The following is a 72,089-nucleotide window of genomic DNA, read 5'->3' as shown; positions in this document are numbered from 1 at the left end:
ATGTATTTATTTTTGCGTTTTTGCATTCATTTGACAGATATTGCTGTGGAAATAGATGGGACAAAGTACTGAACCAAGGACGCTGGTATGCGCTTTAACTTTAACTGAAACAAAAAAAAAAACCTCCACACAATTGGATGGTTTTACAACCAATCAGAGCCATGTTGTTGTAAACAAATTCAACTCCACGGCGCTCAGATGACGTATAGGACTACGTCGCTGTTCCTCTTCTGACCATCACCACATACGGCCCGCCCAGATGATTTAATCGTCCTGGCAGATCTTTGTCAGAGCACAGTCAGTTCCCAAGGGAGTGACACCAGGCCAAATTTCCGTTTTGTTTACGAGCAGAGTCGGGCTAGCTTCTCTAATCAGCTGACTGTGGGGGTTCCCAGACATGACTGACTGACTAAATCAGTCAATCAGTCATGTCATTGCTGTCTTTAAATCTGTTCCCCTCTACATCTGTCAGCCGTCATTTCAGTTTGAAATTCCTGCGACGTACTCCTCATCCCGGCATTCTCTTCTTCTCATCATCACCAAAAGTGTCTAGACCCCAGGGGGCTTTCCTGCACTAAGCAAGGCCTCACCTTCTCTCCCCTCAAATATAATTTGGTCCAAAGGCTGTCACATTCCTCTGATCTTTACTGTTCACTCGCAAGGAGGTCTCTCCTGATTGAAAAAACTTCACCAACTGTTAATAAAAATGTCATGAAATGCTTAGTATATCACTGCAAGACATGAATATGAACACCGTTTGGGTTGTGAATAATGGCCAGTTGACAAGGTGTCACAGAACATGACAGCATTCAGGTTGGAAGAAATCTGAGGCCTTATCCAATTATCAATTACATTTAAACTTATTGTTTTGTATTTGCCACTGCCTTTCATTAAATTAGATTTTTGCTCACATCTTGCATTGAACAGTAAATGTGCAGTAGTGTTGATATTAGCTATAGAATTCCATAAATACTGCCTTTCGTTGTTCTTTTTAACCACTGACACAGTCAATTAATACTTCATAGCTGGAAAGCATTAGTCAACGTAAGAATCAATGGTTTTACTCTCTTTATAAAGACTCCTTGGTACACACTTATGTCTACTATTAAAATAGTTGCAGCAGGACATTGTAATAACTGTGCAGCCTTGGCAGCGCTTTGTTGTACGTTCGGCAGTGTCTGTTTAAAGAAAGGCAAAGTGTCTGTCTAACCTCCTCTGAGGGTTTTTAATTTGTGTGTTTCTTTGGTGTTCGAGCAGTTTATTCCTGCTCTCTTAGAAATGATCCCTGGCTGAGTCAGGAAGTGAAGAGGGCCACTGAGACGCTGCGTGGAACGCTGAACAACACAAATGAGTTCAACCTGACGTATTGTGAAAAATACAAAACACTTTTTTTCCTTCTGTCTGTGGAGCTCGATGGAAATCCTTCAATCTTACTTTTGCATTTAGAAAAAAAAAAGAACCGTAGGTATTGCTAGAAACACCATGGGACTGTACACAATCTGTACTTGTTATTACAGAGCGATCAATGTTTTACAACAGGGGAGGGATATTGTATACCAAATACAGAGGGATTAGAAGCTCCTATGGAGTTGATACCGCTCAGAGGAATCAAGCACACAGAGGCCACAGGCATGGTGGTGGCGGTGGGGGTGGGGGCGACAAGCGCTCTGGTATAAATCAATAGCCAGCATGCAGTGATAAATCCTCCCAGCTCCAATGACCGACTGGCCCTCACACCATAGCACACAAAACAATCTTGGTCCCCCATGTCACAACAGCCAAAAGTTATCACAGCCATGGATCACCAGCACGCTGATGTGTCAGCTGAAAGTAAGTTTCAACCCAAGATTAAAGAAGTGGTTTTGGAAGCAGCTGGATTGAACTATGCACAGTTAATGACGTTTAATTAAAGCAGAGTGTAGCTGTACCTCAATTGATGTTTCAAGTAGATGTTCAAATAGCATCCATAAATAACAGCTTGTTTAGTTGCTCTTTTGGTCAGCAGATAGTTAACCTTGACTTTCAAAGCATCATTAATCTAAAAAGCAGAGAAATCAGATGCTTCTGACCCCATCACAACTGCTTCCAATGCACGGAGGCCCGACTCTGTAACACTCACTAGTTATGACAGAATGAAGAAGCTGCGTCTCGTTGAGGAGACAGTGATGGGTTGATCCGACCAAATACACTTACACATTCAGACCGCAGCCAAACTAGAGTCACATTTATGAAACCGGTGTCTTTGAGCTTCAACAAAGCCTCGTTTGACATCAGCGTCCTGCTTGCGCCAGCAATCAGCCTGCCACGTTTAGACTAAAACACAAAAGGTGCCATTACACGGCTGAGCAGGTCCAGTATTGCTGGTATCAGGGCGGTTGACATGGGCATGTTGATGTATTAAGAGTGTCATCATTCAAACAGTGTGTGGGCTTTGGTGCAAGGCCACAGTGCACGTAGCTATCTGAAAAATCAATAGGGGCCAAGCAGTTTATACCTGTGAAAGAATCAAATCTGCTGCAAAGGGATTTGCCAGAAGGCAAGAAGATGTTACTTCTGCTTGCAAATATGGTGGTAAATATCACAATAAACTACCAGGAAATACGCTGTTATCTTTCTTTTATACTATATATGCAAAGGCTCTCAATCATAAATTGGATTCACTATTAAAACAGATTGAAGCTGGTTTACTGCATCCAACGACAGGTGAGTAGTGTAGCGAGCTGAAATGGAAGCTGCAGTGTTTTCAGGAATGATATACTGCTCCACATTCCCACAGTTGATGCATTTTTTATGTTCAAAACCAGAGGGGCTTTCTCACCTTCAATTTCAAAAGTGTTTACTCAGCAGCAGTCCTGAGAGCTGATAAAATAAGTTAGGGCACCTGAATTAAAAATGATTCTTCAGCGAAGAATCTGTCCCCAAAACAGTCCCCTGCGGCGCCCCGTTCCTCGTGGTAACACGGTTGGAAAAAAAAAAAAAAGGTCCTGCCTCACCAATAAGGGCCTGCCCTAGAGCTGTCACTATTCTTTTGTCTTTTACTCTTCCTCTGCATTCCTGAGGTGTAGGTGTACTTCATTTATCATCCCTTTTTTTAGACTTAGAGTATATAGCATGCACTTGTATGGAAGCCAAAGGCGGGCAAAAAACATACATACATCATTTGTTAAAACATGTTAAAAATTTCAACATCTTACAATAAAAAAAATTAATAAATTGAATTTCAAGTGTTAAATTAATAAAAAGTGGGTGAAATAAATACTGGGACCTAATTGTGTCGAATAAACCAACCATTTAAGAAACTATTACAACTTAAAATGTTGTAATTTTTTAAAAACGTTTGTATTTTCTAATCATAGTATTTGTTTGTTTCATTATTATCTTTCAAATTCAGACATTTAATTTCTATAAGTCAGAGCATCTATAATTCTGGCACAAAATTAAGAGCCAATCTGAAACATAAACTTTAAGATCTATTCCAGAAATTAAATACTGCCCACTGACATTCATAATTTTACTAACAACTACAAGTCCACCTTTGGAACTGAGCCTCTCTCAAGGGGATCTAATATTTTTTTAATTTAATATTTAAGTGCCGTTTTTTTTTTTTTTTTTTTTTTTTTTGACACTATAGGAGTTAAAGTTTGCAGGCTAAACTTTCCGTTTTTGCAGAAGGTGCAAACCCATGAACGAGCTGAAGGGTCGCAGAATGAACAAGTGGAAAAAATGCAGCTCAGAGAGGACTGAACGCTGCGGGAGTCTGTTGGTCAACGAAGAAAAGACAACACTGCAGGAGGGCGTGGTGAGCTTTGTAAATATCCACGCCGCTGTTGTTTTTCTGTGATTACAAAAGAATCATTGTTGTTCACTCTGAATGACTTTGGTATTTCTTTAGGCAACTGTTGTACTGGATGGTGATTTGTCTTGGGCATGGAGAGAAACCCCTAGAATCACAGGGCAGGAACATTGACTCACAATTTAGGATTTGAAAATAAAGAGCTAGGAAAAAGATGCACTGACACTGACTAATGCTACGCTGAAAAAACTATGTTATGTGTGTGCTATACTTATATACTATACAAGTCCAGTCTATAATGTAGTGTATGTGACTTTATAATCCTCTAATTATAAAGTAGGTAGAGTCGGTTGTCCACGAACCAGAGGGTTAGCGGTTCGGTCCTCAGAATGTGCCAGATGCCGAAGTGTCCTTGAGCAAGACACTGAACCCCCAGTTGCTCCCAGTGCGTGGCACTGGTGTGTTGTGTGAGCGAATGGGTAGATGTGTCTGTAGCTGCAAAGCTCTTTGAGTACCAATAGGTAGAAAAGCTCTATATAAAAAAACAAGGCCGTTTAATTCTCCCAATCTTACTGTACAATGCAACTTAATGATTTATTGTAGTAGTATTGATCACAAAGGTTGTTTGTATTTAAAGCACTCATGCACTCAAACGTGACAATTTCAGAAGGGGAGAAAACTAATTTCTTTTCCATTTTTCTTCTCTACTTCCACACATTGGTTATTAGCAGTTGACCTGCAATGCCTCTCACATGGACAATGTTAAAATGAGTCAAACTTTCTTCATTATAAGTGCATAACACTGGAAATCAGTCTAGCAGGAGGCTTCTGTATACTTAAAATTGAATACTGCAAAGACAATATTGTGTTGACAGTAAGGATATAAGAGGACTTTTGAGTTTGACACTAAAGCAGAGCCACGAGAACTGTAAACCTGAATTGTTCTTTGTTCTTCAGGTCCCTGTCCCTATCAAATAAATACATAAATAAAAGGTACTTTACTTGAGTATTTCATCCTCACTATGCATATACCCTCTTATACAGAAAGAAATATTGTACCTTTTTATTATAGCTAACTAGTTTGTAACATTTTTTTTATGTTGGATTTGATTGGTATCAATTGAGTGGGCTTTATGTGGTTGACTGACAGAGGAGTACAAGTCATCCATGATGTCTTAGCGTCATGGAATTTGAAAATACTGTTTAAAAATTAATGCTTGCCCTCGAGCAATGGAAATTTATTTTTTCTTCTTTTTTGGGGGGGACTCTTCCTCTACATTCCTGTTGTGTATGCTTGCTATCTTACATAGTTTGTATTCGTGCATAGGGCCGGGGGGTTCTTTCTTTTCCTTTCCCCTTTCTTTTAGGGACTCTGATTTACAGTCTCAACTCTGATTGTTCTGACGTGTAGGGGAGGTGATGAGGGAAAAGCTTGATTTCTGCCCAATCTGCATATAATTAGCATACTGCACTGACCTTATCAGATAAAGAAAAAAAAATTACATTTTTAAAAGCAAAAATGTTATTTAGCAATCAGCTTGATGTTTCTGTCTTTTAATATATTCCTTTGAAAATAGGGCTGAATTTGTGCCGCTGAGCTCTGTTGTAGAAATATGCAGCTCTGTGAGACAAATAATTAACTTGAAATGTAATTATAAGCAGGGCTGTAATGCTTACTAAATATTTAATTATAAATGGACAGCATATATACTAAAGTTTATTGGTATTTCATTTACAAAAGTAGTCTGTATTCCAGATACAGTGAAAACAAACCAGACATATGTTTTCAAATGTGTATTCAGAGCAGGTTTACCACATGAATGGCTGATTCATATATGTAGATTTAGCTCACAAGGTTCCTTAATTTAGCCTTGGACTAGACAATAGAGTATTTAAATGATAAACATGCATGTAACATTTATTCCACTCACTCACTTTCAGTGTATTCTTAGCCTACAACTCCATCCAAGCCAGTGCAGACAATGTACAAGTTGAAGATTTACGCTGATATGGACACTAAAGTCATCCAAACTTCCCTGTGCACTGACACAAATTTACACCAGATAAAGAACAAGTGAAGCACAAAATCCTATTTGGATGTCACTTTTGGCACCTAATAAAAACTACATTTGGAAGACGAGGAGTAATGTTCTTCTGTTGGAGCATGTCCCCAAGATGGCTGCCCCGGGTCAATGTTGTGCCTTTGGGGAATTTTGCAGTGAGCAAGATGAAGCACACATTGGCCTGTACGTTTGCTGGCCCCTGGAAGCTAACTTTACTTCTGTGAATTATTTACAATGATGTATTGGCCCCGCTGCTGGGAAGCCATTCTGTTTTTGGCTACAACCTCATATCTGTTTTCCAAGATGTATCCGTCACCGGGAGAAATTGAGGAAAAGAATCGGCGGATTTGATGTATGCTTTTGGCTGTTTTTTATTTTGGTTTTTTTGTGCGGGACACTCCTACACCTGAAATAAAGGAGCTCAAACAGGATTTTATAACACACTTTAAAGATTAGGGAAACAATGCATTAACCACACAGTCGGAGATGGGAACCTGAACAGGAACGGAGGAAAAATGAAAGCAGTGTGGCTTGGTGGATTCGTGTGCTAGCTGGTGGAAGCTATGCACAAGCAAATGTAAGTGTGTGTGCATGTTGACTGTATTCCTAAGCTTTACTTTTAGTCACAGAAAACAAACAGTAGTGCTGTTTGTCATCAGATGTACAGGAGTATGATGAGAGCACATGACATTTGACAGATCAGATTAATGATCTTCACCCAGCCTTAAAGTCTAAAGCTTATATTACACATTACCGTCATTGTTTTAAGATAGTATTTTCTTTTGTGATGAGATGTTGGGGTAGCTTATTGTAAGTAGCATCAGTCAATGGGATATAACATCATTCATACGTACGTTATGCAGAACCACTTATCCTTAAGAGGGTTGCATGGGGAGCCTATCCCAACTCACAATGGGCAAGAGGCAGGGTATAACCTGGACAGGTCGCCAGTCTATAACAAGGCTAACACAGACAAATATCAATTCGCATTCATATGCAAACCTGCAGCCTGTTTGGAATCACCAATTAACCTAACAGGCTCTTTGGAATGTAGGACGAAGCCGGAGTACCCGGAGAAAACCCTCATAGGCACCAGGAGAACATGCAAACTCCACACGGGCAACAGGAGAACATGCAAACTCCACGCCAGCTGGCTGCTTCATACCCAGAACCTTCTTGCTGTGAGGTGACAGTATGAACCACGGTGCCCTTCTTGGATATAAACTGATAAGAAACTGCACACCTTTCCAGGAAGTAGCAAATTATCTAGAAGCTCAAGTGTCCAAGTGTCCTTGATTTCCATTGTTTTATTTTAAGTAAATGTTAATGTGGTTAAGGACGACATAGTGGTGTGGTGGCTAGCACTGATGCCTCACAGCAAGAAGGTTCTGGGTTCAAATCTGTGTGGAGTTTGCATGTTCTCCCTGTGTCTGAGTGGGTTCTCTCCAGGTATTCCGGCTTCCTCCCACTGTCCAAAGACATGCCCGTTAATTGGTGATTCTATATTGCCCGTAGGTGTGAATGTGAATGGTTGTTTGTCTCTCTGTGTTAGCCCTGCAATAGACTGACAACCTGTCCAGGGTGTACCCCACCTCTCACCCAATGACAGTTGGGATAGGCTCCAGCCCCCCGCCACCCTCCGGAGGACAAGCGTTTACAGAAGGTGACTGAATGAATGGATAATGTGGCTAAATGTGTCCCATTGTTAAAGAACTCCAAGATAGTGTCTTGTCTTTAAAGGGGTTGGATTCCTTAAAGCGCAATTAATGTACAAAAACTGCAATCATCCCTTCTATCTATTCTACCTTTATCTTTGCACACCTACACACTACCATGAGTCAAGTTGACTTATTATTGTAGCATCCTCTTTAATTGACCTATAGAATAGTCTTTGCTTATAATGGTCCTTACTGTACTTGTGAGATATAAAAATGTCCCTTAAGAACAAGAGGACATGTCAGGTGTAGACAGAAGCACAAGTCTTCATCATGTCCTATTGTTTGTCTGCAAGTATTCGTTTGAGAATATGCAACTAACTAGAGGAGGATTTTCCTCTCATGGTCATTAAGGCGTTCTATTCATTTTGATGCAGTGGCATAATTTAGTTATTGACAGCGTGAAATGGGAAATTAGGTCACAGAAATGTGGAGCACGAGGCGTTCTCGGGACACACAAAGACGGTCTTTAGCTTTATAGGTTTATCTTCCAGCCCTTTTGAAGTTGGTGATTTCAGGTCATTGGCATTCAAGCACTGATGAGCAACAGAGATGGTTACTCAGTGTCTGAGGGTGACTGGCGGCTCCGATTAAAGTAAATTTTGCGAGTTAACTTTAAGAGGTGGATATTGATTGATCTTGTTTTCTAAAAGTCTTCATGCGTGTGATTGAAACTGCTCAATCGCTCCTGGTTTCCTGGCCCGAATGTGAGTCATTGTGAGCTCCCCGAGGAGAAATGTGATGGTTTGAAGCCGAGATCAAGAAGGCTCGGCTGAATAAAAATAACACAAAAAAATACATTTCGCACTGAACAGTTTCCAGGCGTTTCAGTAGCAATTGATTGCGGTTAAAAGAATGGTAAGACCATTTGAGTCGCCAGTGAGACTACAGTACAAAGACGAGTCTGGAATGTTCTGTCGGGAGATTTTTCATTTGAGACACTGTCCCCTTATTCAATATGTCCAAACTGTCAGCAGCAAACACTACAATAAAAATATGAAAGCACACACTGTGACTGTGCAGCAAGTATGCTCCGCATGGAAAGCACTTTTCTCCTCACTGAGTAACTCTAACTCACTAAGATAAGTAACTCTTTATCCAAAACAAGACTATATAATGTATTGAAACCTAAAACAAGGACAACAACCATCTTGCTTGTCAGGATTCCAATCATGCTAGACAAACCCTCTGCAGGCTTTCATGATACATAATGTTTTGCAGACCAACAACTCATGAACACAGCTTCCAATAGACTCTCATCAGCACTGGAAATTATTTGGACACATGTCTCTGGTTGCCTGATGAGCTATAATTTTGGCTCTGTTTTGGTCTCCACCAAGTTAAAGTTAAAGTTGGTAACCAGGCATTTTGTGTTTATCGGAACCTTTTGCCAAAAATAACATGACTTCTGTGGCCGGAAATGAGATTCGTGTCATGGTACAGAGTTTTGGACTTTCTGTTTGTTTTTCCCAGTTTCCTGTTTTATTTTAAAATGGACCCTGTGTTTTTCAGTTAGTTGTACTTCCTGTTTCTGTCTACGTTCCTTCCTGTGCCGTTTGCTCCTCCTAGTTGGTCTCACCTGTTTGTTGTTCCCTCATTAGTTCCCAGTGTATATGAAGTTGTGCATCTTGCTTTGTGCTTTGGAGCTTTGTGTGACTTCCTGGGAGTTTCTGTTCACCCACCCTGGATATAGCTCTTGTGCTTACCTGATTCTGCTCTTCCCCGGATGTGTTCCTTGTATTTTTCCTTGTGCTTACTAGCTGTTTTCCCCTTATTTCCGAGCTTTGGCTTCTTTTTGTTTTTCGTTTTGGTTTATCTGGGTTGCATTTTGGTCCTCCTCTTCCCTGCCTCTACCTACAAAGCTTTGTTCAAGAGGCAGGTTGTACAATGACATGAGGATGAACACTCTTCTTAGCACTGAGGAGAATTTCAGGGAAGTTTAATAATTCATTAATTCATTCATGTGATTTTCTATATGTGAATGACTTCATATCAGTCGTACAATATCTTTTCATTTGTAGTCCAAAAATATGGATTAGGGCAGCTTCTAAGACTTGCATATTATGATATGGAAAATATAATGCTACTGAATTAAAACTTGACTAGGCAGCTTTTTCCATAACCAGAACTGCTCCAGTTGAGCCCACAATTTCAAGTCTCCCAAAGATTCAACACATTTTCACACACAGTTGTTGAAAAGTTTTTGGCCACTTGTTCCCAAAGTTTCTTGTTACCAACACAAACATATCAATTTTTGTAAGACAAGAGTTGACAAGGCAATTCCTCCCAAAGCTGTTTTCCAGAGATCCTTCCCTTGTGTGTTGCAGAGTAGTGTCTGAGCAGAGAGGTGGAGCTGCTTTATGAGAAGATAATGTGAGGAGATAGAGCAATCCAGCGAGCATGACACTGCCTCCGGCTGTACTTCTTGATTACCAGCCATTCGCTGCTGCTGTAACCCCAGCGGGGCCCTTCACCATGGAAACTCCTCATCATTCGCTTCCCACCGTGGCTCATTATAGAGCCACCGCCACAGGCGCTGGTCTAGGATCAGCTCACCTGAGCCTCGGCACTTCAAAACACACACACATCGGCTGTTATTAAAGCTGATCTGGGGTCAGACTACTGAGACGGTGGCAAGTGAACGAGTGCCTCCGTGCCTAAAGGTCTGACTCTGGTTTTACTATAATCAAATAGGCTTCCTGCTGTGATGACGATATTGATTCACCTTTGCAGATGGATCATCTCAGATCATGTAACCATGAGCTAACAAAGGTTGGTGTGACTTCAGTGTCAGACCTCTATGGATACTACTGTGGCACCAGTCAGCTGGATGACTCATTTAACTGGAAGGGGCAGCTAGGGCTTTGATTGGAAAATCCATATAAAATATGTGGGGGATCTTTAATAAAATTACTTTTGCACACTAAAAGTCATCTATTACACACTCAAAGGACTACACAGATAATGTTAATACTTAGTTACAGCCAACATTTACATTGGCACTAGTATTCTGCTAATAATCCAAATAATAGCCCAACCGGAATAGAGTTACCTCAATTGCTTCAGTCTGGACACATCATCAGTGATGTTTTGGGTTCATTGAGTGTTTTGGGTCTATCAGCATCATTCACCCTCCTCCAGGTGACCCCACCGGCTTTGATGAGGTTCCAGTGTGCATCCAGACAGCTAGCTACTTTGACTCCACTTTTTTGATCCACAGCCATCTTGAGGCGCTCTCTGCCGCTTCGGTGGTACTGCAAATGGCTTTCATCGTCTGCTCTCCCACGATGCCCAAGCAGCTGAAGGCCCTGACCAGAGACTGGGTGGCAAATCCCCTGCACCTGACTTCTACTGGGAAACACCTCCTGACAGTTACTGACCAGCTCCTCGTTCTTGGAGAGCTTCCTTTGATGGGCTTCTTCCATTTAGCACAAAGTGTTTGTGGAATCTGTCACAAGGACAATATCTGGTCGCAGGGTGCTTGTTGCCATGTGAACCTTTTGAAAATGAATTCATGAGGAAAATATTAGAGATATAAATATATTCTCTTTGCACTTATTTGCCGCACCTGGACTAGGACATTGGCATCCACAACAAAGTGTTGTTCAAATAAAAAGGTGAACAAAGGCAGCATCAGTTTGGGCAGCAGCTTTGAAAATGTGCACATATTGTGGTAATTACATCAAGTTTTTTGGGGGTAGGGGACTTATTCTGTGAAATTTCCAGTAAATTCAACATGTGCCAAAATATTTTGTACATGTCAAAGATGTTTCCATACCGACTGATGTTTTGGGACAAGTAAACACCCACATATTTGGATCATTTATTTTAGTGTCCATGTGAACAGTTAAGTTGGAATCTTTAACCACAATCCTAATTAAGTTGATGAAATGTTGTCATGTAAATGTAGAGCTCTGTGCTCTCTGCATTCTGGAAGTAAAATAATCATACAGCACTGGAAATATCTCTGTAATTTAAATATTAGGAGGTCACTAATCCATGCACGGAGTCAAAACTTGTAGACACACAGTTCAGTCTCACTAATTAGTAAAGACTGCGAGAAAGAAGTGCCTTTCAAGGACTTGTTCTGCTTCTCTTGTTCTTCTTGTGGTCTTTTACTGTATGTAAATATGATTTACTTTTAATAGATTTAGTCAGGTGGGACTGGATTAATGCGAGAATTAGCAAATGCACTGGGCTCTTTGAGACGGTGCGCTAGGACGGCAGCGTTTAAGAGATTTGTCAGACAACACTCGAAAGCGGACAGATAGGCAGAAAGGAAAAAAAGTTGTCTCCTCTGCCGCTGCTGCTGCTGGGATGAGCCAAGATAGCCTGCAGCCACGAGCACAGAGGACGATGAGGACTAAACACATCTGTATCCCGGACAGCATCTCTTATCGTCTCTGGGGCTGCGTGGCGCCGATGAGGAGCACCTTCAGCCCAAGCCACACACCAAAATGTGACACAAATCGCTGTAGGTGCTGTTCAGTGCCTGCAGCCATCACACGCGACACTTTTGCCAACTGTTCGGAGAGTTGACGCCTTAGCCGATGACCGTGAGGCAGTCTCCAAATTCAGCTGTAGATTGATTTTTAAAGAGTAATCCATACGGGATAGGCTTGCAGCTTTTCTGACACACCTATATACAGTAGTTGTTCAATCTGAATCTCATCTGATGTGTTGTAGAAATTTGCAATATAATATATAGTATACTGTATTATAAACTATATCAGTGGTTCCCAAACTTTTCACAGCCCGTACCCCTTCAGACATTTGACCTCCAGCCATGTACCCCCTACTCTCACGCACTTCAGACTCCTCATCACTGTCCGTGGCTATGCTAGCAGCTTCGTTAGCCACATCTGCACTGCTACTAGCATCCCAGTCAAAGTTAGATATAGAAGTTGAGGAATAGCCTGGGTTGTTGTCGCTGGCGTGTGCATCTTCGCCTGTGGGCAGACCGGTGGTAGCAGTTGAGGTCTCTCTGGAAGGGCAATCTATCCGTTTTAGCCATTTATCCATTTCTGGCGGTGAGCTGGGTGACCTAGTTTACCTCAGACTGATGACTTGACAGCTCAAATGACAGAAAGTTGTCAGAATTGTTGACGACATAATTTAAAGACCAAATCAAGAACGACATTTCCTTGTTTCTGGGGGGGGGGGGGGGGGGGGGGGGGGGGAATAACTGTAGCGAGTATAGCTATATAATCAGGAGATTTGCACCTGTCCACCAATCACAGACATGTCAGGGAATCGGCGTCTTTCCTATTTAGGGGACCTAGTGCTAGCTACATTAGCAGCAAACTGATACGTAGCTTCAAAGTCAGTTGTCCTACAATCTAGCTATTAACATAACTGACTCACATGAAAAACAGTCTTTTGATTTTTCATTTAGGTGGACAATCAGAAAATGAGAAAACAACCCGTTATCTGTTTTTTTTTTTTAAGTTTCAAAATGTAATCAGGCTGAGTTCAGAATCAACTCTTTTGCGTACCCCCTACGTCACTACGTACACCAGATTGGGAATCACTGAACTATATGATTTAGCTTTCCATTTTTATATTTACTTTGTCTAATGCAGATTTTTACAAAGCTTTGCTTTGTTTTCATGGTATTCTCTAAGGGGGCATACAAAATGATAATGTTTAATTCTGTGATTTACTAGCTAGTGAAAAACTAATTTTCCATTGATATATTATGATTTTAATTGCAGTACAATACTCATTACTTTAAAATATATATATTTAAATGAAGTTAATAGGGGTTCCATAATGAAAACAACATTGTTTGTATACTTCTATTCAGTTACACCAAAAATAATCAGAGTGCAGTTTTTCATCAAGCCGTGTATCCAAAGAAAATAATAACGCTGGCGGCTGATTCTCTTTAGCTATAACATAGTGTTGTAACTCAAATAATTTTCATACTGTCCCTAATAGTAACTGATCACCCACGGTCCAGTTTCTTTTCTAGTTTGTCGAGACACTGAAAGAATAACAGAATGAATGGATGAGGTCTCATTTCTTTAGATCCCTGGCTGTTTAAAGGAGGCTAATTAGAATCCTCTTTCTCTTTAGGAACTATAAGAAAGGAGAATTTGTCCGGCAACACAGGGCTGAAAATTCATTACTGCCCCATTAATGCCCGTGATTAATTTTACCCTTTGCTGAATTGAGCCTGTTAAAAGTTGTTTCAGACTGCTATGAATCCAGAATTCAATAAGGTGCTGAAATGCATTTGTGCTCGTGATGAATTCCAATTAGTTACAATTAGACCCTTCGGTGCAGTACGGCACAGGCTTTGTTCGGCTCAGTGTTTTGCTGAGGTTGCCCCGTCTGTCTCTCAGGGAGCCTGCGGTTCCTGCTCAAGTAAACTGGTGTGGCCTCAAAAGCATATTCCCATTTTCTGCTTCACTGAACTGGTGGTCCCCAATAATCCTAACACCATCATTTAGTCAGGCAGGCGGTGGAGTGTTTTCATTTTTTTTTTTTCCCTCCTCTATTTTCTCCATCCTGCACAGTAGGCTTGGATTCCCTGAGCCTAGCAGAGTAGAATTAATGTGTATAGTTAGTTGGCCTCCTTTTTTTTTTTTTTTCTTCTGTGCACCTTGAAAGAGAGTAGAGCAGAATCGCCTCAAGAAAAGGTGTTTTAAATTCACACGCCCGTATTCGGAAGCTGAATGCTTTCCTCCGTTCAGATTTCTTCTGATTCTGCTGCCAGCTCCGCTCCTACACCTTATAGAAGGAGTTTTTTTTGTTTTTTTTTGTCTGGGAGACTGTTCCCTCTTCTCAAAAAAGGCTTTCAAACACAGGAGCCCGGGCGAAGTGCTTTTCCATCATCTCTCCCATGCTCTGTCATGCGGACACCGGGTTGGAACAGAATGGCTGCTGCGCTTTTATACTGAGAGAGAAAAGGGAGCGCGAGAGGGAGAAAAGAATGAGGCTCGGCGTTGGAGGAAAAAAAATAAAGAGCCAAAGGGAAGGGGATGGCGAGGCAAAGCAAGGCCTCGCCGCGATGCTGGCTCTCTGTCAGGTGCTTCTAACTCTATCCCATCTAGAGGAGAGAGATGAAAAAATGAACAGAACTTATCTATAATAACCAAAACTGGAAGGGACTAAAACAAAGACACACACACAAAAAATAAAAAATAAAAAATAAAAGATGTGAAATCTCAGCCAGATACTGTTGAGGCAGGGGAAATAAAAGTTAAGCTCCCTTGCTTGTCCTTTGCACCATGTCCTTTAAGACGCCAGCGTTTTTCCTCTTCAGAGATAAGGATTTGATTATCCAGGACAAGCTCTTCTTAAGCTTAGCCATCTTAGTTCCACAGGCGGGAAAGACATCATAGATGAAACAATATGCTGCGGATATGAATCAAATGGGAACATTACACGCTGGAAGAGCGAAATGGCTGTGTTTACAGAGGTCTATGAAGAACAAAGGCAGCCGAGGCTTACATTGATGGACGCAAATCCTGAGTCTTGGTAACTACAGGCTTCAGCTTCCATTCTGAGCACAGCTGACAAGAACTTTGATCTCTCACATCCAGTCACCTGGCTCTTTTCCACCAGCCCGGATAAGTCGAGACAGATAACGCACACACAACTTTGTTCCCGGAATTTCGACTGTTTACACTGTCAAAAAGATTCTCTCTCTCTCTCTCTCTTTCTCTCTCTCACAGAGCTCTGCCTCCTACATGAGTTTAGGGGATCAGGGACGAAACCGTGCTGCAACGTTCACAGCTTCTCACAACAATCCACTTTAAAAAATGACAGCTGTTTCGAATCAAGGGTAGGCAACATGAAACCAAGGCAGCGTTTTCATTTTACAAGATGAGATTTTTCTATATTTGATGTTGCATCTGACGTTGGCAACATTCAGTGATTCTGGCGATAAATTCACAAACACGTCAATGTGTGCGTTCACGCTGAGCCCAAAGCCCTCCCAAAACACCAGGTTTGACTGTGGCTTCATGAAACACAAGCCCGCAAATGCAGCATTCAGTGAAGCCAAGAACTTGTGAGAAGTGCGCGTGCCTCGTTGTTTTTTTGTGTGTGTCCTGGTGGCATCGTGTTGGCTGGATAATATCGATTTAATGCTTCACATCCACCTCTCCTCACCTTCGGTGTTTTTCCTCCATTAATGTCGTGTCATGTATGTTGTCGGGAGAGCAGGTTACCAGCAGGCCAGAGCATCCGAGCCTCCATACTCCACAATGCATTAGCTTTAATTCAGCATTATACCTTTAACAATAAACTTTAGCTACACCAATCAGGCATAACATTATGACCACTGAGAGGAGAAGTGAATAACATTGACCATCCTGTGACAATCCAGTGTTCTACTGGGAAACTTTTGGACCTGGCATTCATGTGGATGTTACTTAGACATGTACCACCCACCTAGACCAGACCAGCCACCCCAACCCCATAGCAGTAACACTCCTTGATGGCAGCAGCCGTCCCCAGCAGGATGCAGCCTGACGGAGACACACACACAAATGCTTTAGGAACAACTAAAAAAAAAAAAAACATGAAGAACAGCACAAGGTGTTGACCTGGCCTCCAAATTCAGATCCCAAACTGTTAAGAAATTTAGATCTCAAACTGATCAAGTATCTGTGGGATGATCCACAGAGGCCCCACCCCTCAACCATTAGGACGTTTTGGGTCCTATGGGTTGAGGGGTGGCTAACAACATTCTGTTGCCAGACACCACAGGAAACCCTCAGAAGGCTCATGTCCACTCTCTGATGAGTCACAACTGTTTTGGAGGCACAAGGGAGACCTACACAATATTAGGAAGGTGGTCATAATGTTATGTCTGTCTGGTGTATGTAGGACTGTTGCAAAGGGACCACAAAAAAATAACTATAAAACTATGAAACCAGATTACTGTAATAATTTCAGCTATGAAAAAAAGAAAAAGATTCAGACCTGAGACACCAGCGTTTGTCGGCCAACAGCGTGATGGCTCTTAGTCACCACCAAAGCTCTGAGAACAACCAGACAGCCACTGCAGCTGATCTGGGATTAGTGGAGCCTTTACATAGTTGAGGGCTTGGTTGAAAGTCAACAGTAAAATCAATCAGAAATGAACAGTGAGGCAATATAGGCCAGGATCCAAGGAAAAGGATCTTAAACCAGCAACAGTCCTGGGAACAGCATGGTAAATGATTTGAAGGTGATGGTAGGAACCCCCATTTATACCGAATTTAGCAGTAATTTCCCTGCTTTATGTTGGATAGTTTATTCAAAACAGTCTTCCCTCAACATGGCTTAGTTGGTTAAATATTGTAAACAGGTTGTCAAGGATTCAAATCCCAGCAGTGTCTTTTCCAGCGCTCAACTTGCCCTTATAGTGCTGTGTGTTATTTCCTTATAGCTCTACCCCGCACTAACCCCTACTACGCCGCTGAATCCCTCCAGTACTTCTATCCTCCTACTAGCCTTGCACTACTGACACTTTACTGCCACTCATATGGTCTACTGCACAACCTACTGTGCATATCCTCCTATAGTTTCAATTAACCATAGTTTGTTCACATCCTGCTGCAATTGCCATAGTTTCTGTTAACCGTGGCTTTATAGCTTTATATGTAGCATCCTGCTGCAATATACAAGTGCATATGTTGCTGTCAGTAGTCATTGTGCACACTGGAAGACTCACTGTCATTTAATTTAATTGAAATCCATGTGTATATCTGTACGTATGCGCATACTCTGCACCTACTGCTTCTGCACTTCTGGTTGAAAAAACATAATCTGATCCTAGCCACCAACATCAGAGGAGAAACAGTCCTCCGAGGTGGTCAAACCGTGTGTTTTTCTGCAGCTCGAGGGGCATTAGAAGGTGTCTTGACGGGTTGTTCCACTGAGAACTGTTGTGCAAAACAACAGCATATTAGCAAGTGCTGTGCGGATGTGGACTGTCCAGATGAAAAACACCTCACCAGAAAGAAATAGGGCTGTTGACATCTCTAAATTTCTTAATCCTGCACTACAAACTAAATAACATAATATAAAACTTTTATACTTTTTTTACTTTCTTTGTCTGGCAAGAGATGGATGTGAGTGGGTTTTGCCCAGAGAAAAAGAGTAAAAAATGGAGCAGCATAAAGAAGTCTTTATAGCCATTTTTTTTATACGACCTGTATGTCCTTCAAAAACTATATCTTATCTCTGGCTGCCTGTCTCCTGCATGCAGCATCTGAATGTTAAGTGTCAGAAGCAATCGAGACGCCTGGTTATTGAAAGTTGGAAGGCAGTTAGCCACCAACATCAGAGGAGAAACCGGCCTCCCAGATGCTCAAAGGTTGTGCTTGGAGGTGTCTTGAGTGGTTTCAGACCACATCACAGATACATAAAGGGCATTTAGCAGAAGGTTGCTCAAGTGAGAACTGTACAAATTGTGCTAAACAACAGCATTTCATCATGTGTTCTGAGCATTTTTAATTTTTCATTTGTTTGTTTCTTGCTAGAAAGGGGTATTTCTGTTGAAATCTCGCCATCTCGTCATTTCTTAACGCCGCAAATTAAATTCTCCGTTCTCCTCCAGTGTGTTGTTGAAATTTTAGAGTCAGACGTCTCCTCTCAGCAGCCATTTCATTTTCCATCTCATTATTTTTTTTTTTTATAAGTGTATTAATTATGGATTTATTCATGTGCATGAACGTTTTGGTCGTTTGGGTGACGCAACCTTTTAAAATGAATTTCACCAAAGACCAATACGCAAGAGAGCACGCCTGAATCCCAATACGCTGCAGATAAATTCATTTATTTTCATAATTATTGCTTGGTAATTATGGCTCTGATTTATTGTTCAAGAAACCCTGCCGTTCTTGCCACGCATAAAAGCGCTGCATCCAACCAACTAAAATATGTAGAGTAATTATAGGCTAAGTATGGAATATGTTTTTATCTAGTAAAGTAATTAGGTAAGTTCACTGCTTGCAGTAATGCTACTACTGCAGTGTTATTGCATTTCAGCAGCAATTCTAAAAAGTCCCTCTGTAATAATCCATTTACACATGCCAGATTTGGATTTAGACTGCTGAAAGTAAAATTGCCGGATTCCCCCCATCCACCACTGGGTTGTTCCCGTAACATGTTCCCATTCCAAGGGTTTCAAATACTGACGTTTTGTCAAAGCCGTTGGCGTCTCTGTGATACGTGCGAAGCTTAGGTGTTTGTGCCACAGCGCACCAGATTCACAGTTGACTCCAGTATGTCATATACTAGACATACAGGAACGTTTGGAACAACGATAAAGACCTTTAGAGAAGGATGGAGTGCTGGCAGAGACATAGGTGCTGCTCCGTCGTTGCTGTGGTCGTTTTAACATAGGAGTCGATTTCAAACCTGATGCGTCACGGGCACAGACTCCAAAGAGAGCCTTGGGCTTTGCACTGCGTCTCCAGTGGCTTTGACAACCCGGGAATGAGAGCAAGCTCATCTCCCCACGTAGGCTTTAAGCTGTGAATCTGTGTGCTGCAGAAAAATGTTTAATAAGGCTATGTAAGATCACAGTGACACATCGGAGGTTGTGAATAATTGATGAAGTTTCCACTGCTCTTCCATATGTGTTAATTATGGCCAATTTAATGTTGATCCTGTTGCGTTATGTTGCAGCCGTTTAATAAAATTGCAGAAAAAAAGTCAACATACATTAGTGTGCAAAGTACTGTATGTTTCAATAGATACAGAACTCTAGTCTCCTGTTGGCACTGAAGATACACATATTAACATTCCTGTAATAAGGTAATTCCCATGAACAACCATTGTTAGTTTTGCCTATAAAATGTTAGCATGCTAGCACACTAAACTAAGATGGTGAATACACATTATACCCACTAAACAACAGCATTTTGTTATTGTTTTTAGCATGCTGGTGTTAGCATGCTGTTGCTAGTGTAACTGCAGTCACACAAGCAACAACGCAAGGCTGCAGACTTGTTGGCATGTGTTAAAATTGGTAACACCAGCATGCTAAAACTGTATCTTGCTGTTGTTTAACGGGTATAATGTTTATTCACCATCTTAGTTTAGTGTGCTAGCATGCTAACATTTTATGAGCGCTCTGCAAAAATAACAAAGGATGTTCATGGGAATTGCGTTTGCAGATATTTTGTTATAAGCCAAAGTATGAAACAAATAAATCTTCACATAATTGGGAATCTCTCTGTCCAGATCTTGGCAGTCCATCCAACATTTATTGATATAATTCACTTAAAAAAATGCAATCATTGGCACTAGATGAAAACCAAATGATTGTAGCTATAGGGTACAATCCTAAATAACTATTTCAAAAACCTTCATCACGGGTAATTTATTTCTGAACTTGCAGTAATTTCAGACAACAAATATGCTGCCCAACTCTTTACTCTCTCTCAAATCCTAAATATTTATTTTAAATGTTTTTTTTTTTTTTTTATTCAGTGGTTGTATAATTCTGTTTTAATAACTAGTATTAATGTCAAACTTTTATAGATGTTTCTTTCTTTGTCTGGCAAAAAATGTATGGGCGTGTGTTTGGTCCAGAGTAAAAGAGTAAAAGATGGGGCAGCGGAAACGACCAGTGTGTCCCTCAAAAACTGTATCTTATCTACGACTGCCTGTCTCCTGCATGCAGCATCGACATGTAAAATGTCAGAAGTAATCGAGAGAAAGATTTGAGCGGGGAACCCGAATTAGGCGAGGCCAAACCGCCCGTCAGGCCCGCGTATCAGTTCATACCTGTCTTTCTCTTGGCCTTTCAAACAGGTATCTTCCAGGTCACATGCACCCCCTCAAAGCCTAAAGTGCTCCATTTTCTTTCCGTCTCCACGCGGTTCAACCTGAGATGAAGCCATTATTGAACCCTCTGATCTGAGGCTCGATATGGAGTCCCTGCCTGTGTAAGCCAGCCCCAAATATTGCAGGTTGAATGGCTGATCCCTGTCTTGAGGAAATTAAGCCCCACTGATCGCACAATACATTTCGCTGAGCAGTGGCCCGTCTGTTCTTCTAATTCTGGGGGTTGTTTTTAAAGATAACCCTCTATTGCTCAAACAGGTACCCAAGTGAGAAATTTTCTCCTTCCCCTCCCTCACCACCTGCTGTCAAGGTGCCCTTGTGTAGCACTACTTACACAGGGAAGTGGAAGACTGAGGATAGTTCTTCGTAATTGCAATAAAAAGGCTCAAAATAACCCTGCTTTTTTCCCTTTCCATTCCTTTGTAAATTATGCAATCCTAAAAAACATCCACGCCCTGACCCGATGTTTAAGAAATCCCTATTAAATCACCATAAACGTTTCACTCGTGTAACAATCAAAAGCCCGCTAAAAGGCCCCTTTCATCAAATGAATCCAAATGAGCCCGATGTATGAGTCACGTAAAATGAAAAGAAGAATTAGAACCAATTCTGCACCTTTTAATCACTCCTTCTGTTGCGGCATCAGACATCTTTTTTCTTTTTTTCTTTTGTACGTTTGCAAGATCCAAGGATTTATTTTTTTTTTTTATCTCCCTTTGACTGTCACTGATGCCAGCTAAAGGGAATGAGGGATTCACCCAATTAATTTACTGAGGCCCCGCAATAAAAAAAAAAAGCTGAAAAGCAAGCGTACAAGTCGACGGCCTCGCAATTCAATTAATTAAGTAGAGTGCGTATTCCGCTGCACATGAAACACGGTTCAGTTGTCATGGCACTAATAGAGAGTTGGAGACTTTTGTTAGCACTGCAGATGACTTACGAGATGCCAGACTTCTGTTAGTTCGCGTTTTATATGCAAACTTCAGGCTGATGAAGCTGAAGTACGTAGTGTGTGCGTGTTGTGTGTGCGAGTCATTCAATTTACTTCCTTGTGTAAATGGTAGTCAACAAAATTGATGCCCCACTGGGATATTAAAGTTTTATTTTACTGCAAAACAGACTTAGAGAAGCCTTGCATGCTTGTGGGAAAATGTATTAGTGTAGGAATGTGGATGCCAGTCCACTTTGTAACTCGAGGGGAAACGGTAGCAGTTCACCACAACAGCTACAGGGATTTCAAGAAAATGACTTTCTATGTTTACAGTTCAGCGTAAGTGAACTGTTAGAGACGATTTCGGTTCAACTGAGGCCATAGGCTCTTTCTCCTGGCCCTGGGTGGAGGTTTTCTTGGTGGACTCTGCAGTTCTCATTGAATCTCCTCTCAAATTTGGATGATGACTGAGATTTTACCGTATCTGAGAGTGTAAGGTTCACAGTAGTTTTGGGCTCATTGTGCCTTGATTGCACACAGTGAAGAGATGGCGAGAAACGAGGCTGAGAAAATGCTTTTCCATCCACCTGTCTGTGTGCGTATTTTCCATTCAACGGTTAAAACACATATATGGTTTGTGATCACTCTTTGCAAATTGTTGGCCTTAAAAGCCAAAAGTATCAAGCTGGAAATGGAAATGCTTTCTTTCTCAAATGAATACATAAAATATGAGTGCATGCCTTATTTCAATTGTACTTTCCACATTGTTTTTGTGTACATTTTAAATCACCGCCCTTGCCAAGTCTCCTTCATCTGCACTGGTTTAACTGTGTCTGTGTGGAGAATTAAAGCCATCTAATTTTATCTTGATGTACCAGCTATTAATATTTGTATCAGTAGATTAGTAGAAATTTGCTCTAAACTGGCAGGAAGCTTGAACTGAAAGAGACTCAGTGCTTCCTGTAGGGATTTTATTGCCTCTGGTTATCAGTTTAATTTATGTTTAAAACTTTTCCCAAAGCTTTTTATATGTGTGACATCAACGCGTCAGTGTGGTGATTTGCTGGATGTCATGTGATGACACCGATCAAACCCTTTTCGTCACCCTTACTGATACCTGACAGCAGATGGATGATGATGTGTTATTACATTTGAAATGACAACCCTTATATTTTCACTTCTTATTCCTGCCCGTGAGGCGACAGCTTAATTAACCATCCATTGATCAAAGTACTTAACACTGATCAGGGGCTTGGTGACAGCAGTGAAGCAATACAATATGACCTTGCATCACAGTGTGGGCTAGCTGAGTGATGGCTTGCTGCCCCTGTATAGGATAAGTTTGTCGTGATCTTGTGGGTTTGGTACCTCTGTTGTAATCCTGTTTGGTTTCTTTGTGTTTCTGGTTTTTGTTTAGTCAAGTTCTTCCTTGGTGTTTTTTGTCTTACTTTAATCCCTGTGTTTTCCATCTTTGATTGTTTGACTGGTTTCTCCTTGTGTGCTCCACCCTCATTGTATCTCACATGTATCTTGTCAGCCTTCTGTCCAGTTTTTGTTTAGCATTAGTTTTTTGCATTTCACCTGTTTTTGGATTTGTGTTTTTGGATAGTTTGGAAGTTTTCATCGAAGTTATTTTGTTTCCTGCTCCTTCCTCCCCTTCTATCCCATGCTCGGGTCCTACCTGGCCATGCGTCACCCACTAAACGTGACAAATTTTAGCTTGAGAGCAGACAAAACTCAACTCGTCAACATCTTCAGTCATTGCTTCCGCTCCAACCCACCGCAGACCAACAAATGCGCCTGACAATCGCTTGACAGTGATGTTCATCTTGCTGATGGCGCGGAATGGCTATTCATTAGTCCTCCTGCTTTAATCTGATGTTGTCCCTGAAAATGTTCTGAAAATACAGACACTTTAATGACAAAAAAAAAACAAAAACAAAAAAAGCACTTGGCAGGTGATTGGATAAACCATCTGATCACTGTCTATCGTGAGTTAACTTTAGCCAATCAGATTAACAAACCATAAGGCGTTTTATGAGTGTGCCAGATCCAGTGATGCCAGATCAGGTGGTTTTTCACCCAGTTGGTTTTTAATATTACTTTGAGACAGAACTGGGCAAGTGAACACAATTTGGGCTGGTTTGGGATCATTTTAGTGTTTTGGGAATTACTTTTTAATGGTGATTTGAAACAAAACCAAGGTGCATTTACCCTTTCCAAGACAGCGTATTGTGTGTGGGTGTGTGTGTGTGTGTGAGAGAGCACTGCAGTGGGCCTGTTCAGACCTTGCATTAAGATCTGATCGGGGCTATCCAATTCCAGGCGACCAGCTTTAGGTATGTGTGTTCACACCTGGCCTTAACATGCATCTCCAGATCGGATCTCTACAGCTGCTCTGGAACCAAGAACAGTGCTCCCCCATGACGTTACTTAGACTTGCACAAAACTCAGATTACGGCTCCAACACTGGAAGTTTCCAATGTAACCTCTGGTAATAAAGAGAAATGAAGACATTGGTAAATGAGGAAACACATGGCTCGTCATACATCAATAATTAACACAGAATCACACTCAAGTACTCATGTTAAATACTTTCATTTCTAAATTCTCTCTTTAATGTATTTATTACTTAGTTAACAGCTACAAGGACAGAATAGTTTAAAAACTCATTACTGGTAAACAAACATCACTTACGGTGCTTTTTCATTTTCTGGAGGTCATTTATAACAGCGGTCTGTTTTTTTTCTGAATAATTGAGGCAAAACTCCACATTAAGTATAGGAGGTCTTTATTGTGACTCAGGGCGCATTGCATTCACACTACCAAAGGAATGTGGACACATGCGACCCAGACAATCTCCAGATGATAGGATCTGTCAAATGCGATCTCAGCGTGTCCTGGGGGTGTTCACAGGTGTCTTTTTTACGTGATCTGATCGCCCAGATCGGATCTTACATGCAAGATCTGAACAGTGTTAACGTAAACTGCTTATCCTGCTTTCTGAAGAGTAGAGAAACTCCATCTGCCTATCAGTGTAATACATGAAGACATCTAATGGCTTCGTAGTAGCCAGATGTGAGTAGTTGTGGTGGTCGGCTGCTGCAGTTTGTTGCTGAATGACTTCTATGCTTCGACTGCATTGCTTTTTACAATAGGCTACACTAATGTGAGCAATCTGTGTGGTTTAAGTAAATATCGATCAAATATTTTGGACAGTTTTGTGTACGTGCTGGCAGTGTTTGAACAGCTTTTGGCCTGGAAACCATCAGCTCAATCTGGGAGCGCTGGAGAAAGTACAACAAGTCGGAATAGCTTGGACTGCGAGCATGCGGTGTCAGTGTAGCTATATGTCGCTAGTTATTAACTACTAAACTACTAAAAAGGCAATTTGCACTTAAAAGTCATTCTTAGGAGTGACCGCCATCACACCCAAAACATGTCCAACGTCACCGGTAGTTCCTGACAGAATGCTGATTGGTCCACGCCTCTGTGTATCAACGACCACCAACACACAAGTGGAAGCCTGGCGTGAAGGATTGTCATGGAATCCTGTGATTTTACTCTCTTGTGAGAGTTCAGCTGCCTGACTCAAGACTCGGATAACTACGACATTTCTTCTCTGACATGTGCATCTAATTTAAGAACAGCCTTTATTCCAGACTTTCTGAGTTCTTTTTTTATCCAACAAATTTACCCTAACAACTAAAAGTGAATGTCACTACAAGTTTGAAAATTAGTGGGCTGATTTTTCCTTATGAAGTAAAAAGTGTTCCCAGCAAACAGTACCATGAGAATAATGTTCAAAGCACCTTGAGAATAAAAAGATTTCAATAGCTCGCATGAGGTATTAACTGTTCATCGTTGCGACCCCTACATGGCAGCACAGTGCTTAATAACCTCTTAACTATGATGCTAGAAAAACTGTCAACCTCAAACAAATGAGCGCTGTGTCTTTCGGAAGCATTATGTCATGTTCTGTGCTGAAAAATGCCTGTGAGCCAAAAGTTCCTCATTCACAGCTATCAAAGGAAACACCTTGTGTGACTGCAAGCTGCAGCGTATACGTACAGATTACCTTCACAGCCGGCATCTTTCAAAGCAAATCAACAGAATGGTGAAATAAGGAGAGATAAAGAGCCAAAGTCACATTTTTCGCTCTCAGTTAGAAGCGAGGCGCTGGTAAAACTCGGGAAATAATCAATGGCTTTCCACTGCCATGTTAGTCCAATTCGAGCTGGCATCAAAGCGGAGTTCAGCAGAGGAGGATGAATTCGGTGGTGTTTGAATAACAACTTTGATTTTTGCATGAATTTCCCTGGTTCTGAGGCAGCGGCTGCCGCCATTATCTGAGGACACACGTCTGTATGAAAATTCAAGAGGCTCAGTTGCTTCTTAAAGAGCAACTCTGTTTACGTCGTCACCAACTCCAACTTTGCTGAAGATCTTTTTTCCCCCCTTACAGCCGTTTGGTGTGCTCATTCTATCAAACACTCTCAAAGCTGTCAAGTGAAATTTCATACTGTCAAACTCTCGCAGCTTTAAACAGTCTACCTTCTAAGTTAACCATGCATTCTGGTCCTAATCTGGTATAGGATATTTTATTTAGAATCAGACGAGACTCCTTAGGTTCAGATGATCACCTGAAATGAACTATAAAGACACTAAACACCATTTTAATTTATCATCCGCTGTCACACACTCTCCACAAACTCTTCCCATGTTCCACTTTCACAAGGAAACCACAATGAAATACATTATTCATGTGCTAAATTAAAGCATACAGTTAAGATCTAAGATTTTAGAAGACAGTTTACTTCATATATAAAATATGTCTAGAAGACATCAATCCTGCAACGAAATGCTTTGATATGTCCCACCGCCTGCCACTAATAAAAGTGCTGTATTGATTTATTTTTTTTTTTTTTTTACTGAAAACAACAGTAACTCTTCCAGCCTGTCAGAATAACCTCATGTCACTGTCTGTTGTGTAATGATTAAAGGTGCAGACGGGTTTCCCATGTTAACAGCATGTCAGAGCTTTTTGATAAAGCTGAAAGGAGTGACTGACTCCGACAACACTCGTTTTCCCCAATAAGACTTCCGTATTGGCTCTCGAAGTAGTGGCGAGTACTATGGGTTTTAAAAACAGAAGGTGAGGTTTTGGGAGGGGTCGTGGACAACTTGAAAACAGGAACCAGTCTTTTTTTAGTTGCCTAACCAAACTAAATGTACCGTTGTTCATTTACCATAACTATAATCTAAACCTTCCTTATACTTTTTCATACGTTAGTTGCTACATGCAGATACACTGATCAGGCATAACATTATGACCCTTATGACAGGAGAAGGGAATAACATTGACCATCTTGTAACAAGCCAATGTTCTTCTGGGAAACCTTTGGACCTGGCATTCGTATGGATGTTACATAGACATGTACCACCCACCTAAACCGGATCAGGCACCCCAACTCCATAGCAATGACACTCCTTGATGGCAGCAGCCAATGCAGCCTGACACAGACACACAGAGCAACTCAGTAAACGTGAAAAACAGCACAAGGTGTTGACCTGGACTCCAAATTCACTAGATCCCAAACTAATCAAGTATCTGTGGGATGATCCACAGAGGCTCCTCCCATCAACCCATAGGACCCAAACTGCACCTCTTTTTATGTTGATATCCAATCAGTGTTGATGATAACTGATGTCAACTGAAGCAATAAATTTCTCTTTATGTGCTACTTCCGTGTTGTCCTGCTTTAACAGCCATTATTGTGCTTCAAGCATTTATCGGTGTATAACTGTAATATTTAAGAAAAGTTTTAATCCATCACACAACCGCTTAATAAGATGATGTGTGATTTAGACTGTGCTCCTGTGTTGCTACCATGTTCCTCGTCCTAGAAAACCATAAGCTTGTTAGTAGTTCATGCACAGGCCTTGGGCTTTGTTTTTAAGAGAACAGGCTGAGCTGAAAAGCAAACATTAACAACCCTCGCTATCCCTGTCAGATGTTAATCGCATACTAATCATAGCCTGGTCCCATATGTGCAAATCACGGGCTGCATCTCAAATTTTGTTGAATAATTCTGTTGAGGGGTAATGCAATGGGCTGAGCGTGAGACCAGACTAATTATGCATGTTTTTGAGAAGTAAAAACATGATTTGTCTAACAGAAAAGTAATGATGACTTACAGTATTGATTTAAAAAGTGTTTTTTTTTTTACCCTGCTTTGAATTAACCAGAGTAAGACACGTAGGTCTTCCCATCATATGAAAGATCGAAAACAAGCTGAGAGATGCAAAATCTCCAGCAGAGAGGGAAAGAGGGAGAAAAAAAGCATGTGGACCTGCATTGTAAACAACTCTTACCCTAGGCACTGCACGTGGTTCATATGAGAAGCAAGCCACAAGAATGAGAAGAAAAAAAAAAACTCATCACGTTCACAGATGGCTACCCAATCCAAGGCAAATGTCAAAAGGACTTGCGTGACAGCCAGAGCACCTGTGAATAAGAACACGGCACAAGAACGCGACAGATTTACAGATGGTTGTATGTGCAAGGGAGATGATGGAAAGCCCATCACAAACGTCTCTGTATCGTCTTATTTTCAGGGGCCGCAACACGATCCACTCCGATTTGGTCAGGATGTTTTTATTTGTAGTAATAGAGCACAGATCCAAAGCAAGCATTTGTCTCATTCATTCATCTTCTGTAACTGCTTCTATTGTGAAGGGTCACGGGGGGCTGGAGCCTATCCCAGCTGTCATTATCCCTGGACAGGTCAGCAGTCTATCGCAGGCCAATTTAGAATCACCAATTAACCTAAAGAGCATGTCTTTGGACAGTGGGAGGAAGCCAGAGTACCCGGAGAGAACCCACACAGACACAATAAACACAATAAAACACAAGCAGACAAATAATGACATTTGGTCATGTAGAAAATTGCCTAAAGACTAAACTTAATGGGGAGTCAATCAAACAGCAAAAAAGGCAGTTCACAGAATCACAAGCAGCAACACTCATCATATTCCTTCCATTTCACTAAAGGTCACTTCTAACTAAATATAAATTAGCGACTATTCCCTCCTCCATTTTCTGGTTATTTCACATTTTTCTCCTTCGGGAGGATTTGCATGACAAAGCTCTGCGGAGCTTTGAGGCTAAAGGCATAAGAGTTGGCACAAAGCCGTTTTCTCTCCCATCCTATTGCCATCCAATACATATGCTAATACTTCAAGTCACAGTTGGTTGCATAACTTACAGTATGAAACATTTTACTGTTAAATTTATTTAAAATAGCTGTTCAAAAACGCATCAGGGTGGCATTGTAGGAGCGAAACAGAGCAAGTATCCAAAAATGCCGCCTTGTTTGTGACGCTTTAGCTCCTCCAGAGAGCCAGCAATGGATAAAAGATTCTTATTTAATAATGAATAAAATAAAACCTAGGTTGGATCATAATGTATTCTTTCACAGCAAGATAATTGAGACTCTCTTCTATGGAAGACCTCAGATGTACTGAATCAAACAAAGCAAAATGCAGCATAAATAATAAGGGGCATGCAGAACGATCAGAAAAGTTTTCCACAACAGCAGCAAGTTGTAAATGTAAAAATGAGAAGATAGAAGAAAATAAAGAATAAGACAGTATCAAGAACTAATTAAATATCATAGCTTAAATAATGCAACATTGATAATGTAGACATCCCTGATATGTACACTAGAATACCTGAAAGAATATATAATAGACTATATTATTATAGTGGAAATATATGGTCAAGCTGCCTGATCCCCATCCCTCGTAGGAGGAATCCAGGGTGACAGGATTGAGCTTCCCATTTGCACTTGAAGGACAAAGAATATTCCTTTGACAACAATGTATGCATTTTAGCCAGATGATTTGGTCTGTCTGTACTTGCGCAAGAAAATTGTTATTGTACACAATAAATATGACCATGTGCTATCTGTATGAGGATACACAGTATCTCAGGTAACCATGATAGTGTGAATGTAAGACCTCCTTAAAATTGACAAACTCATTGAATATGTAGGCTATTAACCCACATATTGTTACCACAACTGAAAATGAGTTCAATTATCAAGTAAGACAAAGTGGTCAAACTGTGTAGTTTGCTGGTGACTGCCATTAAGCTACAAACAAGAAATAAAATCGATATACGTCTTGAATTTAATTTTTATTTATTTCTTCTTAAATGACAATAATATAGGTTATTTCTTTTTTTTTCTTTCTTTATCCATTATGTTTTTTTGAACATTGGCCTGGGGTGAATCCCGCATCACTCCACTGATTCTACAAAGCAACCCCCGATGACTCGTTATGGCTTCGGTTTGTTGTAGGAGTCTATGTTCCACACAAAAATACCGCCTCTTTCTTCTGAGATATCTGGTCTGATGAGCTTGGGAACCAGCGGGGTCCAGCAGAGAGAGGAGGATCCTGACATCGTCTTTTCTGATACAGATACCTTGCTGTTTACACTTGGTATACATCCATGGGTAACTGTCATCCTTGCCAGAGCCTTGCAGTTGGTCACCGATAAACTATTCCGGCATCCAAGTCGTACCTTCGCCGGTAAAGCATCTTGGATCTCAGTATTTAGCTTAAATGCCTCTCTGTAATAATTACTCCTTGCAGTGCCAGGCTTTTGAGAAAATCTTTGTGGCTCATTCCAAGCCAAAAACAAAATTCAATCTGTGTCTTCATGCTTACTATGCTGGCTCACGTGTGTGCACCACAACAGGTCTCACTCACCACGGATAGGTATTCTGTGTCCACAAATCTAGCTAATGCTAATTTTGTGCACGCTAATAGGTTAGTTTGTTACCATGAATCGGTATTTTGTGCCTCAATTTATTTTTATTTTTTTTGGATGTCACTTCAGGACCACTGTAGAAATGTGTCTCTATCTCAAAAAATCTGTTAATACTAAGCCTTCTAAAATTCATGTTACATGAAAAATGTAATTAAAAAATATTTATACATATAGAAACATATTGTGTTTTTATTTTAGGCTGTGTGAGTCCTCCATACATTGCGTGTAGCACAACAAGACATTTAATAATGAGCTCACCTTCACTGGTGTTTGTGCATCAAGCTGCCGTAACCGCTTCAAACTGGATATTGTCTTTTAAAATAGTACTAGTAGTGTGTGTGTGTGTGTGTGTGTGAGGAGTGTGTGTTTGCTTTGAACACAGAAGAACATTAAGAATTAAGGACGCTCAGAGGACATCAGAACTGATTTGTAATTGAAAACATTTCCATATCAAAGAGTTTAAATTTGATCACTCAAAGCAGCTCAACAAACACCTTTGGCATAATTACGTTGATATGCAGCATTATAGGTTAACAGGCAGATAAAATACAATTAGACTGCCGTAGCGTTCTAAGGAGTGGATCATGTGGAAAAAAAAGGCTTTGATGATAAAAATAAAGATGCTTCTTTGTGTGTCTGCTCTTGTCTCACTTCTTCGAGCATCTGTTTCCCCAACTGCTGAAGAAAAGGCGTTCGCACAGGTTACTCTACCATTTGCCTGTATCATTTGAACAAGGTGTCTGTTGTGTTCAGTGTTTAAACGGTAGTCCAATCAAGACTTTCCATCTCTGTGGGTGTGTTCTTACAACTTTATATGGCCTGCGCTGGTTCAAAGCAACGGCCTGCCCTGAGGGTGAAACAATAATCTGGATCAAATTGAGGAGACCAGACCAGCAGTGCAAGACGGGGCTGCATCAGTTCAAACATATGGGGCTGGTGAATGCTGACAGATTGGAGTCTTAATTATACAAACATTTCATAGGGGCTGAGCTGCTCTCTAGAAGGAAAAACAACCCCATCAGTGCAATTAGAACTCAGCAGACAGAGCAAAGGAGGATTTTATTTATTTATGTGTTTATTTATTCATGTGAGGAGGCATTAAAAAGCTGTAAATGTAGACAAATATTAATGAAGGATCTGCAAAGTTACTGCAGTATTCAATAGAATACATGTAGTTTAAAGTTCAGAAACAGTACAGTATGGTACACATCGAGGGATCTGAAACGTCTTACTCATTCAGGTCAGAGGTCTGGATTGACTGGGATAATAAAATATCATTTAATGAAGTCACTGATGTAAGCAAGGTGGTGTTGTGGGTAGTACTGACGCCTCAGAGCAAGAAGACTTTGGGTTTGCACGTTCTCCCTGTGCCTGTTTGGTCTTTCCCTGGGTGCTCCGACCTCCTCCTACAATCCAAAAACATGCTTGTTAGATTAATTGGTGATTCCAAATCAGTGTGAATGGTTCCTTTGTCTCTTTGTGTTAGCCCTGTGTTGGACTGGCGACTTTTCCAGGGTGTTTCCTGCCTCTTGCCCAATGAGAGCTGGGATAGGCTCCAACCCCCTGTGTCCCTCTAGAGTCTCTAGATAATGACGGAAAACGATTTAACCAACATACCTTCATGGTCAAAACAGTCAAAAAATATATTTAAGCCTAGTGAGAAAATAGAACTGTTTGCCTTAATGCATAAACTCTGCACACTCTATCTAACATAACAGTTAGGCTGGATCCTGATTGACTTGTAGTTTGGTCCGGGTGTGGATCAAGGTACAGACTTTAACGGTGTCTTTATAAAACAGATGCTAAAACAACTGGTTACAAGTTATTTTCAATTGAAGGTTAGTGATATGGAGCTCGAGTCTGACACCCTACCCTTGTTGCTTGGTGACACGCAACCAATCAAAGTTGTGCTGTCCTCAGCTATTTTCAGTGCTCTAATGACGGAGCTATTTCACCGGTTCCCCAAAATCACCTTTGTGCTCTATCTCAAGAATGAAAATTATATTTTTGCCCTCAGCCAGTTCCCAGTGCTGTTTAACGATACATTGCAACATTGGAGCCTTGGACTAGTGGTTAGAAAAGCAGCCTTAGGACCACAAGGTTTACAACCATGTCTAAGGTGACTTGAGCGAAGTCCTAACCCCGAAACTACTCCCTGCACAGGTGCAGAAAGTCTACATACTGTGTGAACAAATGGATCGATTGAATGTAGAGAGCTGGGGGATTTATAACAAAACAGTTGTCAAGTTATCCCTAATTCCTGGTTTCTGAGAGAAACTCCAGAAATGCTCCATCATGCAACTTGATTAAACCCTTTCTTAACATGCATTTGTAATTTCTCCAAGGTATTTGGGATTACAAAGGACCTAAGAAGTATAAAAACTAAGCATCATCTTTGAACAGAAAATATGTCCTCATATGTGGACACAGGGATTATTTCACTGTATGATACAATTAAGTCACCAGTGTGTAACAAAATATGAAACTATTTATTTCAACTCCTGAACATGGCTGTGCAAAAACAGGATTGCAAACACTGTTTTTCATTGTTCAAACATAAAACTGTTCAATACTGTTAATTTTCACACCTGAACATGGCTGTTCAAAGACAGAATTGCAAACAATTCTGTCAAACGAGTACTTGCTAATTAGCAACGTTGTACCTTGTTACTACTGATAGAATTAAGTTTGCGAGTCATATCAAACTAGAAAACAATAAGCATAAATAAACAAGTTTCAACCGTAACATTTGATGAAGTTTTGTACCTTGTCCACTTTTGTTTTGTGATCGGTTGTAGAATGAATCTGCTGAAATGGCCGCCATCATGTTGTACACCTATTAGTGTGTTGACCCTTTGCTACCACTAGATAGCAGACAAAAGTCTCTACTTATGAGGACAACAGGTCTAAATGAATACAGAATAAGCTGCCACAAACCTAAAAGTTTATGTCTCCATATGAGCACGCAGGGTCCTTTCCCTTCTGGTAGGCTCCACTTCTCCAAGTCCAAACTCAATGATGTCCTGATAACATCATAAGGGTGATTTTGTCAGACTTGACAAAGCTCCTCCAGAGCCCAGAAGACTTTATGTAACAGAAATAAAAAACTGAAGTGATCTTGATGTGTAAAATTGGAGGAATGTCTGTTTAATAAAACCATTATCAATGATCAGCTACTTCAAAATGTGCTTCTATGTGCGCGTGAAAGCGTTTGAATAATAATTGGTGCAGCTCTTTTGAACTGCTCTTTCCTGTTCTGATGCAAGTGCTGTCATTTTGTCTTTGATCAAGTGCGATACTGACTGCTCTCAGCTACGTCTGAGATCTCAGAGGTGTTTTATTTTATTTTTTTATTTTTTTTGCCTTAAGCCATTTCAGGTCAGAGCTCTGTCTGCCATCCAAAGGTTTTTTCAGTCTGTTGGTAATATTACGATTGTTTTTCTCTCAGTGTGCAGACTTTTCACAAAATGGTAAGAAAATGTATCTCACTTGCAGAGGCAGATGTTACCAAAACAAAAAGGAAACAACAGGGAAGACCTGAGTGCAGAAGATATTACATTAAACTGTATTGAAAATAACAGCAGTTTTATAAAAAAAAAATTGATCATCTAAATGGTATCTATCCTGTAGAAAATCAGAACGCACGTTAAAGGATACATAAAATTAAATTAAACCTGGTGTATTTCCCATTAACATGGCTGCTTTTTTTTGGGGAGACAAGTTCAAGCTGTCTGCAATTTTCTAATAAAATGTATGTGAATACTAGCCTAGAATCTAGACGTGCCCCTAGCGGCAGCAAATTACATTTGCTTCCAGGGGCAGTCTAGTTACTCTCCGTTGACTTGAGATGTCGGAAAATCCAAAATGGACCGGGCCAATCACGAGTCGGTGGGCGGGCTTAACATGATGACGACTGACCTGCGACCATAAGTTCCGTGAATTACGCGTGAATTCCCCATCCTGCTAGAACTACCAGAGCGATGGCTGCTGCTAGCGAACAACTTTCTTTCGAATCGGCTTTGGCCGCCACTCTGAAAGACTTGAAGTTAAGCTTTTCTCTGAGAAAGGAACTCTCTTTTCCGTCGCTCTGACTACGTCACCTTCTTCGTTGCTCTGATTGGTTGTAGCGCTATCCTATTGCGTGGAGAGGGAGTTTGAAAGACAACCGTTTATCCCACCCCTCCAGTTGAGCCCTGTCTATGGAGAGTGCCCAGACCCTACATTTAATGTGGGTCTGGCTTGTCAGGCTATGTGAATACTGCTAAAAGTTGTTTATGGGGTGTCACCAAAAGTAAGCACACAATTTTCTAACTGCTTTAAAGATGTCTGTAGCATCATGATTCATGTGTCATATTGATGACATGAGGACGAAATATGGTTCAGTAGAGAGGGCTATGATACTGCCATCAATGCACTCAGAAGCCATAATTCTTGCTTAACTTGCTTTATTTTTCATACAATTATTTACCATTCATATTCCATTGAATGAGCTTCTTTATTTAGCTAGTTTGTGTTAAGCTTCTCTTTATTTTCTCTTTCTGTTGGCATTTTCATTTCATACTTTTTTTTTTTATTACTCCTGTTTATCTGCTTTTTCATATTGTTGTCATCTGTGTGCGTGTGACCTGTGTGTTGATGTCTGCATGCAAATTAAATTGCCCTCTCGGAGGACAATAAAGATGAATTTCAAGTTGATGTACTACACGGAGGGTTTGTACATTTTCACTAGATAGCATTTTGCTGTAAACACTGATGTCTGATGATCTGATGTCACATATAGTAATCTATTATCAAAACTACGTTATACCCATGTTAGTCCTTTCACAATTTTTGTTGGTCTTTCTTCATTTCAAGAGTAATTCCTGTTTTAGTTTTTCTTCTCCCATCTTTCCTCTGCACCCCATAGAGGTCAACTGTCATCTAGTAATTATAAAAAATAAGTGCTACAAAGTTGCACCTCACTGCCATGAACACTGGCACAGATACACTGCCTGGCCAAAAAAAAAGTCGGCACATTCATTTTTCACCAAGATCTTGTACTGATGATGGGAGAGTCTGACCACTGTGCAAAGCCTTCTCCAGCACATCCCAAAGATTCTCAATGGAGTTAAGGTCTGGACTCTAGTTCAGGGAGCATGAGACATCATTTTCACACACGGATTGACCACCACTCTCTTTCACAATTTGAACCCCATGAATCCTGGCATTGTCATCTTGGAATATGCCCATGCCATCATGGAAGAAAAAATCCATTGATGGAATAACCTGGTCATTCAATATATTCAGATAGTCAGCTGACCTCATTCTTTGGACACATAATGTTGCTGAACCTAGACCTGAGCAACTGTAGCTACCCCAGATCATAGTACTGTCCCCACAGGCTTGTATAGTAGACACTAGGCATGATGGGTGCATCACTTCATCTGCCTCTCTTCTTACCCTGATGCCCCCATCACTCTGGAACAGGGTAAATCTGGACTCATCAGACCACATGACCTTCTTCCATTGCTCCAGAGTCCAACCTTTATGCTCCCTAGCAAACTGAAGCCTTTTTTTCAGGTTGTTTAAGAAATGAGAAGCTACTCATTGCATCACTTGGGGTTAAATAACTTGTTGCCAGCTGAAAGATAATCACCCATGCAGTAATTATCCAATAGGAGGCTCGTACCTGTTTGCTTAGTTAAATCCAGGTGGCAACTTTTTTTTTGTCCAGCCAGTGTATGTGCATGTGTTGGCCTCAATAGGAGGTGCTGTTTTCGAGCTGAAATTGGATTGGTTACCATGGAGAGTCTTGATGGGCCGTGGTTATTTCTACCTTAGCTCTTTCACAGAGGCCAGCCAAGGAAGAGGGTTATCTCACTCTTTTTCAGCTTTATCTCTTCAACCATATTGTGCCTCCAATCCAATCCCTGCCTTTTCAAATCTGTGGTCTCACCTTTTCTTCTTTTCTTATGACAGATAGAAAGAAATATTACCCTCTGTTCCCCACCTGGGGGGATTCTGAAGAGGAGTCATCGCATTTTCAGTCGGTGATTCTGTTTCTGCGTGGCTTAGATTGAGGCACAATGAATAGCAAAATCTGACAGCAGACAATAAATTAAAGAAGAAGAAGAATCTAAACATAATTAAACTTGTCCTGTGGGCCCCCAAAACCTCATGCCTTCCAACGTTCATGGACATTAATGCAGCTAGCATTCGTGAATTGTGCTGAAATTGATCATTTTATGCACAAAACGCGTGCTATTAAAGGTTACCTGAGGGAGAGCACTGTCGCCAAACGTCCGCCCAGCATGCACATCCAACTAGAGGCAGAATCTTGGAAACCATGAGTGCTCAAGAAGGAAGAAGAGGGAGTGGGAGAAAATGAAAGTGGAAGACAGCAAGGCTGTTAATAATTAATTCGGCAGAGTTTTGGTCCTAGGAGGCCAGGGGAAAATATATTGATGTTAGAAAAATGCTAATTAAAGAAAGGCGAACACTTTGGTTTGGAAGGCATCCGTCTGCCCAGGCAGTTTGAAAACTCACCGCAGCATGGGCTAATGGTGCTAGTAATGCCTTTGGGGAAACACGGAATGAAACACAGAGGCGGGCTCTAATGAGTCTCGCGGACCTCTCTGGCACACAGGATGAATGAGAGCAATGGAGAGAATACACTGAAAGGGAAGAAGGAGCCGCGCTTGGTTGAAGATGTTTCATATTCTTTTTAAATTTCACAGAAAATGAGGGAAGAAGGATCCTTCGGTGGATAAAACTGGATTCACACGCACCCCGCAGACTAACTGCTGGCAGCCGGTAGTGGGTCACACTGCAAATGGGATCAACTCAGAACACACAATGGGCAACACATTTACGCTATTGGTTTCACACAGCACAAGAAAGACAGAAGAAGCAATGTGGAAGAAAAACACAATGACAAACAATCAAATTACTTGCAATTACAGTCTTGTTTCTGTCCCTGTTTCCTGCTAGCATGTTGTTAAATCATTCACCATAATTTGTGCATTTGGTGAAATCCTCTTATACTTTCACTAGAAAGGGAAAAGGAGATGCTAGCATCCCTTGGGGGGGGCTTGGGCAGAAGGATTAATCCAACATGTGAACGTGCTCACAGTGACTCAGTATTCATATGTTTACAAGCTGATGTTAGCATGTATAATGTTTACAGTATGGTGTTACCACGCTAACTAGCATGAAGCATAACCGAGCTACTGAGGCAGAATTTAGGAACTAAACTCAGTTATTTTTCGGGGTCATGGAGTAATCCTTTAATTCATTTTCCACTGGCTATAAGAATAACTTCCACCTTTAAAGTTTTATTCAAACATTTGTTCTTAATGACACAGAAGTTTACCGTGATGTCTAGGAACACTGAAGGAAACATTTCAAACATTTTCTAACTTTTACTTAATCATATTATTCATCTAAAAAGTTAAGATTTATCCAATATTGATCTTACTGGGAAAACTGTTTTTACTATATTCTCTTGTGATTTGCAACTGCGGTGCTGAGTGAGATGAAACTAGAATTGCAGCGTACAATTAATCTGCAAATGGTTGCTTATGCCCGCTTTGAGCGTAAAGGAAATCTACGTTGTTTGTTTCTTTACATATAGACCCACACCTGCATCAGCTGTAGGGAGTCCTCACTGAGTCCCAAAACAATAGACAAGGACACACAAAGAATCAGACAGAGAAAAAAAATCCCTGTAACAGTCCAAATACTGACGCTGCTGTCTTTTTCATTTAGAGATCTGAAAGCCAGCAGATCTTCTCTGTTGCGGTTGTGCAGCAAGCCACCATAACTGGAGATGGATGTAAAAATTCCATGCAAATTGACAGCTTTATGATTTTGATTTCAGAGCTGGATGAAAAGTCATGAGATTACCACAGTTATCACGAGTCCCATGACGGGAATATGGATATATGAATATCTATACCAAATTTTCTTTCAGTTGTGGAGATATTTCAATAAAAATCACATTAACATTAACACTATCAACTCCATGATGGATCATCAGAGCTCTTAGATTCATCATCTGGTAACCAAGAATGTTTCTACATAAATTTGTGCCAATCCATGCCATTTCTCAGTGAAGAACTTGACCTGTTTCTGTTACTAAACCAAAGCCAGTGGGTTTTCAAAGTCATTAAGCACCATCCACTGGGGACCATGAATGCCGGCAAACATTCTATTGATTTTTATACAGTAATAATTAAGACAATTGACTAAGACAATCTAAGCTTTAGCCTAGTGGTACTGAAGATAACTTCAGGAGATGACTGCAATAAAGAACTCATCCTTTGGGGACAATGAACGTCTGTCCAAAATGGAATTTTAATCCATCTAATAACCGTTAGATATTTCATTCGGGACCAAAACATAATTATATAGAAACAATCAACCAACACGCACGATTTCATTTGTTTTTCATTTTGTATGTGTTTCCCATAAGTGCTTGGTCAAATTACACACTGTGATTTGTGTATTTTATCAAACACCCCTTCATCTGTGTTTGTCCCATGCCAACAGAAGAATAACAAATATATGACAATCATTAAGTCCTAATTTGCCGGCTTGTGTACTTTCTTGACACTTGCCTCCAGTGAATAAGGTGCACTGAAAAAGGACAAACCAATTAGCCATCTCCATGTACCGTATATTCCGGACTATAAGTCGCTCCGGAGTATAAGTCGCACCAGCTAAAAAATGCATAATGAAGAAGAAAAAAACATATAAGTCGCATTTTTGGGGGAAATTTATTTGATAAAATCGGAGACCAAGAACACATTTCATCTTGAAAGGCAAGTTATAGTACTAACAATAGAACAACGGGCTGAATAGGTGTCTGGTATGTTAACAGCTATTCAGATAACTATAGCATAAACAACATAACATAACAAGTTTACCAAACTCTCGATCTCACTCCAAATCACTAAATCCATTGAATTCTTCATCCTCTGTGTCACTTCTAAGCAACTCCGCGAACTTCGGAGGTAGACGGCGCACCGCCGCTATTACGCAGGAGTAAAAGAAGTAGCAGATACTGGCACACAAGCCTAGAGTGCCCTCTCGCGGCTGTCAGTGTGAAAATAACGAACACGTGAAATTATATATTTTAATATATAAGTCGCACCTGAGTATAAGTCGCAGGGCCAGCCAAACCACGAAAAAAAGTGCGACTTATAGTCCGAAAAATACGGTACATATACTATATGATATTTATGTCTGAGATGTAAACAGCGTCTCTGTATGTGCTTTCTTTCTCGGCATGAAAATAATCTATTCCTGTTGGTGGTGTTGATGCTCTCAAAGGGCTTTATTCAAAGGATTCTCATCTATTGGTTCCTTTGATCTTTTGAAGTGAAGTGGATTTATTTGTACCTCTTGATCATATACTGTAGGTTACACCGCTCATATACAAATGGTAAATATGATAATGATAATTGCTTAAGTAGCCTTCCATTTGTACAATGCTTGTGTCCTTCCTGATACTTATTTCCAAATCTGTGTTTGATGTGTTTCAAGTGTTTTTTCCTCTGCTGGAATAATCTTCATTGCATGCCACTTCATTAGACATGATCCATCTTTAGATAAAACATAAGTGTCCTGTATCTTCTACAGTATTCCATTCCTGTTCCATTAGAGATAGCAATCCGAGGACAGAGGAGAGATACCGCCTTTGTAGTGGCAGATCGTCAGAGAGACGCGATCCAATCTTTCTCGCTCCCTTTCTCTCGGTCTCTCCGCTGGGGACGGAGGGGGGCTGATGTATTGCACATGCAAGGTCTCGCCGAGCTCCTTCACGAAATATGCGATGCACGTAGATGATAAAGCTGAAAGCAAGCGCATCAGTGTAGATATCTCATAACCAGGGGATAACTCACATAACTTTTGACAAAGATTAGACTTTGATTAGACACCGAGATTGCTTTATTGATCTCTGTGCTTCCATCTGATCCGATAAGATCATTAATTCAGAGTGTCCCATTAAACATGGTAACCTTGTTGCTCAGTGGGAAAATCCCCTCGTGTGCACAGTCCATTAAGCTGAGAGGTACTGCCCGTGGTGATATGTGACGAACGCGCTTCATCCACTGTTGCGCTTGAGTAAGATTTTGATGTCTTTCTTTTGATTGGTATTTTTTTGCTTTCATATAGTACGTCTCTCGAGATTTGACAAAAGAGACAACACATAGTCTTGGATTCTAGACTATGGTTTTAATTAAGTGAATTGAATGAACAAAATTAAACACTTCAATGAGGTATCACAGTCAGTGTGAGGAAACTGTATATGTATGAGTCAATGTGTGTATGTGTGAGGCAAAGACAACAAAAAAACTCAGAGAGTCAGAGAGAGAGCGAGAGAGAGAGAGGATGTTGCTGGTGTGATTTATAGCCTCTTGAACCCAGCCTGCTCAGGTGTGGTGCATATCTAATAAGAGCTCAGCTATGCCTAGCAGCCACCTGAAAGGAGGAACAAAGGAAGGGAAACAAAGCCCACACAAAAGACAACCCATGGGGTGTTCCAGTTCAAGGTACACATCAGACCGAGTACAGTCCTACTAGGTATCCCAGAATGTATTTCACCGGCATCAGAATGACCATCCTGCATCCTCCCATACCAAGTACACAAACTTTGGGCTCGCTTACTTGGTAGTTGATAGACAAATAGATAATAGGTAGATTGATAAACCAGTAAACTAAGTAAGTAAACCAAAAAAGCTTATGGCTTCCTCCACTGCCTTAACTTGACAGTGTGGTCTGTTCACACCATAACTTTAGTTTCTGTGAGCAGCGGTCCCAGCTTGAAGCAGTACGATTAATGAGAGGTAATTTGGAAGTATGTGACAATGTTTATGGAGGTAATTCATAGAAGAACTGGGAATGACCTTGGAATCTAGCATATAGAGTATACTCTAGAGCAGAGCTAGTGAATAGATGATGGAAATTTGCAGAAATACACCAATCAGGCATAACATTATGACCACCTTCCTAATATTGTGTAGGTCTCCCTTGTGCCTCCAAAACAGCTGTGACTCATCAGAGAATGGACATGGGCCTTCGGAGGGTGTCCTGTTGTGTCTGGAAACAGAATGTTGTTAATACTTCTCCTGTCAGTGGTTTGATTTGATGGTCTGATCGGTGTAGCTGAAATATTTTAACCATTTCAATATTGACAAACTTGTTTTAAAAATTGTCTAAATTTCTGTTTGAAATCTTGGTGTAATCAGACTTTTTTTTTGTAATTTAAAGCTTTTTTTCTGAGCAATAGATGGCAGCGGGGAGAGACACAAGAAATCATGAAGTAAGACAGACTATAGCCTCAATTCATGCTCTGCTCAGCATAGAAACTAGAAAACAAACTGCAAATGTGTTTTTGTACAACTAAAGGATTTCAATGACAAATCGAGCACTGAAATTATCCTCCTCATCTGTTGCTGCAATAGAATCACTGCTCACATAACTACTGGTGACAATAGTCCTAGAATACACAGTATAACACTGTGAAAGAGAGCATCCAGTACTTTTAGACTACATTTTGCCAGTACACAGCACATTTTAATTTTTTTTTTTGTACTTACAGTGGATTATTTTTCACTGTTGCATTACTATTTCTTATCTTAAGAATCGGAATGTTTCTTCCACCAGCATGTTCCAGCAACACCTGGTTGCATGCCGTTAGACATGATGATACACAACGCCGTCACGGCTAGCTTCGAGCCGAGGAGACAAATAGTTAATGTTCTCGGGTGCTCACCTAACAGTCGATGCCAGAGGTCATTAGCATTCACGGCAGCTCTCTGCTTGCCCCCGCCATCAGTCCCACTTCATCAGTTAAACAGTGAGCTTCTAACCCTGGCTTTGTTTGGTGGGAACGTCCGCGTCTGATAAGAGCCCCCCTGATATGTCTGACATCATTAATCACCAGCACCGTGGGAGGACACGGTGGGCAGGTTGAGAGCAGCAAGTATCACCATCTTTCCCTGCGGATCCTCTTTTAAAAGTGCTCCTAATTAATAGAGCTGGCCTTCTCTCTCTTCGATGCATCTCAGAATGCATGCAGGAAGACGGGTAAATAATGGTTTAGGGTGGCTAGAGGAGGCTCTGTGTTCCTGCTGTATGTGAGGGATAAAGACAGACAAGCAGAGACGAGCAGAGAGATTGGAGCCTCCGCAGACAGAAAACTGATATTTCCAAGCGCTTGTAAGGTGTAACCACAAATGTCAGCACCATTGATAACACCACCCTGTTTGTGACCATTTTTTGTCCCCGCATTAAGCGCCCAGGAGGGCAGTAAAAACCACCCGAACCCTAAAGATGAAACATGAGGCCATACTGTGCACTGCCGAAAGCAACTTTAACCGCTTGTTACAGATTGTGGACAAAGAAAGAGAAAAGAAAAAAGTGGTAAGCAGGTTGCTACACCTTAAACTGCTTTACTGTCACGCTGTGAGCAAGTCAGTTATTAAATTCCGGAAACAAGCCTCAGAAAAGAGTACCCGCTATGATAAAAATAGTGCTTAATATGGTTGTGTTCTGCTCTTTGTTGCAGCAGCAATTGTGCTTGTGTTCTCCTCGTTTGAATCTGTGTGTTTGCATTGTGAAATATATGTATATTAACAACCTGTTCAGAAAATGTATGTTCCAGTTAGCACAAAATAAACCTCCTTACTAATAACGTTTTTTCCTCTTTAGATCATAGACCGTATAAAGATGGACAGCGGAACAGCTCCTCTAAAGTGAAGCCAAAGCAAGTAGAGCTCCCCCTGGTGGCTGGCTGCAGAAGCTCCACCCACTCCATGTTAGTGGATGGGACTTGGGCATAAACACTAAAATGCAAATTTTTTTTTTTCAAGGATGGTTTCTGTCATTTTCTGTAGTTAATACAATGTTGATGCATGTACAAGTGTAAAGTTTTCTGATAATTTTCAGATTAGCTCATTATTTGACGCTGTATATCTGCTACAGGATGTGACATAATGGCGACTACCAGTTGCCATGCCAATTCGCTCCGTAAAGCGGTCCTGTGGGACCGTGAAAAAATAAGTACAGTGTATAATCCAACATTTTCTTGTAAGTGGTGGAGGGAGAGCGGAGCGCAGTATTAATTAAACAAGAACGCGAGTGAGCCTAATGGAAGGACATCAATATCGCGGCTCCGCTGACTCTACTCTCGGACCGTGCTGCACAGATTCTGGCTCTAAACTCGCAAGATGCCCATATCCCTGGGAAAATAACGTCAATTAGCCAATGCAGTGAAGTGGAGACATGTTGTCCATATTTATATAGTCTATGCTTTAGATCCAGAGAGATCCATCAGCCTGAAACAGCATTTGAATCTTTAAAAAAATAATTACACAATAGTCCTTAGTCCCTTCAGACATTGTCCTGTGTAGTTGTGAAATACAGCACCAAGTTCAACCAATCACTGGCGGCAATTTAGCAAAATGATGACAGGTTTTCTGCAGGGAAAATTGCCAACAAAATAGCTAGAATTAAAGCAGTTACAGACACACATGTGATGGTCAACAAAACAGGTTTATTTATTGTAAAGTGTGGCCACTAATAGCATGATTTCATTTTTACAACAAGCAATAGATTGGTTTTCTTAGGCTTCGGGGAGAGCTAAAAGAACATGAAGGTGGCTCAAGAGCAAAGTCAGTCAATTTGTTTGATTTATTTTTCCTTTACAGCTCTAAAACAGCCCTGCGGGACTTTCTGCATATTCATCGTCTTCGGGGTTCTCCGTCCAAGCAACAGAGTCTTCCTCAAGCTTTAAAAGGAAGCTTTCAAACAGAACAAACTATATAATTTGTGACGTGTGACGAGCATTCAAAACAAGCGGAGACAGCTTAAAATCAATTCCAATATTCCACGTGCAATCAGTGAAGGGCAGCGAGGATTTATCATAGGTGTTAAAAGCCTGCCAGAAGTGGTGCTTTGTATAACCTGTAGTGTTTGGATATTTCTCCAGCTTCGACCAGAATAAAGTGGTAATCTAAAAGCATGCATGACCTTCTCTGGATGTGCAAATGAGAGGAATGACCTAATCTTGGTTAAATGTCTCAATCGGAAAAAAACACTTTAGTCGGCTGAGTGCTGAGAGACAGTTGCATATCAAATATTCTGCACGGTTTCAGGCCTTCTCTCTTTTTTTTAAATTGCTAGAGGCGCCCAGGCTACAGGAACGGCTGTTCATGATGCTAGTGCTGTGTGTGTGTTCTGTTCGCTGTTGTTCAAAAAGTCTGAATCTGCACAGTCACAAAATAATGCATCATTTCAAACTCCAGGAAATATTTTCATTTTGAAGACTAGCCCAAAGCTTAACATCTCTTTTAGTTCGCTTCCTTTGGACGCCAACTGTATTTTTATTTATTTTTTTTGTTTCAATACTTTTTTCTACTCCTAACAGGCTTAATTGGCTGCTGTGGAAAGCTCACCTTCTCTCACCTCTCTATTAAGAGTAACCCGGCATTCGTGAGGGCCAGAAAATGGCAGGGTTCACTAGCGAAATGGTCATTTTCTGTGTGCGTAGGTATGTGTGCGTCTGAGAGATTAAAGGAGACAGTGACGGAATGATTCTTTTCTGTTGGTAAGCACGCAGAGAGAAAACAGGCAGCGGGATGCTTGACACCCGAAACCTCTGCGCTGGGTCTCACCACAGGGGGGGCACTGCATCGAGGGTGAGTAATTACACGTGTGAGCACTTGGCGGCCCCGTAGCTTCTAAGAATCCCTGTCATAATTATCTCCACACACACACAAGCACACCCACACACTCGGGCACAAAACCGCATTTGCATTGTGGCGATATGTCTTTCAGACGCGCTAATTATGGGACTCGAGAATCGATTCGCGTCTGCTGTAACATCCATGTGGGCTCGTCTCGTGTTTGACAAATGGGACGAGTTTCTGTGGGTTCAAAGGCTGCAATAGTCACAACATACTGTACACTGTGTAGTTATTAGTCCATTAATCTTCTGTGGTGCTCGACGAATATCCTCATATATAGGGTACATATTTCTGACTCGCAATGTGGGTACAGGATACGGGATGTGGTCTGAGTATGTCTTCCCATATTGGATGATCAGATTCAGCAAACAGGACTCGATCGCAGCCTCGCTTATTTACAGCACAACACATTCCCAACGAAAGCGCCTGTCTCTGTAGCACTTAAACAATTGAGGCGAGCTTCTCCTCCTAATCCATAATGAGATTCCTGGCGGTTTTACAATTGATACTCCATGATGAACTTTAATGAGATGCTTTTGTAAAGATGAGACCAAATCAGCACTTTTGCTTGGATTACAGGCGGCGGTGGCGGCTTGCAGGGAGAAAAAGGAGGGACAAGAAAAAAAAAAAAGATTCTTTTGCCAAGTGGGGGGAAAGCAGTATTGATCCATATGCATTGTCTCATTAATTTTGCTAGAGGTGTGGATTCCTCGTGATCAATATCCGGCGACTGCATCTTTATTCTTCTGTGTAACCTATTACTGTCTGCGAAATGCGAGGCCCGCACAATTAGAGCTGTGGAGCAGGCAAGGCCAATCGATAGCATAGATGTATGATCTGCACAGCAGGAAGCAATAACTAGTCAAAGGTACAGAGAGTATTCTTCCAAGGCTAAAGGCTAATCTGGTTGAGTGACTCCACCTTAGTCAATGGCCACCATGGCTCCCCAAATCCCAGCCTTAATAAGAAGAGGGACCTTCAAGGCTCCTCACAATAGGGCTTCAGGCTCCAGGGTCATCTCCATCTATCTGCTGTTGTTATGAAAGTAATGATCTGCTGACGTCTTCGCCTTTTACATGATGAACTATACTACCAGAGAGGTTATACAGGAGAAATATATACGGAAGCCCTGAAAGACAAAATATGAACAATATATTATTAATACAAAAAAACAAAAGCGAAGAAATAAAAGAACCCGGTGCAGTTCAAGGAAATGTAAGTAAAGAACGCATGTAAAGAGGAAAGGCATATTGGAAATAAACAATGCTGCACGGTGAATTGATAAATTATACATTAGAACTGTTCCAGGGCCACTAGGAAGACTGATTGGACTTAAGGAGAAGCAATAAATACTGAAGGTTTTCAATCAACGTTAAGAAATGAGAGGGAATAAAAACATTTCCTGAATATATAAAGAGAGCAGGAACAGGCACGTTTACAAACACATTTACATTAAAAATACAAGGTTAAGAAACTATAGCAAACAGCAAGAATACGTAAAGAATCGAAGGGGATAGAGGCAAATACTTTAGCATTAGCATTACATTAGCTAACTGCTTTTTCAAGTAACGCAAGTAACTAGTAGGAAAAACAGCTAACTTGACACATCAAAATGAAAAACTTTGCCTTTTGAGTCTTGACTTTGACACGTGAAAATGCCAAATAAGTTAACAAATATTAGCATTAGAGGAAACTGTCAAAGACTAATCTAATGCTAGTAACACAACTGTATGCTAACCTAACACCTCTAAATAGGCCTACTGAATCTAATGTAAGGTTACGTGAACTAACTGAATATCTGAGAGTTATCTGTACTTACGTTATTCGCCTCCTGTTTTTTACAGGTGCCTATCATGAATCCTTCCTTCAAATGGGGGCACGTTTACTATATCCATGAGGAAAGTCCATATGAATGGTCTAACCTGGAAGCCTGCCTGAACTTAGAATTTTTGTGGGGGAAAGTTGGTCTGGCGTCACATCGTTGGGAACTAATTATGACCTGGCAAGGACCTGCTGGACCAGCCAAATTGTTTTGGTGATGAAAAGGAGAGTTGACAAAGTTATACACATTAATTGTCGCCGTTGAGTTAAATTTATTTACAACAAAATAGCTCTGATTGGTTATAAGGACTATCCAATTACTGTATGTGCAGATGTTTTTTTCCCTCTGTATCAGTTAAAACACACCTCATAATAAAATAAAAGCGTGTTACCAGACTCATATTCTGATAAGTTTGGAACCTGGTTACACCAGGCTAGTATTCATAACCTTGTAAGAGGAAAATTGTTATCGTTTTGAGAAATGGCATAGTTGGATAGTGAGTTAAAAATTGTTATTTAGTCGTATAGGGTAGCTACCCGGTCACTTATCCTGAATCCTAAACTGGACGCACAGTTTCCTAGTTTTCTTGACTGATATTACCACTCGTGTTTAGATGACACGTAGTGCTACTCAGTGATTGTGTGCATATACAACACTGGGTTTATTCAGGTTGACCACATTTTGGACTTGGGCTAATAATCCTCACTTCTGAACCTCTTTCGAGTCAGACAAATATATTTTCGCAATTGGGCTTTTCCTGTGATCTGTGCTGGAGCTGCGGAGACTTCTTCTACCACTCTCAATACTATTTCCCACAGTTCAAGGGTCTGTGTGCCGTATGGAAAATGTACTATGATTATGATGGTGATGTTGAAAGAATGAAAACTAATTATGATGATGATGATATGCATAATAATGACATAAGAGGGGTGATTAGGGCAGTGGTATCATCATGGGTTTCTATGCGATGATGTAAATGTTTCCGTGTAATCAGCATTGCAGAGCTGGGTGCTGATGACAGGGCTGCAGCTGTAGAGCAAGATGACATCGCTGCATAGCTCAAAGCTTCCAGCTGTATTTTCATATCAGCAGTACAGCGGCTGTTAGCATATTAGGCTGTCCTTTTCTGCCAGTCCCTGCCACGGTTTACAAGTGAATGGAATGACTATAAATCACAGCTAAATCACACAGCAGAACTAAGATTATGTTTAGAATAATGACATAGCTATAAATCTTCCATGCTGCTGACTGGACCAGACAAAACACTAGTTTATTCGGGGGGTTTACAATATAATTTCCAATTCAGATTAGCCTGACATTGATGGATTGTATCATCATCCTCCGAAAATGCAAACTGACTTTTTTTTTTTGTTGACAGGATGACAATTTGACATTAGTTTATTGTGTGGGTGGGCCACTCCGTCAATAGGTTTTACGGGAATACAAATCAAATCATTTAGACCGTCAAATGTCGAAGTTTTTATAAAATCTGAGGGAAAGTTTGGAGGACAAACTTTGCTGCTTGTCATTTCAGCGTGCCTCCACGAGGAGCTACGGACCCCATCGCCCGTGTAGTAAGCAGAGAAGCAGCTTATAGGTATTTGGTGAATGGCATGTCTAACAGCCCCTGTGCTGTCTCTTTCAGAATGCAGAGGCACTTACTTTAAAACAGTGAGGGCTGTTGGTCATTTGTGTATGGATTTCACTGCCACGTTTGAGAAGTTGCGGCTCTCAAGTATTCACCGCTGCATGAAAAGCAATAAATAGCAGGGCTATCTCACTGTTAAAGTCCACTTACCTCCTGAGGGCCCACTGCTTTATATGCAAATGAGAGTGCCATATAACAAGCACCCAGACACGCACACACACACACTTAGAAATCCTACTCTCTTTCATACTCAGCTGCTTGTTTCTGCATGCACGCACACGCTTCCCCAGTAATAGTGACTGTGCTCTGTATTAGATGAAAACAAAATACTCAATGAAGTCCTCTAAGCCAGCAGGCTGAACGCGAGGTGACTGCGTCCTCCGCCGCTCAAGTGCGATGCCTCTGTTTTCGTCTTGTTTCCCTTTTTCTCTTCCTCCATGTCGCACTGGCTCAGAAACAAGTGGACTGCGCAGCGTGTTTGCCAAGCCGTTAATATCCCACAAAAAAAAAATCGTTGGGTGGTTTGGCACTGCGGTGGCCTTCTTTGTTTTTTTTGTTCACATGTGCTTGTTGAAAGCAGGCCTTTAAGCTTTCAATCACAATATTCGGAGCAGACATGAAAGCTTTGTGCGGCGGCCCCGCCCCCTCCGAGGTTTAGGACTGACCTGAGAAAGTCCGAAGGTAATGCCAGTTAATCACACACATCAGTCAAACTAAAGAGAGAGGCGGCAATGACCCCGCGTGTCCACCTCTCATTCCCATGGCGTCCTCATGACAGAAAGGGTCGGACGGGGAGCGTTGAGGAAAAACAAACTTCAAAAATGAGTGGGTATTTAATTAACCGTGACAACGTCGCTCGGCTTAACGAGCATTTCTTCCCCGACTCCAGTCTGCCAGCCCATTCTCTGTCGCTCCTCACTGTTGCTCGGGGCAACTCAGCATCTTTGCCAGTTAGCCACAAAAATGAGTGGGATGCTTGCCAAAGCTTTGTAAATATACAAGGAGATGAAACAGCTCTGCCAACATCCTCCTCCTGGTACCCTGGGAATGACGCTTTAATGAAGAATATTTCATGCTAACTATTTTTAATAAAGGCCTCTCCATCCTGAAAGACGGTGCACGGCAGCCCAACATGTGTCGCGCCTAAGACAAATAACGACATCCAGTAAGAATGATAATGATGATGACGATGGGCTAGACTGATGTAACGCATTTAACAATGTGGTTTGCCTGTGCAAAGCCACATGAACCATGTGCACCAGTAAACATAGTAACACTCCAGTTACTCCACGCAGTTTTATATTTACAGTGGTAGCACTTACAAGAGTCCAATTTCTCCGCCACGGCTTAGTTGCAGCTCCCCTGTGGCGTTGCTGTAGTAAGCACACAGTATCCTCCAACCCCGCTCCAGCCTCGTATAATCCAACATGCTGTTGTCTTTCCTTCCACCAGGAATCCCACAGCGGCACCGTCGTGGATCCTGGTTTAAAGGCAGCCTGTGAAAAGTTTAATTGCGCCCCAGATCATCCAGGGGCCGCAGTGAATAAATAATCATGTTACAGGTCTACTGGATCTGTTATGTTAACACATATGTTAAGCACAAGTCAGAAATATAATACACATGATATATACTGTATACTTAGAACATTTACAGGGACAATCGATCACACTTGTAGCCTGGACGTTTTAACAACCCGTGCTTTTTATATTCTGGCGAACTGATCATTATTTTCCTGCCACCATGAGCACTACCCTCCGAGCACCTGCGGTGAAGAAAAGGAGCCACCTCTCCTCCGCCTTGCATTGCAAGCTATACAGTGCATACAGTACAGATGGTACAGGCAGCTGATGCATAAGCATAACGGTGTTAAGCCTTGTGCTGACATTGTGTCCTGAGCAATTTCAATTTATTTATTTCTATTTCTGTAACACACTGTTGCACAAATGTCCTGCAATGGTACTGCGTGCATGCCGTAGGGTGGGTCACTCTGACGCACTGACTGTGCATAGAGACGAGCATACCCTCTGTGACGTCACCCATAGGATTCCCGAAGAACGCTACTGAAGCTCAGGGTGGTGGCTCTGGCTAATAAAACAATGCATATGGATCAGTACTGTCCACCTTCCTTGTGACTAATTCAAAAATGGGCAAAGTGGCGGGGGTGGATGACGTCTAGGAACACAGCTAGCTGCCTGTGACAGCAGGTACAATACAGTTCAAGCACATGATTTATGAATGGAACAAGTAGCTGCAGCGATCAAAACTTTTTCTTTTTTCATTGTTTGTGGCACGCTATAAACTTGTTTATTTCTGAGGTCTAGGAGGGATTGACTTGCTTTTGGAGCCAAGTAGCCATTCGAGGAACTGCTACTTTTTGGCACTTCTGCAAAGGCTTCATTTTTTAGCCTGGAGGTTGGCCGGTGGGTTGGCAGCCTCATATTGCACATTTAATATGAGGTATTTCTTTTTCCCATATTTGCGCACACACACACTTTTGAGTCGCTGGTATTTAGACTGGCACGAATAGCACAGCACAAAATGGTTTGACATGGGGGATTTCAAGCATTTAGTGCTTTATGACACTATTTTAATACTACGGTGGAGCTTGTAAAAACATTAGTGTAAAATGGTCTAATAAGCCCATGTATATGAATTAAAAGTCTGAATCTTTACGTTAGTTATTAATGGACTGAAGTTTACGCATTTAAATCTGCATATGAGGTTTTGGTCCCTCTCCAAAAGCTCCAAACTACAACACAGTGAAAATGCAGAGTCGTAACACAGTCGCGAAGGAGAGGCACACGCTGCAGACTTTCAAGGACGGCTGTTTGACATTGACAATGCACGCTGTGTCTCACCTAAAAGGCAAAGAATCCAAACAGACACTTTTTTTTTCTTTTTTTTTGATTGAGACCAACAGCATGAATTCATTTCGAAAAGCCCAGACCTTACAGTTTCTCGTTGAGTCAGACAGATCATTAAAATATTTTTTTTAAATCTTTGTGGTTAGGAACTGCCCAGAAGAATAAAATAAGCGACTCTGACTCACTCTCTCTAAGATGTTAGCTTATTTCCTTTGGCTAAACGAGTTTTCTGTGTAAAATGGTCGAGGCCTTTCTCGCAAATTTCAGATTGAGACAGACAGAAGCAGTTTTTTTTTTTTTTTTTTTTTTTTTACCTTTTTGTTGTGAAGAAAACGACAAAAATAGTCTCACACAGGCGTAATATCCAATATGACAGGCTTTAGTTTGGGTGAGCTGTTTCAGAGCGAGCTCCACATCCCTGCCTGCCTGTCTGTCTGTGCGCCGTATAGCGCTGCATGCAGCCGTAGCCCGTGCCCAGCTCGATCATAAATGAAAGTGACTTTGAGAGCAAACAAACAAACAGAGCTTAAGTGAATCAGTTAGGCAGAAAGAGGCATGTGGCAGGCAGGCAGGTGATGGATGGTGGCGCTTAGGAGCCGTGACTTTTGGGTAAGTGACAATGACACACATAAAGGCCACCATTACCCATTTTAAGATGCGGTTAAAATCCTTATCGACCCGCCCGCCTCACTTGCCAATATGCCAGAGCATCACGCCAGCTGGAGCTAGATGGCAGGCAGGGAGTGATTTGCATTGACGAGATCCACCCCACCACCCCCTTCCCCTCTCTGTAACACTACTCAGACACACACTTTATGGACAGTCAAGTTTTCTCATGTGAGCAGGGTTTTAATCCCAAAGGAGAAAAGAACCCACAGTGGCAAGTCGTAGATGGATTCCAAATGCCGCACTTTGCAATTCGTCACAAACGCACTTCAGAGTAAAAGTGTGCCGCAGAGACAAATTAATACCTGACACCAATTTGGTCGAGGACACTTTTTTTCCGACATCTCCCGACGCAGCCAGACAAGCTCGCATGTGCCGAATAATTGCATGAAATTACAGCTTCTTCCGCACTTCCCAAATCTACGCTAAGTTCAAACATCACGCGACGCATCAATACATCGAGCAGTAAATCAGTTTTTTTAAGGTGTTAAAACACACATCTGTTCACGTAGCTTGCGCCCGTCAAACGTTCGTTGCAGGGAGTTGCTTAAATTAGACGTTGACAGACACACCTGTACCATATTTCCGCTTGACACCTCACGGTGCCTGCTGATTCATTTTAAAGTTGCATCCCTCACGAAGGTGGAACACTGATTTATTTCATTTTTCCAAAACAGTCTCAGAAACTAGAAACTCCGGATGTATCCAGGCTGCTTTTTCCTGCGTTTTACCGCTTTCATGAGTGCTCTAAACACTGTGTTTCTGACCTAAAAACTGTTTCAGCCTGGCTGTTTACTCAGCGATCAGGCAGCTATTTTGTTTCTCACTCTGACAGCTACTGGGAGCAGCGTGAGCACTGAGAATATGACACACGCTGGAGTTTCTTTTGAGAATTACACTTGTACCTGAGTAGGAATATGTCATTCATTCATTCATTCATCCATCTTTTGTAACTGCTTGTCCTGTGAAGGGTCGCGGGGTCTGCTGGAGCCTATCACAGCTGTCTAGGAATATATATATATATATATATATATATATATATATATATATATATATATGTGTGTATATATTGTTAAATTTAGTGTGGATGTTAGTTGAGGTTGGATAACTCTCAATAAACTATTATAAACTATTAAAAATAGTTATATTATAAGGTATTCTAAGGCAGACCGTTTTTTTTCCCGACAGAGTTGCTTCATTTTTTTATTTATTTTTTTTTTTATTTGAAGTCATGAGATAAAGGGTAAAAAAGGTGAAAGCTTAACCGGGATGTTTCAACTAACTGATCTGATGCAAGACTCACCGGCTGCGTTGTAACTGCAGAGACACAGCGTGCTCCTGAATGTGCAGTGATGTTATTAACAATCTTCAGACCAAAAGCAAAGAGAATATTAACCGCACCGTAGATCGATTTCATTTCAGGTGCGTTATTTGCACAAATTCAACCAATAAAAGTGACGACAAGCCCCAGCTAAAAATGAGAAAACTTCTGCCTGAATGTTTTGCTATTTGCCAATAATAGATACGAATAAAAAGTTTGATAAGAGTACTGATGGTCTTGGAGATCAGCTAATGCTAAAGTTTTTTTTTTGCCTGGAACAAGAACTTAAATGGGACAATACCTGGAAACTTCTATGTTTCTTGATTTCCTGGATAGCACAAGAGATATAAAGTTTTTAATGGGAATCACCATTATAGTCATGAGACGTACAAACTGCCTCTTTCCTAAAACCTGTCTGTGCTGCTAAAATTATAGTGCTGCTCTGATTAAAAGGTATCTAGACATTATGTGGAAAAAAGTCCAATTTTATTCCACGGTCACAGCGTGAGATACTCATTTTGAGAAGGAGTACAGCTCCAACACCTGCATCTACAGGAAGCCCTCATAGTGCTTATTCCAGTCTGTTCATAGTCAGCACTGTAAGTGTGGCATTAGCCCAGTTTAACCTGCACCAGTTCCTGAAGGCTCATGTAACGTGCTTTACTGCCACAGAGGAAATACATTCGTGATCAGCATTATGTGCCAAGCATGCTTTCAGGTGGTGTGCTGCACCTGATGCCACTCGCTCATCAAGGGGGAGAGCATAAAGGCTGAGGGAGCAGGCGCAGCCAGTTGCCAAGAGGGCTGTTTGGGCAGCTGTCGCGCTGTCTGCATGGGATTGAGCTGGTGTTGTTTTGTCTGGTGACTTTAGGTTATTGCTTCTGTTTTCGTGTGCAGTTATTCTTGGATTAACTCTTTATTCGTTAGGTTATTCTGCTGTGATAGTCCACCCATGCCTTAGACCTGGGTTATTTAACAAAAAAGGTCCAGGTAGAGAAATTTTCTTGAAGCAAAGGCCTGTAAGATCATAATATTTAGAGTGATGTGAATTTCAATTTTATTTATTTGTATAACGTCAACAACAACACAAATTGCTGGCGACACACATGCTATAGAATAATAGCACAGAATTGCATGACTAGTAATAGAGAAGAAATTATATAAGAAAGTAGAGGATAGGAGCTTAGTGCGAGAGAGAGGAGAGTAGAGGACATGTGGTCAGTGCATCGTCCTCCAGCAGCCTAGGCCTATTGCAGCATAACTAAGGGATGGTTCAGTCCGGCCCTATCTATAAGCTTGATCAAAAAGGAAAGTCTTAAGCCTGACCTTAAAAGTAGAGACAGTGTCTGCCTCCCGAATCCAAACTGGGAGCTGGTTCCACAGGAGAGGAGCCTGATGGCTGAAGGCTTTACCTCCCATTCTACTTTTTCAAATTCTAGTAGGCCTGCACTTTGAGATCGAAGTGATCTGTTGGGACGATATGGTACAATTAGGTCTTTAAAACATGATAGAGCTAGGCCTTTAAGGGCCTTGGATGTAAGGAGGAGGATTTTAAATTCTATTCTAGCTTTTAATGGGAGCCAATGAAGAGAAGCTAAAACTGGAGTAATATGATCTCTCTTGCTAATTCCTGTCAATGCTCTTGCTGCAGCATTTTGAATCAATTGGAGGCCTTTTAAAGAGCTATTTGGACAGCCAGACAGTAATGAATTACAGTAGTCCAGCCTGGAAGACACAAATGCATGAACTAGTTTTTCAAATCAATTCAGTATGTAAAATACAGGGAGCAAAGCTTGAATTCCCCCTTCTCTGTTTCACATCTTGACTCAACAGTCTCCACCAGTTTTATAGATGATAAATGTCAATACTTCTTAACAATTGAACACTTGTCTGTTTTTTTTTTTTGGGGGGGGGGGGGGGGGGGGTTGCCTTTCTCTGTCTCAGTCATCTGTATCTCTCCCTTTGTTTTGTCTGCATGTTGTAATGGGCTGTCCAGCCAGAGGCCGGGCCCAAAAAGCAAGAGACTGAAGCACAATGTGTTAAATTCAATAAAAGTGAGTTTATTGAAAACTCGGCAGGAAGGTAAATCCAAAAGACCAAAAATGCAAAAGGCAAACAAAAAGCGCTGGAAACTCCAGGGGCGAGGAAAAATCACAAAACCGCTGCGGGGGCAGGTAACTGGCTCTCTCAGGGAGGCACTGAGAAAAGAGAAAGCACAGGAGATGAGTTCTACGATTGCGAAGGGAAAAAACAAAAAAGCGCGAAGCGAAACTCGAGTGCTGGCACAGACCAAAACATGCGGAATTATCTGGCACTGGAGGGAAGCCATGGCCAGCCTTTTAAAGAGACCTGAATGGTGATTGGCGCAGCTCAGTCAGGGGCTCCCGCCAGTTTCCTGCCCAGGTGAGTTAATGAGAGTGACAGAGGGAGAGAGAGAGTGCAGGGGGAAGAGAGAACGAAACAAGGCACCAGATGCACAGGAAACCCAGGACCACGACACTGGCATCGCTATCTTTCTTTTTCCTTCTACTTTCTTTGATGTGTAACTTACCTCTAACTCTCTCATCTGTCTGTAGAGTTGCAATGTTTACTGCTTGGAATGCACAGACTTGTGTCATCATGTGGGATGGCTTAACTCGCATGCAATTGGTCTGTCTGTTTCCTTATCCACTAAACCCCAACCGTAAAGGCTTCAAAAGCTGTGCCAGTTAAAATAGAAGCGCCCAGTTTTAAAGTGTAACCTTACGTTTTGGCTGTAGGTCCAGGTAGGCATGGTACGGCCTCTGGGTATGGACCTGGATCGCGGTCCTGCCTGTTAGCGACCTGTGTCCAGGACCATTCGTGATGGCGTAACAATCATAAAAACAATTATCACTCTCACTGATGATGAGGATCTGAAATGATGCTACTTCTCTGATTATGAGATATTGTTGTCTGATTAGGTCAGGGGTGTCCAACTCATTTTAGTTCAGGGGCCACATACAGCCCAGTTTGATCTGGAGTGGCCTGGACCAGTTAATAGCCTCTAAATAATTCTAGATGCTTCATTTGTTTTAGTGCAAAGAAGCACAAGTACATTAGAAAAAAAGTTACAAAACTTGAACAACCTGAAATCTTTTTAGAAAAATAAGTGCCATTTCGGCACATTGCTGCCTCCTGCTGTTTAGTTCTGGGTCTCTCAGGTTTGTGTTACGTCTGCTACTCTTCATCCTCCCCCTTCTTCTTCTTATTGTCGTCCTCTCTTCCTTTTCCCTTCATTTTTTACTCTTCCTCCTATTCCTCCTTCCTCGTGTACTTCTCCTCATCCTCCACCTCCATCTTCCTCCTTCATCTTCTTCCTCTCCTTTTTCTACTCTTCCTCAATCTCCCCCTCCTCTTCTTAATTCTCCTTCTTCTTTTTCCTTCCACTCCTCCTTCCCCATCTGCTTCTCATCCTCTTTTCTCTCTTCTTCCTTCCTTCCTATTCTTCCTTTGCAAATTCACCCCACAGGCCAGATTGGACCATTTGGTGTCCCGACTTCAGCCCGTGGGCCGCGTGTTTGATGCCCCTGGATTATATAAAATCATTCATTCACTCATTCATCTTCTGTAACCGCTTATTCCTGTTAAGGGGCTATATGAAATCAGATTAGACAATTCTAAAGTCAAATACAGCTCGTGGTAACAACATGAGAAGTCATGTACACAAAATGCTGAAGCTGTAACGTCAACCATAATTTACACGAATATGACTGTTCCGCAATTGTTGCATCACACAGAGGTAGTTTTGCAAGCTAACAACGGGATCATTTAATGTAACTTAATAACTTAATGCATGGGGGTGATGTGAATAAATGACGTAACGTATTAACTTATGATCCAACTCCACCATCTCTGAAAACACGCCACAACTACTAAAATATTAACCTACGAGGTTGTGAATGCCACAAGGGGCCTTACATTCTTGTTGTAACCACAGTCGATACAACACCATTTGAAGGCAACTATAAACGCAAGACACACTTCATTTTTGTCACCAACCAGTCACAGCTTTCACAACCTGTGCGATACCATCAGGATACCAGTGCCGAAGACCAGCTATCGGATCCTAGAATGATCCAGTTATCAGGCCCAGCACTACTTTCATGGCAACATTGAGTAGATCAGCACTAACAAAAACAGAATATGTTCTGTCAGACTCAAGAGCAGACTGAGTATGTGAGTGATAAATAAGCCACACAAATGTTGGCTTTATAGTCTTTCATATGTTCCACAATGATAAAAGGCTTCAAGGACTTTCTCTTGGTTTGGTTGTATAACATGGAAACGTTCCCAAAGGACTGAAAATGTAAAAAAAAGAAAAAAAAAGAAAGAAAAGAAATTTCCTTTATAAAACGGGCCAGTGAGGTTTTCTGTGGTCGTTGTCAGTGGTTACACAAGTAACCCAAGCTCTTAAGGTAAATCTTACTGAGGCTGTCTTTGCCTGCTCTTTAGCCTGTTCATTTTGACCTACATACAAACCCACAGGTGTCCAGTTATTTCACCCTATTTAAAAAAATAAATAAAAGTTCACAACACCCAACCAATAGAAATCAAACATTTTCAGTGAGCACAGGACAAATCACAACCGCCAATTAATGAAGTATTTCAAGAACAACTCTGTGGTTTATAATTGAAAGCCGTCTGAGAACAGACTGCTTGATGTCTGAGTTTGCACACTGGGCTCTAAATGAATCACCCTTGATTAACTTTGAATCAGCTGCTGAATAGCATAAAACATCAGCTCTGTGTTATTTTAATACCGCCCCAAGTAAAATACAGCATTATCCTGGCCAGCTGTCGAGAAAATACTGAGGTAAACCTGCAGAATTCCAAAATCCTTAAATCATCATATTTATAGGATATTTAAACTGATATTTGCATATTCATTGCAAAACTCTATGCCAGTTTAATGCAAATCTACTTTTTTTTTACTTGTAAATTCATTACAATCCCTTCCCTCCGCTTCTATCACTTCTTCTTGAATTAATCGTGTCCACAAAGTCATGAACAAGCGCCCATGTGTCCTGTTGCTATCAGACAGCCCTGCCCGCGCACAGTAAATCGCTTCTCTGCGAGTGGGACCGATTCCAAAGGCCCTGGGTCAAGACTGTGGTGGAGATGAAATGGATAAAGACTATGAATAGAGATCCCATTTCCCCTAAGCGAGAGCATGACACACAGATGCACGGCGCTCGGAGAAAATCCATAAATGCAAATGGTGTTTTGGATGCACGGTGGTGGTGGTGGTGGTGGCTGCAGGACACAGGGAACTTCATATTATAGCTCAACAAGCTCATTGGTTCTTGAAGATCTGAGTGGGTGCTGCATTGATTTCTGGAAAGTGCCTTGTTGATGTTGATTTGCTTAGTCTAAAGCTTTATTTAGATCTGCTTGGTTGTGACATCCTTCTGCTGAACATGTCTTGCACAACATCTTAGCAGGTATTGTTAAATATTGTTTGGTGCCCTGTGGAATAAAAACAAAACCATATTTTCCAATGACGTCTACAACCCCCCTAAAACCTATAAATGCCCTGCAGCGCATTGACAGTTCTCAACAGCCTCCCTTTAGAGGTCCTCTTCTGTCCACCCTATGACAGATTTTGCTAGTTTGGACCATAGACTGTATATAAATATGGACAATGTGTCCCCACTTCCTTGCACTGGCCAAACCGACGCTATTTTCCCGGGGGTACGGGCAGCACCATGTTGCAAGTTTGGAGCCAGAATCTGGGCGGTTCAGTCTGAGAGTGGAGCCAAACGGAGCTGCGATATCGATGACCAGCCCACACTTCCACCAGACGCATGAGTTTTCGTTTAATTAATACAACGCTCTGCTCTACCTCCACCAGTTACAAAGAAATGTTGGATTATACACTGTACTTATTTTAAAAAATTTTCTTACAACTCTCACGATCCACGGGACCACTTTACGGAGGGGTTGGCATGGCAACTGGTAGTCGCCATTTTGCCACATCCTTTCTATAGCGTCAGATAACTAACTAAAACGAAACTCATCCAAAAATTTGAGACTTGAAGATGCAACAACATTATATTAACTACCTAAAATGACAGAAACCATCCTTGAAAAAAAATATATTTGACGTGTATTTTAATTTGGTGCAAGTCCAATCCGCTAACATGGAGGAGGTGGAGCTTATGACCTATACTGCAGCCAGTCACCAGGGGGAGCTCTACTTGCTTTGGCTACACTTTTGAGGAGCTGTTCTGCTTCCTAAATTTATACAGTCAATGGTTTGGACTGGAGGGGATAGCGCACATGCACCTTTTGGTTTTTCTTCCTTGGGGGCCCTCCAGACCCTAGGATTGCCACTTCATGTAAAGCAGGCAGAATGTTTTACAACTGACAATATTATTTTCATACCTTCAGTGGGTGTTTCAATATTCTCTCAGCGCCAGTAAGCAAATATTACAACTCAAAATTGGATGACTCGCCCACAACTGCCTCTGATGTACATGAAAATAATTTATCACAAAAAGTATTTTTGGATAAATCAATATCCTCGGTATGCCTGGCTGTAGGTGTGAGAGATAAAGTGGTCATGCTCTGGATTTTCCAATTTTTCTTTCCAATATATACAGTATATCCAGTACAACCTGCTGATTATAAATTATATATGATCCCTTTTTGTATACTGAAGCATGAGGCTGGAGTTTTGTGCATCTTTCGAAGCGATTTCCAGCTCCTGAAAACATAAATGATGGTAAATGGCCTCCATAGCTCTCTGTACTGTGTAGACTACTACGAATAGAAGAGAATTTACCCTCAGTGAGAAAAGGACTCACGGAAACACATTGTCAGGAGAAAATCTATACATGCAAATAATGTCGTGTTTATTGTGGTAGCTACTGAGCAAGGGATCTTCATATCGAAGTGCGATAAGTTAACTGGCTGATACACGGTTCAGTGGGTTTCACATTGATTTCTGAGAAATACCCTTGTAGTTGTTGGTGTTCTCGTACTAGGGTGTTGTTTATTCCCTGACTCAAAGAAAACTTGCTAATTTTTCTGGACCAACAGCAGGCTTCAAAATACTTGACTCAGCTTTTATCTGTCTGACACCGACCGTTTTTAGAGAACAAACTCAAAAGAGCACCAGCCAGAAGGAATGAATAAATAAAACGTGTGCTTAACAGGGACTTTGTCCAGACATCTAACTCATTATACATTTACAACAAGAGTTTGAAATGGACATCACACTTTCATGTTTGCTTTCTTAAGTTTAATAATACAGCAATATGGGCATCACGGGTTTCTTCGGTGTGTTTAAAGGTATCATGGTTCATTACAAGTTCTTCTTTCACATTACCCTTATCCTCTCTCATTCAGTTCAGTTCAAATACTGTACCCTGCTGTCTCTCCTCATTGCTGTCAAATAAAACTGAGAGTAAAGAAATGCTAAGTATCTTAGGTAGTTTAAGAAGGAAGTTTAGATGAACATGGATGAAAACAGCAAACCGTGCAAACGGTTCATAGCAGCATGACACTGAAATCCAACAGTGGTAAAAGAGTCTGTTTTCTGTAGAACAATACAGCAATCAGGCTGTATTGTGACCCCTGACATGTGAAGTGAATCACATTGCAGCCTGACACAGGCACACACACATAAACGATTTAGGAACAACTCAAAAAACACGGAGAACAGCACAAGGTGTTGACCTGGCCTCCAAATTCACTAGATCCCAAACGGATCAAGTATCTGTGGGATGATCCACAGAGGCCCCTCCCCTCAACCCATAGGACCCAAAAGCCCCCACTAACAACATTCTGTTGCTAGACACCACAGGACACCCTCAGAAGGCCCATGTCCATTCTCTTTGGTGGTCATAATGTTATGCTCGATCGGTGTACATTTCCAGTATTCATGTTATGAATTATGCTTATTATCCAAGAATCAAGCAGGTCAGATTTACATGACCTTTTCTTCCATGACGTCTGAAGAACTCCCGGTGCAAAGGAATGTATGTAATGTTTTATGTACATCTGGGACTGGATTTTTCAAGCATGTGATAATAGTAAATCCATCCAAGCAGGCAAACGTTTTTAGGGTGCTTTCACATCTGGTTTGTTGTTCTGAAACAGGAAGTGTTGTTTGGGCTGGTGTGAACACAGCAATTACACTCCGTTCCGAAATAAATCAACCGGTTGGAGAGGGTGGGACCGTTCCCTGGAGTGGTTTGTTTGCAGTGAAAACACACTTTACCCATGAACCCCATAGGACTACTATTTATAAGACTACAATTATGTAACCAAGCGGTCTGTCTGACGTCTGTTCCGAGGTGTCTGGCACCAACTGTGCATCTTCTAAGCATATAGATGCTTGATCAAACTGAACATGTTGATCATATATACAATACATGAACCACAGAACAGCAGTTAATGCCAATGCTTACGCTCGCTGCTTTAATTTCAATTTGATTATTACCAGATTTCCAGAAATCCAAATATCCTGCAATAATATGACCGATCACAAAGAATCAAGCACGGGGTGTTGAGAGCGTGTCAGAACTCTCATTTCTCTGTGAACACAAACTGAACCAGGACTACACAATATTGTAACACATTGTATCAATTATTCCCTGCATGCAATGGAGTGCACTGTAGGTGTAAAACATAGAGTGTATATAAATATGGATGACGTGTTCCCACTCCCTTGCATTGGCCAAACGGACCCTAGTTTCCCCTGGATATGGGCGGCACCATCTTGTAACTTTGGAGACAGAGTTTGCGCAGTACGGTCCGAGAATGGAGCCATGCGGAGCCGCAGTATCGATGACCAGCCACACTTCCACCAGACTCAAATGTGTTCATTAAATAACTAACTAAAACGACAGAAACTATCCAAATTATTAATTATTTGATGTGTATTTTAGTGTTTTAGTTCGGCCCAAGTCCCACCCACAAACATGGAGGGGGTGGAGCCTATGAGCTGTGCTGCAGTCAGTCACCACGGGGAGCTCTACTTGCTTTGGTTTCAAACTCCAAAAACTTGTTTAGATCTCACGTTATAAAAAGTATCTTTAGCCCTAGAATAAGTATCAAATATGATTAAAATAAATTCGTAAAAGTCATGACCCGTGCAGGTTTTTGAAAACATACTCATTATTTTTTGTGGTACACTTTTGAATGAGAATGCCAAACAAATTGGATAAATGAATACTCTCCGTGTCTGCTGCTTGTGTTTGCTAACAAAACAGACTGCATTACATGTTTGTTTTTTTTCAAATGTGAAGATCCTATTAATTTTATTGGTGTAAATCTGAAACTCTGCGCCGCTCTCCTTAATTGCGTTTCCTGCAGATAAAGCTTCCAGGTGCTAGTGTAACAACTCTTGTGTTGTGTTACTAATGAATCCGGCTATTATGTTATTTCAACAATGACTCAAATGTCAAGCTCAGGTGTCTTGATTTCAGCAGCGCAAGTGAAGAGCTTCATGCTGCTTACGCAGAGGTGAATTTCTAACAGCTAGACTCAAACATACATGACACATCTGTAACCATCTCAAAAATTATAACGGTAAGTAGCAATCCACTTACTCAAGCTGCAGCCAGATATTTTACTGTGGTATCTAAAGCCGCCCAGAGCCCACGGTTCCACCTGCCTATGCATCTCAGAGCAGCTGCTTCCTGTGACTTGCTAATGATAACACAATGGATGGAATTGACAAATAAATTAATCTGACTCATTTTGCATACAAACGAAATTAGTAGGCTCAATCTAAAGAAATTATAATATGTCCCAACCTATCTATCTACACCCATCAGGTGTGTCAGCATGCACTCCTCTATTAGTACCCTTATATGTTAAACTGTGTACCTTCATCTACTAACTGGCATGCATTCATCAGAGCATACGGGCAGAGTACGCTATGCTCTCATAAAAATAGCTGTCCCGTGGATACCTTTACCCAGTGGATGGTGAATACGTGTCCCTTTTGTCCTGTCTCTTGCTGAACATTGTCCTCTGACAGTGTAACCCCCATATGTCACATGAGAGAAGAAAGTAGGTGATAAACATGTTGATGGGCTCATCTGTGTCACCTCACGTCACCGTGCACTTAGAAAATAAGCCTAACTGGCAGCAGAGAGTGATCTCTATGGAGTTCTTACTGATTATTTTCACCCTGTGTCCGAGCCTATCCCAGCTGTCATTGGACGAGAGGCGGGGTACACCCTGGACAGATCGGCAGTCCATCACAGGGCTAACACCGAGAGACAGACAACCATTCACACTCACATGCACACCTACGGCCAATTTAGAATCGCCAATGAACCTAATGAGCATGACTTTGGACGGTGGGAGGAAGCTGGAGTACCCGGAGAGAACCCACGCAGACACAGGGAGAACATGCAAACTCCACACAGAAAGGCCCAGTCTTTCTTTGTGGAAATGATCACATTTTTATAGATTTACATTACAGCATGGGCAGTATTGTTAATACCAATATTACCTTCACTCCATCCATTCATCCAACTATTAGTTACACCCATGATTCTTAGAGATGGCTTGAGTGTCTCCCAGCTGACACTGGATCAGAGACAGGTGTTCATCCTGGACCAGTCACCAATTAATCTCATGTCTCACACACAAAGACAAATTCATTTGGAGAAGGTTGCAGAAGGGGCGTCAAAATCTCTCGATGTCTTCTCTCAGCACCTGAATCTGAGCTTGTCAAATTTGCTGCAATCCAAGCAAGGCATCTGCCTGCTGTTAATTTGGCAGCTAGTTTCACGAGGCTAACCAGGCGGCTAACAGCTGACCAGCACAACAGTTAGTATTAGTTTACAGCTAACAGGTTATCAGTGGTGCTGGTTTGAAAAACACTTTACCAAACCACATCCCAATTGAATAAATGTGTTGATCATATGATGATGATGAGTGGAAAATGAGAAAAAAAGAGAGCTGGAAAGTGGAATACAATGCCCAGCAACCCTTATCTCCACACAGCTGACCAGTCACAGACCGACCTGAGTGCGATTGAGTGATTAGACCAAGGTTCCAACCAGAAAAGCACACAAGCCACTAAATTGTGGTTTTTGCTTGTAACACTTCAAGTGTTTTAAAAAAAGAAACATGAACAATCTTTGAATGTCACATGCCTATGCACTTTTCTTTACAGGTCGAATGTCAGCTAAAATACAGTCACGAATTACTTACTGCCGCAGTCATTAGGCTTCTCCGCATGCTTGCACGTGACTGGTGAGGGTGACATGGCAAAGTGGATGAAAGGCTTTGGACAGCTGACAACATTTGCATCATGTTGGTCTAACAGATGTCATCTAAAATGTGCCAAATTCAGAAACTTCCAAAAGAATGTTTACTGATCTAAAATGTCCAAGCCGACACAAAAGTGGCCCTCCTCCAGAAAAAAAAATAAATAAATTATTATTTATTCCTTCCGTGCTTTGACATACTGTATGAAAAAATACTAACAGATGCGATTAAATGGACTTGAAATCCTAAATGAAGTCAACAATTATGCATTCAGCTTTCATCTGATCTAGTACGAAGAGGAATAATAACCAAGCGAGCACTGTCTCTGCAATTAAATGTTTCCAGAACAAGTTTTTTTTTTGTTTTTTTTTTTAAAAACATATTCAGCAGAGAAAATGATTAAAAGCAGCCTGAACGTTGGCACTTCCCCAGTTGGTGCATGATTCAGGCAGAAAAGTTCCCTGGTGTGTGTGTGTGTGTGTGTGGGTGTGTGTGTGTGTGTGATGGAATTAGTTTGAAATGCATAGAGAAGTAATGACTGCAGAAAGCGGGCTGATTCAGCAGCTGAACAGGTGTTGCTGGAATTATTTCAGACAGAATGCATTCATATTTAGTATTTTCACTTTTATTCATGCTTTGCTCGAGGAAGCACACATTCAACGGAGGTATTATGGCTAATTACTCTCCTGACATGCACACAAGAACACACAAAAAAAAGAATCTGTGAACCTGAATCATTTTCATTCTGCAGGAGTATTTCCAGTAGAAAACACAAAGAGATGAAAGGTGATTTTAAGAAGTATTCCAGCCACTGTTTTAGTCGTCCTCTTCCATTAAGCTGTGAAACTCATAAAAGGAGAGGGGAAATGGATCAAATTCAGAACAAGGGACGCTTCTCTGTGCTTTTAGTTCACGGGCTAAACTTTCTTTCATTTCCCACAACTAACTACTACTGGTACTGTATATGCCATCATCTTTGATGCAACACTTGAAATACAAGTGGTAACATCAGCTGTAAGTCTTGAGAAAAACAGCAACTGGGCAACTGTCGGCATCTAGAGGCTGTGAAGGCTCATATTTTAGCAGGCAAATGAGTGGATCACTTAATGTAAGAAATGCAAAAGCTGGATGACAGGATGAGACAGTTAGGAATACCAGCATTTTCCTCAGACATATACACTGATCAGGCATAACATTAGGATCACCTGCCTGATATGTAGGTCTCCCTTGTGCCTCCAAAACAGTTGTGACTCATCAGAGAATGGACATGGGTCTCCTGAGGGTGTCCTGTGGTGTCTGGCAACAGAATCTTGTTAGTGGGGGCATTTGGGTCCTATGGGTTGAGGGGAGGGGCCTCTGTGGATCTGGCTTGTCCGAGTGCATCCCACAGATACTTGATCAGTTTGGGATCTATTGAATTTGGAGGCCAGGTCAACACCTTGTGCTGTTCTTCATGTTTTTTTTAAGTTGTTCCTAAACCGTTTTTGTGTGTGTGTCTGTGTCAGGCTGCATCCTGCTGGGGATGGCTGCTGCCATCAGGGAGTGTCATTACTATGGGGTGGGGGTGTCTGGTCTGGTCTAGGTGGGTGGTACATGTCTAAGTAACATCCACATGAATGCCAGGTCCAAAAGTTTCTCAGTAGAACATTGTATTGTCTCAAGATGTTATTTACTTCTCCTGTCAGTGGTTATGTTATGCCTGATCTGTGTAAAATGATCATCTACTGCCATCAAATATCAATAAACTCATGAACTCAGACCCAACAATTGATGCGTTGGAGGTTGTGAAAAAAACTAGAGGAGGCTGCTTTATGTCAAGATGAGCCTGATTACGTTACAGGGGTGACGTTTAGAGCCATTACAAAGGAGCCTTATTTCATTCAGGCTGACATCACGTGTATGTTACACCAACAGCACTTTCAGCAGTCAACAATTACGTTCATTAGGAGAACTTCTCTTTAGCAAAGTAGTTAGGTAACCATGTAACGTCCTGCCTATCCTGCCTACAAAGCAGTGATTGGTTGAGTTTTTTCCAAAGCTACCCAAACGGCTGTCAATGGTTAAAGAGGTGGAATAAGAGGGCACAGCACTACACCAAGTGACAAACTTTGGGGCTGAAAACGCAGAAGTATCAAAAACTGCAGTTCCTCGAATGACCACTTGAGGCTGGCTCCAGTCAGCTGGAGTCGGTCCCTATACACCTCCATGTAAAAACTCCAGCTTTACAGCATGTTTACAGCCTGGTACAAAACATGTCTCTGTTGCTCCGTTTGCTTATTTCTTCATTCATGATAACTGAGCCAATTATATTTTGGCTGAGACTTATGCATAATTAAAGGGCGTGACAACACTGATTGACGAATGGCCGCCCTCATAGATTTGTAGCAATCTACCGAGATGTCACCCACCTGCCTCAGCTCCACTCACGCTCCACTTCTTGGCACATTTATGAATTATCTGAAAGTTGGGCGGTTTTGTCATTTTCTACATTATGTTCCACAGTTATGCTGAGCAGCATGACACATAAACCAATCTGTATGTGTAAGATCATTTTTGATACATATTGCTTTGCTGTCAGAGATACCTTGAGGGTGAAATTGAAATTGTTTGTCATTTCAACATAATACACAATAGAATATAACCATGAATATTATATTAAAAAATCATCTTTGTACAACACAGTAAAAAAACAAACAGAAAAAAAAAAAAAAAAAAAACAGCTCACAACTGCAACTCGGTTCCAATCACTCATTTTAAAGAGCTGGTCAATAGATTCGGTTCATCCGCAAACCTTACATCTCTACAGGCGACCTTTGCCAAAACCTCAAACCAAACTAACCCCATTCCCTCACATACCTAATCCCTCCAGAAAAATAGCTGGCCTCTGCTTTGACACATCTGTGGCAAACAGACTGCTGTGACCCATGCAGATGCTGGACTTTATTTCAAACCGAACATGATGTGTTCTGCTGTATGTGGGGAAAATGTTAACTTCCCACGCAGCTTGGAGCAGGACTGCAATAACCTGCCAGCCTAATTCATCTGACGTCCCGGCTTGTGATTTATTGGGGCTTTCCGCAAGGTTAAAAAGTTATGGTTGAGTTACTACTTGTCTTCCATATTAATTACATAAACAGAAAGGCGCGCGAAGCAAAGATGGGCACTGATATTCCCTGAAGTTGCACAAATCAATCAGTATTGATCAACAATGCCTTGATGTATGGCAGCACCTCACGCCTGAGACCTTGGGCAGCTTGAGGGATGATGGCATCCAGAAATGGTGCTGTCTCTAAAACAATTCCCCCCCAAAATAGATAGGAAAGAATTGAGATCTAAGACACACACACACACACACCCACACACACACTGCCCCATTGTATCCCTGCCTTTTTTCTTACCTTCACTCCACACAAACACACGCTCTCGTGGATTATTTTTTTTTCCTTTCTCTGGGGTCGATGTGATGAATATGAAATGAAATCCATATGGTTCTGTCAATAACATAGCTGCCAACACTGCTCCACGACCATTATAAGTGGCTGCACCTCGGGCAATACGCAAGTTAATGAATGGTGCAAGCAACCAAAACGAAACATTACTTCATAGCCGCTCCGTAAATGAATAAACATGAGCGCGAGTGTTCAGGAACGAAATGTTTACTCGTAAAAAATCCTGTTTCACTTAAACGCATTTTGGATTTTCACCCTGACACTTCAATTTAACTGGGTGGATTTTATTTAAATCAAATCAGACGGTGGGAGGAGGGAAGAAGAAGAACTGGATGGAAAGGAGATTGTGGGAGAGTGTAAACACACAAAAGCACATACATCTATTTCTATACAATCTCACGTGACCACACACACACATTCAAGGACAGGGGGGAATTAACAGCAGGCGGAGGCAGGTCTCTTTCCCTGGATGCTTCAGGCTATTTCAGGAGGCTATTTCAGGTCTTCTGTCTTCTTGCTGTGTCTCCTCTCTCCACATATCCATCTGACTGCAGCCGAGGGAGGCCAAAGGAGTATTTTTAACGCTGTGTCTCAACAACACCTTCTTTTCCTTTTCCAGATGTACCTCTGTTCACTGTTTACCACTCTCTGCAAAGCGGGATGGCAAAGGGGGCCTTTAAACTTCAACATTTAGCTGCAAAAATAACACAAACACACAACATTTGACCGTCGTTGACACAGATACCTGCAGGATCAGGCTGGTTTTTCGCTGCGAGCTTTTGCATCTACGGAGAATGCCCCAGTCCTTTAGCATCTCTTCCTCTGGGATAAACAGAGGAAGACTTGCTGTCCCCTAGACTTAAATCTTAAAACTGTATATAGCAACTGGAGGTCTGAAAGAGACTCTTGTTACCATGGCTTACTATAAAGCAGTGGATAAATATGGTGTGGGCAGCAACCACAAAAAATAAACCATTTTATAAATGACAACAGCTTTTTAATTATGACCTTCTCTCAAGTGGCTGACTTCAAGTGCAATTTGAAAAGTCTGCATAAATGATTCTCATAAATGTTAAATCACATTTTATGGGCATCATCACCAGCAGAAACGTTACACACTGAATTCATTTACCTGTTTCAAGAAAGATCTGATTACATGACAATAACAGTAGCTATGACCTGGTTCTCTTGGGATCGTATCAGGTTGAGGAAGACTGAAGCGGCAATCAGGCTCACATAGCGCTGGCAAACTATGTGACGCACAGAAACAAATGAAATCCCACACCTGTGGCACATTTTGTGTTTGACTTGTTATGCGAAAACAGTGCACTTTCTGCATTCACTTTGTCCCCATGATGTCTGCATTTGACTCTAATCATTTCCAATTCACACCTGGCCTCAGAATACCTTTTTCAGAATGACATGTTTTGAAAAGATTTATTTTCCTAACTGGGAATATGCAACCACTGCAAAAATGAGAAGAGAAAATGCATGCACTCGGCAGAGGCTGCTCGGTACCTTGCCTCGGGTATAGACTTCACAACCTTGTCCCAGTTGTTTGGCATAGACAAATGAACTGTTTCCAGTGGCTAGGACTATAGGCAAAACTAAAAAAAAAAGTTGACTAGGCAGCAATGTGGTGGGGACACTTTTATTTAGATTTTTTCCCCGCTTGTGTTTCCTGCTTTCAGAACTGTTCACTGTCGTTACTGCCCTGACCTTCTCAATAATTCCCCATAAGCCACAGTCTAACTTAGTGTCATGTCCAATGCCAGTGTTTTTGAAATTCTTCCACATGGCAACAGTTTAGGGACAGATCATGGTAAATGTTGCAATAAGATGTGATCCGAGCCTTTCAACTGAAACTCAAGATCAAGGTCTGAGCATGAAAAGCCAATTACAGTTCAATTTTATTTATGTAAGGTCAGTAACAATTTAAATGGTCTCTAGATGCTTACAGGTGACCACATGATGCATGGTAACATGGAGGATTGATAACGGGATTATAATTGATAACAGAATTATTTATAACAGATGGATAGGAATCCATAACTGTAAATGAATACCAAGCAGACTGATGGGGCCGATCAGAAACATGCCGCTCTGCAGATCAGAAACATGCAGCTGCCAGCCAGAGACACTGACAGTTTTTACATTGGGTGTTTGTGACAAATTTAAACCAAATTTCAATTTGCTTGAAGGACACAAGACAAATATTTGCTTGAATGCACCTATAGAATGTACAGTCTTGAGCTAAATGCTAATGTCAAAATACTGACACTAAAGGCTCATTTAGGGTACATAGACGCTGTAACCTACATATGTAACCAACGCCAGTGTGAGCCATTTATGCTTGTCTGGCTCGCTCTGTAACAGTGCCACCCAAACACTAGTCGGCGCTGTGTCTTTTTTTGCCAGACGGGTTGATTTTTGTTTCTACTTTCTGCTTCACTTTCAACAATGGCGACTAAAACCTTCGCTGAAATTTCACCGAAGGTGAGTCATACAAATGTTTGTATCGCCGAACCTCCTCAGTTAACCTTTCCTCAATGTGTCCTATCTTTATTGGTCCAAAACAATCAATTCGAACAACGAGAAGCAGCCCGAGAAATACTTAAGCGGAAACACGCCACTGCCAAGCGGACCAATCACAGCTCTGGGAGTCTGCGTTGCTGCGGCGCGTAGTTACATTTCTGGGGAGGTGCACGTCAGCTACAGCGTAGCTACGGCCTAAACCACCTGTGAGATGTAACAGGCATAGAGATTTAAGCTAACATTTGCTTTAGTTTTGCATGCATTCCTTTCTTTAACATAATTCACTTTAAGGGCACCATGGTGATTGCAGATGTCCCAAAGATGATGCCAATAGTTGCCCAGACGTTTCACTAAAATATGTCAAAGCCGAGGCGGCACTAGAGGAAAAATCCAGAGGTGACCACATGTGGGGAATTTCGTCGCAGTCTATCTAATAGCGGTTGACATAGTTTTACCTGGACCGAAAGAGACATTGACATCGACTGACAATGGTTGATGCAGATTTCATCTGTTTTCAATATTCAGTTCAATTTCATCTGTTTTCAACACTCAATGCTGTTGAAATTCCTCGAGTTTCAAAATATACAAAACCTCTTAAACCTCAGCTCCCAGCGCATCATCTACATTTGAAGAGGATCATGTCTACATTTGTAGCTGTCAACTTCTCATGGGATTAGCAGAGACAGATTTTCATGCTAAATTTGAACACAGCCTGATGCTTATGAAGATATACCGCACTATTCACCATGTAGCCACGCTTGGTTTCCTGCAACATCCCCCGCTGACTTAAAGCTCCTCAGTCACCGCTCCTCGTGGGCAATATCAGCTCACACAAAAACAGACGCTGGGTAGCAGCGCATGGCAGCTGACGGGGGTGGCGGCGGCAGCGGCAGAGGGGGCACGGCTGCTTCATGGAACTCGGCCATTTCTTCACATTTCCCCACAGGCTCGGTGACAAGCTGACCAGAAAAGAGGAGCACGGGATGTATTGATCAGTAGCTAAGAGTAGAACAGAGCCACTCAGACTATCAAACCCAAAGGGGGTAGACAGAAGAATTGGCACTTCTCCCCTGTGAGTGTGAAGGACTCCAGGGGGGTCTTTTGTCTTCGGTCTGACAGGGCCCCTCAGTGCCTCATTACAGTCAACCCTGCCTGTCCCCAAACCAACGGTTTCAGCTCAAGTTTTTCACTTCTGTCTTTCCTGGAGCTCTTGAACCAAATATACTGTTGACTATTTGAGGGAGGGATTTGGAATGAGTAAATGTTAACTGCTAAGCCACAACACAAAGCAACCCTTTCTCTGCGTGTCTGTCTCTTGAATCTGCTTCATATTTCTCCGTGGATTGGAAACAAAGGAAACCGCATACACGTCTGAAAGGTAATCAGCAATTCTGTACTGATTGCAACTGTGGAGGGAAAAACTCATTTCATTTCATTTTCAAAGCAGCGGGTCTACACCACCTTGCTTCGGTAATTGTTACCCTCGGAGAGCTGCCAAGAGGTTTGATGATGTGCCAGATTAGCTGTGTGTGGTTTGTCTCTCACTCGGGCCCACCTTGTACCCAGCCTCGCGCCCAGGCCTACATTGGCACTGGCCCCTACCATCTGTCAGAAAACTTGGGCTTTGAACAACTCCCCCGCTTTCCCCCGAAAACAAATCAT

The sequence above is a fragment of the Chelon labrosus genome, assembly GCF_963514085.1.
Source record: "Chelon labrosus genome assembly, chromosome: 14".
NCBI classification, from domain to species: Eukaryota; Metazoa; Chordata; class Actinopteri; order Mugiliformes; family Mugilidae; genus Chelon; species Chelon labrosus.
This window is presented reverse-complemented; position numbering follows the sequence as displayed.